Source organism: Cetorhinus maximus, chromosome 1 (genome assembly GCF_964194155.1).
Source record: "Cetorhinus maximus chromosome 1, sCetMax3.hap1.1, whole genome shotgun sequence".
In the NCBI taxonomy this organism is placed as follows: Eukaryota; Metazoa; Chordata; class Chondrichthyes; order Lamniformes; family Cetorhinidae; genus Cetorhinus; species Cetorhinus maximus.
In genome coordinates this window covers 239,557,193-239,629,281 of record NC_135879.1, presented here as the reverse complement: position 1 = coordinate 239,629,281, position 72,089 = coordinate 239,557,193, and the positions used below count along the sequence as shown (strand labels likewise).

Here is a 72,089-nt window from a genome sequence, read left to right as displayed (position 1 = left end):
CAATTTCCCGGAGGCAGCTCCGTGCCTCAGGGAGATCGCTGCGCTCTTTCACGTGCATGCGCGAAAGAGCGCTGGCCCCCGACTCTCCCTCCTCCCCCCGACCGCACAGGTAGCACTCAGCGCTACCGGCCGCGTATTATGCGGGGTGGGCCTCAATTTGTGCGCCCGCGTAAAATGGCGGCGTGGAGCTGATCGCAGGTAGCTGATCAGCTCCGTGCCCGCCTCCACCCGTTCCCTCCCAGCCCGCCCGCCATAGGAAAAACCCTGGCCCATGTTTTTTCTCTATTACAAGCAGGCGAGGGGGAGTCAATTAGTTCCCCTCTATTCCCTCTCCTCATTTTACCACAATAGGTTCTTTGAAAAGGGTATACGTGCCAATTCAGTGAGCAGCAGAGGATGCTGGCATTAGCAGGTCTGGCAGCATCTAAGGAGACAGAAACAGAGATAACATTTTGAGTCCGTATAACTGAAGCTCTGAAGAAGAGTGAAGTTATGAAGAGAGGTTGGATAGACTTGGGTTGTTTTCGTTGGAGCAGAGAAGACTGAGGGGCGACCTGATCGAGGTGTACAAGATTATGAGGGGCATGGACAGGGTGGATAGGGATCAGCTGTTCCCCTTAGTTGAAGGGTCAGTCACGAGGGGACATAAGTTCAAGGTGAGGGGCAGGAGGTTTAGGGGGGATGTGAGGAAAAACTTGTTTACCCAGAGGGTGGTGACAGTCTGGAATGCGCTGCCTGGGAGGGTGGTGGAGGCGGATTGCCTCACATTCTTTAAAAAGTACCTGGATGAGCACTTGGCACGTCATAACATTCAAGGCTATGGGCCAAGTGCTGGTAAATGGGATTAGGTAGGTAGGTCAGGTGTTTCTCACGTGTCGGTGCAGACTCGATGGGCCGAAGGGCCTCTTCTGCACTGTGTGATTCTGTGAGTCATGTGGACTCGAAATGTTAACTCTTTCTCTATCCACAGATGCTGCCGAATCTGCTGGGCTTTTCCAGCATTTTCTGTTTTTATTCCAGTGAGCAGTGAACTGTTTATACACTTCATCATAAAAGACACAATCAGACAGGTTTTCTTTGAGTTTTGACAAAGAGGATGGATTTTATTGTACTTAACCCAGTCTAAGCAAAACAATAAAATATGCTCCGACTTTCACACACACACGCACATTCGAAATTCACACACACACACAGTTTACAGAGCGGGGAAGGATAGATTAAGCAAGTTAGAGTCCAGTAGAAATTAGAGGAATGTACAGTTCATGAATGTCGGTGACTTGGTTGGCTGCAGCTGAATTTGGTGGTCCTGCTGCATTCACTCGGTGGTCCTGATGTTTCCGGCATTGAGGCGATTTAAAGATGCAGACGGATGGTTTATCTGTGCTTCTGGAGACAGCAGTGTTGGGTTGACTTCTTTCAAAAAGCTCTGTCCGCTGCACCTGGATTAGTCACAATCAGCAGACAGGGTTCAAACACAACTTGCAAGTTGGGTGAAGAAAGAGAGAGAGAGGGAGAGAGAGAGAGGGAGAGAGAGAGAGAGAGACAGAGGGGAAGGAACGTACTCAGGCTCTTGTTCCTTCATTGTCTCAGCTACTTGTCCGTTCTGCGGAGCAAGTGCTTAAAACACACAAAAGGTTGGTTTGTCACATGACCTTCCCTCTCCAACTGCCCAAGGATCCAATAAAGCCATGGCCATGGTATTCCAATTCGTTAATATCTGGGAATCCCTCTCTCAGCCAGGGTCCATTGTTCAAGTGGTTATATCTAATGGCTGGTCTCCATCCAGTTGAAGGTGCAGTTGAGAGTCTGGATGCTGTGCTAATGGGATAGGGAATGTGGTTTATACACATTCCCCTGAGGCCATTGTCTTTGGTGGATTTTTGCAGACAGGTAAAATCCATCACAATGGTGTTGGTGATGCAAATTGTGTAACCATCTTTGGCTGCAAGCTCACGTCACTGGAATGCGGCTTTTGTGTCTTCAAAAAACATTCAATTAGGGGTTTCCAGCCGGTAGATTCAAAAATCGTTTATTGATATAAAGCATATTTTCATGACAGCTGCGCTTGCCATCTCTGGTTGGACATATTCCTGGAGGTTTTATCACATGATCTCCCACCCCACTGGGTCAAACACCCTTTTGTTCTCCCCTCCATCTCCAATATTTTAAAATAAAAAAGTTCAAAGAAAATGAAATATGCAATTTCTTTTTTTAATGCCTTCTAATGATTTCTCTCCTGGTCGCTGCTTGCAGCTGGTATCCAGGACATTAATATTTAATTCCTGGGGTTAGCAACTCGACTGTAAGTGCAGGGTTTTCCTGGTTTAAAATTCTGTTACCAATAAATTTAAAAATAAAAAGTATTTTTTAGGAGAGATTGAGCAGAATGGACCTATTCTTGATAGAGTTTTGAAGAATTAGAGGTGATCCCATTGAAACATATAAAATTCTTGAAGAACCAGGCAGGGTAGAAGCTAAAAGGTTGTTTCCCCTCTCTAGAACAGAGAGTCATAATCTCAGGGTAAGGGGTTGGCTAATTAGGTCTGAGATGAGGAGAATTTTCTTCACTCTGCAGGCTGTGAATCTTTAAAATTCACTACCCCATTGGTCTGTGGATGCTCAGTTGTTGAGTATATTCAAGACTGAGATCGTTAGATTTTGGGGCACTAAGGGAACCAAGGCATATTGTGAGTGGGCAGGAAAGTGGAGTTGAGGTAGAGGATCAGCTGTATTCTAATGGAATGGTGCAGCCGGTTTGAAGGACCAAATGGTCAAATCCTGCTCCTTATTATAAACTGAAACTCTTTGTATTATATTACCAAAAACAACAGATGGAAAAACTTGAGCAGGAGATGGATTTCAGGTGATTGCTGTATTTCTTATGGAAATTGAACAAATTTATTTTCATTTATTTATTTATTCATAGCTAGGCCAGCATTTATTGCCCAGCCCTAATTGTCCTTGAGAAGGTGATGGTGAGCCGCCTATTTGACCCGCTGCAGTCCATGTGGCGTGGGTTGTCATGAAAAGCCGATTACAGTCACGAATTACTTACGGGCATATTGAATCTTTTAAGGAAGGTGTGTGTGTGTTTTTAAAGAAATAGAAGCAAAGACACTGAGCAAAAGATGGCCGATAATGTAAAATGACCACTTTCTGGAAAAGTTCCTTCGAGGATTGCACTGACCGATGTGTCCTGAGAAAACATGGAATGTTGCACCTGAGAAGGTGTCATGGCCTTCTTCAAGCAGAGACACTTGAAAGGGAGATAATAAAAATGCAGAAGACTGAACTTTAATCGCCTGTGGTTGTGGAGACAAGAGGTTGATTACCACGGGCAGGATTTTTACCTCACTGGGCAGGAGGTCCCCGGAGCGGCCATGAAACCGACCGCTGCCTGCGATTGGGCCCCGACCACGATTTCAGTCTGGCTGGCCGATTAACAACCAGCCAGCGTGAATCGTGCGCTGAAACGCTCAGCACTGCCTGGGTGGGGGAGTGAAGGAGGGCGAATGCGGAAATCAGCGCATGCACACGGGTGAGCTCACTGAAAGCTCCCTGAAGGCACAGAACTGCCTCAGGGGGGTTGAAGATTTTTGACATTAAAAATGAAGACTGGGAAAAAAAAAGGAAAGCTTATCCCTTCACGTGACTCTCTGACAAGAGCAGGGACATGTTAACAATGAGTTTTAAAAGTCTTTTTTTTTAATCATTGGTGGAAACCTCATCCTGCCCGTGGATGAGCTTTCGCAAAAAATGCAAAGGCCGCTTGGCCTATTCGCCCGCCCGCCAACTGTAATTTTCGGTGACGGGGGTTGGGGGGGTTGAAAAATTCAATTCAATTGATTGATGAAGGGCCTTACTAGGTTTCTCAATTGTTGGCAGATGCACTGCCGCCTCTCACGTGCACCCGCCAACCGAAATATCGTGCGAGTGCGCGATGACGTCGGGATGCTCTCCCGGCATCATCGTGCATTGTTTTTTTCTCCCATTCGGGTCAGGCATGCGCCTGCCCGACGAGGGGAAAAGTTCTGCCCCACGTCTCAGCAGTCATCTCAAATCCATCTCTTGTTGATTCATGCCTCAGAATGTGTAAAATGGTTGGAGATCAAAGAAAACAGACTCTGGGCACAAGACATGACCTTTTTCCCGTACAGGAATACACAGGAATGGGTTAAAAAGCAAGATATAGAGCAGTGCTAGTGTGCTGTGAGAGTGACAGTAAAAGAAGACCAACTAGTCACCCCTGCAGTTGCAGGCAAAGTCTCTCCTCTCTCTCTCTCTTTCTCTGTTGTTGGAGGTGTGGGCCCTTGAAGCAGAAGTCACAATCAAAAAGGAAATAGGACAGCTTCTTCAGCCGACCTGCAGAATTAAGTGCCTTCAAAACCACTGCGGAACTGCTAAAGTCAGCTCTACCGGAATCACCCAACTTAACAGCTGTTTAACAGCCGTTAAACAAGCTAAGCTTGTTTTGCAGACAAGCCAAAGACTGTTTCGTATATTTTTAAACTTTTATTTGGACCTTTAACTTCTCATTTCCGCTCTGTGTGTATGTGTGTTGCATTTTTATTATTTTACTCGGGCTTCTAGTACATAAAGAAGGCCTGGTTAAATTGGTTCCTTCTAAAAAATACATTTGGACTGGGAAAAGGACATCAGGGGGAAGGGGTCCCTTTTAAATTAACCTTGTTCTTACCAACCAAGAGGGGTGAATAAAGAAGGGGTGCCAGTTTGTTCCTCCTCACCTGGGAGCATAACAAAATTGGGGTCCTGTTTGGGAAGTTAACACTGATTGGGGGACCTCACCCAGGGACCAGTTGTAACAAGGTACACCCACGGTGCTGTTAGGAGGGGAGTTCCTGGGTTTTGACCCAGTGTTAATTTCTGCTTTCTCTCCTTCCTTCCTTCTTTCCTTCCCTCCTCTTCCTCAATGCCCAACACAATGTGGAGCAGCACTGAATGATACAAATTTCTACTCGTGGGGATTATGGGTCAAAATCATGGATCATAAATATAAGATAATAAATCAATGGGGAATTCAGGAGGAAACTCTTTATCCAAAGAATGGTTAGAATGTGGAACCTGATACCTCAGGTTTGAGGTGACTAGCATTTAAGGGGAAGTGTATAAATGAATATGGACAGAAAGGAGAAAGGAATAGAAGGATCTGTTGGTCAGGTAAGATGAAGCAAGATGGAAGGAGGCTACTGTGGAGCATAAACACTGGTATGAACCAGCTGGGCTGAATGGCCTGTTTCTGTCTGTACACTCCATGTGCATACACAGTGTGGGAGTGCATTACTGAAGAAGTACAGCTCCAGGCGTCCAGCCCATGAGAAACCTCTGGTCTGCTGTGCCCAATCCCCCCTTCCCCCATTCTTTTGGCACTTGTAGAGAGTGAATCTAAGTCCCGTGACCTTGACAGTTATGATGCTTCACCAGCATTGTCTACAATCTTGTGCCAAAGTACCCATGGATCAGCAGAAGAACCTCCGCAGAAATTATCCCCCTTTACCCCAGCCCCATCAGCACCAGCTGGTTGGGGGTATACCTTAAAATTAAAGCTCAGCTATTCCGGAGTGAAATCAGCGGGGAAGTGGTTATTTCAAGAGTTTCCTCCCCAACGCACATTGCCATCATGCAAGTTCCCCACCCCACCATCATCTCCCCCCATATGAACATCCTGCTATTTTGGGTCCTACCAGGCTCTCCTCTTGCCCAGCACTCCAGGTCTCCCTTTGCTCTGGAGCCTTCCTGTGTGCTTTCTGGCACCATCCACCTCCCAGTCAGATGCTTCTCTTCACCTGGTTTCTGGCACTGAGTTGCCAGTTGTTGTAGGGTCTTTTTACGCTTGCAAAGAGCAGTGCAGGCGTGATGGGTCAAACAGCTGCTCCTGTGTTGTAAACTTCTTTAGCTCTGAGTGTGTGCTGAGAGGAGCAAGGAAATGGGAGGGTGGACAGGGGTGGAGAGCAGCAGCAGCGGTGGGTATCATACTGTGCCCCCACCTAATATCCTTTCTCCCTGGGAGAACTTGCATTTATATAGTGTCTTTCACGTCCACAGGAAGCCCCAAGTGCTTTACAGCCAATGAAGTACTAAAGTGTGGTCACTGTTGTAATGTAGGAAATGTGGCAGCCAAATCACACACAGTAAGAACCCGCAAACAGCAATGAAATAACGGCCAGAGAATTAGTGATGTTGATTGAGGGATAAATATTGGCCAGAACACCAGGAAGAATGCTTCTTTGAATAAAATCGTGGGATCTTATACATTCACTTTAGAGGATATTCAGGGCTTCAGTTTAGAACATAAATAGGAGCAGGAGTAAGGTATACAGCCCCTGAAGCCCAGATTCAATAAGATTCTGGCGAAGAGTCATACGGACTCGAAACGTTAACTGTATTCCTCTCCACAGATGCTGTCGGACCTGCTGAGTTTTTCCAGGTATTTTTGTTTTTGTTTCGAATTTCCAGCATCCGCAGTATTTTTTGCTTTTATTTCAATAAGATCGTTTTGATCTTCAAACTCCATTCCACTTTTGTGCCCTGTCTCCACATCTCTTGGCTCCTTTGGAGTTCAAAAATCCAACATCTCATCTGTAAGATTACACCTCCGACAGCCCAACACCCCTTCAGTACTGCACTGCATAAACAGTCGAAACAAAAGACAGGAGTAAGGTACAGATAAAACACAGAGAAAATGTGAACAATGTTGACAAACAACGCAAAGCCAAATGAAACAGCTAAGAGGGAGCCCAATGAGTGTTTCAATGTAACATATACACTGTGCAGATTACTACTCTACAGGATATATAGACAGTGATTACATTTTATTTAATTGCTATGGGAGGAAAAGGGAATATAGGTGGGGGATGGGGGGGATGGTCGGGGAATAACAGCCTTAGTAACAAAACAAAAACAGAATCAGAAATACCTGGAAAACTTCTGCCACAAGCTAAAGATTTTACAATCCACCAGGTGGTGCTGCTGTCCAGCAAGCTGCACATGGTAATATCACAAGCCAAATACAGTACCAAAACATTGCCTGAGGTACAAGTAAACCACAAACTGGCATTTTTTTTGTTGTTTCCTCCTGGTTTTGCTTTTTCTTTATTGAAGAACGTTCAGTATGCTTCTTGTTGGTAATCGTTTCCCATCTAGTACCTAAGCTGCACCCTCTCACTGGCACTTATGTTACAGCTGAGCTGTAAAAGCCAACCAGCAACAATAACAATAACTTGCATCTATGTAGCACCCTTAATACAATAAAACACCCTAATGCACTCCTCAGTAGCATTATCAAGTAAGACACTGAGTCACATAAAGATATATTAGGTCAGATGATCGAAAGCTTAGTCAGAGAGGTAGATTTTAAGAACCATCTTAAAGGAGAATAGAGAAGTAGAGAAACAGTGTTACAAGAGAATTCCAGGGCTTAGGATCAAGACAGCGAAAGACATGGTCACCAATGATGGAGCATCTACAATTAGAGATGTTGAAGATGCCAGGATTGGAGGAGCAGAGATCTCGAAGACTTGTCCAGCTGGAGGAGGTTACAGAGATAAGGTGGGCAAGGCCTTGAAGGATTTGAAAACAAGGATGAAAATTTTAAAACCTAGGCTTTGCCAGGCTAAGAGCCAATATAGGTCAGAGCACACAGGGGTGATGTGTGATTGGGTCCTAGTGCGAGTTAGGACAAGGGTACAAGAGTTTTGGATAACTTCAAGGTAGAACGTAGTAGGCCAGCCAGGAGTGCATTGGAATAGCCAAGTCTGGAGGTAAGAAAGGCATGGTTGACGGCACTGTTACAGAGGTGGAAATCGAGCTGAATCGGGCACTGTTACAGAGGTGGAAATCGAACTGAATCGGGCACTGTTACAGAGGTGGAAATCTAGCCGAATCGGGCACTGTTACAGAGGTGGAAATCGAGCTGAATCGGGCACTGTTACAGAGGTGGAAATCGAGCTAAATCGGGCACTGTTACAGAGGTGGAAATCGAGCTGAATCGGGCACTGTTACAGAGGTGGAAATCGAACTGAATCGGGCACTGTTACAGAGGTGGAAATCTAGCCGAATCGGGCACTGTTACAGAGGTGGAAATCGAACTGAATCGGGCACTGTTACAGAGGTGGAAATCGAGCTGAATCGGGCACTGTTACAGAGGTGGAAATCGAGCTGAATCGGGCACTGTTACAGAGGTGGAAATCGAGCTGAATCGGGCACTGTTACAGAGGTGGAACTCGAGACGAATCGGGCACTGTTACAGAGGTGGAAATCGAGCTGAATCGGGCACTGTTACAGAGGTGGAAATCGAGCCTAATCGGGCACTGTTACAGAGGTGGAAATCGAGCCTAATCGGGCACTGTTACAGAGGTGAAAATCGAGCTGAATCGGGCACTGTTACAGAGGTGGAAATCGAGCCGAATCGGGCACTGTTACAGAGGTGGAAATCGAGCTGAATCGGGCACTGTTACAGAGGTGGAAATCGAGCCTAATCGGGCACTGTTACAGAGGTGAAAATCGAGCTGAATCGGGCACTGTTACAGAGGTGGAAATCGAGCCTAATCGGGCACTGTTACAGAGGTGAAAATCGAGCTGAATCGGGCACTGTTACAGAGGTGGAAATCGAGCTGAATCGGGCACGGTTACAGAGGTGGAAATCGAGCTGAATCGGGCACTGTTACAGAGGTGGAAATCGAGCTGAATCGGGCACTGTTACAGAGGTGGAAATCGAGCCTAATCGGGCACTGTTACAGAGGTGGAAATCGAGACGAATCGGGCACTGTTACAGAGGTGGAAATCGAGCTGAATCGGGCACTGTTACAGAGGTGGAAATCGAGCTGAATCGGGCACTGTTACAGAGGTGGAAATCTAGCCGAATCGGGCACTGTTACAGAGGTGGAAATCGAGCTGAATCGGGCACTGTTACAGAGGTGGAAATCGAGCCGAATCGGGCACTGTTACAGAGGTGGAAATCGAGCTGAATCGGGCACTGATACAGAGGTGGAAATCGAGCTGAATCGGGCACTGATACAGAGGTGGAAATAGGTGATCTTGGTCAAAATACATGGGCAAAAGCTCATCTTAGGGTAAATTAAGAAACCACAGTTGTGAACGATCTGAATCAGCCTCAGAGGGATGCAGTTGGTGGCTAGGGAACAGAGTTTGTAATGGGACCTGAAGACGATGGCTTCAATCTTCCCAATATTGGAGGAACTTTCCGTTCATCCGGTGTTGGATGTCGCACAAGCAGTCAGGCAACTTAAAGATGGTGGAAGCAGCGAGAGAGGTGATCATGAGGTAGAACTGAGTGTGGTCAATGTACATCTGGAACCTGCTTGAACACAATATCACAGATGCAACACGTAATGGAGAAATAGGAGGGTGCAAACAATAGATTCTGGAGGGAGTTCAGATGCAACAGTATGAGTGCAAAAGAGGATAACACTAGAAGAAATTGAACAGACCAGTACAGAGCTGTTCAGAACAATAAGACCCCAGCCTCAGCTAACATATAGGTGTTTTGTTTGCAAGCTGTCAATCCTGGTTCAGTGGCAGCTATCTTGCCTCTGAAGCAGAAGGTCATGGGTTCAAGTCTCACTGTAGAGACTTGAGCCCACAATCAAATCTGACACATCCAGTGCAGTAATGAGGGTATGCTGCACTGTCAAAGGGGAAGTATTTCAGCTGGGATGTTAAGCCAAGTCCCCCATTGCACCCTCAGATGAATGTAAAGGATCATATTCCACAACTTCAAAGAAGAGCAGAGGAATTCTCCTTGGTGTTCAGGTCAATCACTCAACCGGCATCACTAAAAGCATAATCTAGTCATTTATCATATTGCTTTTTGTGCACATTGGCAATAGTAAGAAATAGCAAGGATCCATATTTCTTTTCCATGCGTATGTTACACTGGTGACCACACATTGAGAAGTGCTTCATTGTCTGTAAAGCGCTTTGGGATGTGCTGTGGCCATGATGGGCCCTTTATAAATGCAAACCTTTCTTTTTTTCTTTTTACAAATGCCTGTAAGTGACAAGGGTAATGGGTGACTTCGTACAAATCAAATAGAGACTACAGACATTGTGGTTCTGTTAAAACAAGCTGTTGGTGAATTTGGTCTGCATGTTTATATGTTTTTTTCTCTGCGAAACAGATATCCACATCTGGTGTATCACCAGATATGTGCCAACAACAACTAGCATTTATATAGCATCTTTAACATCCCAAGGCACTTGACAGAAATGGTAAAGAAAACCTGACACCAAGACACACAAGGCTATATTGGAATAAATGGCCAAAAGCATGGTCAAAGATGTAGGTTTTAAGGAGAATCTTAAAGGAGTAGTGATGTAGAAAGGTTTGGGGAGGGAATTCCAGAGCTAAGGGCCTTGGTAGCTGAAAGCAATGCCACCCTTAGAGCAGGCTCGACGTGGCCACATAGTATATTCCTATTTCTCATGTTCAACAGTGGAGGGATGGAAATCAGGGGTTCTCAAGAGGCCAGAATTGGGGAGTTCAGTTTAGTTTACTTCTGTTAAGTTTAGTTAGTCTAATAAATGGAGGCGTGGCAGGCTGCCTCAGGCTCCTGGAGTGCACATCTCATTCCATGTGAGAAGTCCAAGAAAAGTCTTGACAACCACATGCAGAGGAAGTGTCACCAGCTGGGGCTGCTTGAGATCCATGTTTAGGATCTTGAACAGCCACTGGCATCACTAAAGTACGTCTGTGAGGCTGAGAGCTATGTGGACAGCATATTTCTGGATGAGGTCACTGTGTAACTTAAGGTTGTTCAGCCTGACGGGGAGTGGATGACTGTGAGACAGTCAAGGAGGACTAAGCTGGTGCAGCACGGGTCCCGTGAGAGTATCTCATTCTCCAACCAGTATTTAGTTCTGAATATTGGTAAGAATGATGTTCCATCTGGGGAGTGCAGATACTGTTGGCTTAGCTATACAATGGGGCAGGAGGAAGTTTAGGAAAGCAATAATGCTAGGGGATTCTATTATTTGGGGAACAAACAAGTGTTTCTGTGGCTGTAGACTTGAATCGAGGATGGAATGTTGCCTCCCTGCTGATGTCAGTGATGTCACTGAGTGGCTCTGCAGAGTACTCCGAGGAGGGAGGGTGAACAGCACGGGGACGTGGTCATAGTGGTACTAATGACATAGGTAGGTGGGAGTTAAGGTCCTCAGGTAGATTTTAGGGGGCTAGGAAGGAGACCAACAAGCAGAACCTCAAAGGTACTAACCATAGGGCCGTAGAAAAGTTACAGTGCAGAAAGAGGCCATTCAGCCCATTGGGTCTGCGCTGGCCAGAAAGAGAAAAAAGAAACTAGCCACTCATTTTAATCTCATTTTCCAGCACCTGGTCCATAGCCTTGCAGGTTACAGCACTTCAGATGCAGACCCAGGTACCTTTTAAATGAAAACAGAATTACCTGGAAAAACTCAGCAGGTCTGGCAGCATCGGTGGAGAAGAAATCAGTTAACGTTTCAAGTCTTCATGACCCTTTTAAATGAGTTGAGTGTTTCAGCCTCAACCACCGATTTAGGCAGTGAATTCCAGACACCCACCACCCTCTGGGTGAAAAGGTTTTTCCTCATGTCCCCTCTAATCCTTCTACCAATCACCTTAAATCCATGCCACCTGGTAATTGACCTCTCAGCTGCAGGAAACAAGACTTCCTTATCAACCCTACCTTGGTCTCTTATAATTTTGCACACCTCAATTAGGTCACCCCTTGGCCTCCTCTGTTTTAAGGAAAACAGCCTATCCAGTCTTTCCTCATTGGTGCAATTTTCAAGCTTTGGCAACATTCTTGTAAACCTCCTCTGCACTCTCTCCAGAGCAATTATGTCCTTCCTGTAATGTGGTGACCAGAATTGTACACAAAATTCAAGCTGTGGCCTAACCAGCATTTTATATAGTTCCATCATTACATCCCTGCTTTTGTATTCAATACCTCATCCAATAAAGGAAAGCATTCCATATGCTTTCTTGACCACCTTGTCCACCTGTCCTGCCACCTTCAAGGACCTGTGGACATGCACTCCAAGTTCTCTCACTTCCTCAACCCCTCTCAATAACTCCCCTCTTATTGAGCATTCCCTTGCTTTGTTTGCCCTCCCCAAATGCATTACCTCACACTTCTCTGGATTGAATTCCATTTTCCACTTTTCTACCCGCTCAACCAAACCATTGATATCTTTCTGGAGTCGACAGGCATCCTCTTCACTATCAACTACACGGCCAATTTTTGAGCCATTTGCAAATTTCCCAATCTCCCAATCATGCCTCCCACATTTATGTCTAAATCATTAATATATACAACAAACAACAAGGGTCCCAACACTGAGTCCTGTGGAACATCACTGGAAACCATTTTCCATTCACAAAATCATCCATTGACCATTACCCTTTGTTTCCTGTCACTGAACCAATTTTGGATCCAACCTGCCACCTTCCACTTTCACTTTCCTGATCAGTCTGCCATGTGGGACCTTGTCAAATGCCTTACTGAAATCCATGTAGACAATATCCACCACACTACCCTCATCAATCCTCCTTGTTACTTCCTCAAAAAATTATATTTAGTAAGACACAATCTTCCCCTAAAACTATGCTGACTATCCCTGATCAATCTGTGCCTTCCTAAGTGACAGTTCATCCTATCTCTCAATTTTTTCCAATAATTTGCCCACAACTGAAGTCAGACTGACCGGCCTATAATTTTCTGGCCTATCCCTTGGACCCTTTTTAAATAACGGCACAACGTTCGCAGACCTCCAGTCCTCTGGGACCTCGCCTGTATCTAGTGAGGATTGGAAAATGATCCTCAGAGTATCCGTTATTTCCTCCCTGGCTTCCTTCAACAGCCTGGGATACAATCCATCTGGCCCTGGTGATTTATCCCTCTTCAAGGATGCTGGTCCCTCCAGTACTTCTCCTCTCATTGTACTTATTGTATCTAATATTTCACACTCCTCCTCCTTAACTCGAATGTCTGCATCATCCCTCTCCTTAATGAAGACAGAGTCAGAGTACTCATTGAGAACTCTGCCCATGTCTTCTGCATCAGCCCACAAGTTACCATGTGCATCTCTGATAGGCCCTCCCTTTTCCTTGGTTATTCTCTTGCTTTCGTGCTCTAAATGTGCTGATTTTAGGATTTTCTTCTGAGTTTACCTGCCAATATTTTTTCTTATCCTCTTTGCTTTCCTAGCTTCCATTTTACTGCATCCCTATACTTTCTATACTCTTCTGGGCTTTTTAAAGTGTTAATTTTTTTTTGACTATCATAAGCTTTCTTTTTCTGCTTTATCTTGGCCTGTATGCTTCTGGATAACCAGAGGGCACTAGATTTGGCAGTGCCACTCTTTATCTTTGCGGGGACATGTCTACACTGTGCCCATAGAATTTTGCTTTTGTTCACCTCCCACTGATTTGACATGTTTTCCCTTCTAGTAGCTGTATCCAATCCACTTTCACCAGCTCACCTCTCAGCTTTGTAAAATGTGTCTTCCCCCAGTTTAGAACTTTTACTCCTCCTTTGTCCTTTTCCATAATGATGCTAAATCTAACTATTATATCACTATCTGGCTTCCCTTGCCACTTGCGAGTGAATATAGAAACAGGAGGATAAAGAAGATGAATTTGTGGCTGGGGAGATGGTGCAGGAGGGAGGACTTTAGATTCCTGGGATGTTTAGACCAGTTCTGGGGTAAGTGACAGCTGTACAGGTTGCATCTCAACAGACCTAGAAGCAATGACCTTGCGGTTGTTGGGGAAAGTTTAAACTAACTTGTAGAAGGATGGGAACCAGAGTGCAGAATAAAGTGAAATGAGAAACAAAGTGCACAAAGGAGAGACAGAAAGCACTAGGATAAAAAAAAACAAGGTAATAGGTACAGTCAGAGTAAAAGGGAAAGCAATCAGGTCTAAATTGAGTTTATTATGCATGGATGTGAATGTACAAGGCAATAAATAAGCTGCAGACTCAGATAACCACGTGGAAATATGATGCTGTGACAGTTACAGAGACCTGGCTCATGAAAGGACAGGATTAGGTACTACATAATCCTGGGTACAAGGTGTTCAGAAAAGATATGAGGGGGAAAGTTGGTAGTATTGATTTAAGGAGGGTATTGCAGTACTGGAGAAGGAGAATGACCTAGAGAGGTCAAAGACAGAATCTATTTGATTAGAGCTATAAAACAATAGAGGTAACATTAAACAAATGTGTGTATTCCATTGACCACCGATTAGAGGGAAAGATATAGGGGAGCAAATTTGCAGGAAAATTACAGAGGTGAAAAAACTATAGGGCAGTTATAATGGGGGACATTAAATGTAAAGGGAAGAGAGGGCAAAGAATTTCTGAAGTGTGTTCAAGAGAATTTTCTTGTTAGTATGCTGGCCCACTGAGGAAGGTGGCACTGCTGGACTTAGCTCTGGGGAATGAAGTGAGTTAAGTAAAGTGAGAGGAAGGGAACAGTGATTGTAGTTTCAAAAGATTTAAATTAGCTATGGAAAAGAACAAAGGAGAAAATGGAATAAAAACAATTAATTGGAGAAGGGCTGATTTCAGTGGGATGAAAACATGTCTGGCCCAGGTAAATTGGAATCAAAGGTTGGAAGGAAAAACTAGCAGAACGATAGTCTGCCTTTAAAGAGGAGATGGATCAGGTATAGATGAGCTGCATTCCCAAGGGGGAAGTTAGGACAAACAAAACCAGAGTTCATTGGATGACTAAAGAGAGAGCAAGATGATGGTGAAAAAGGGTGAATATGGTAGATGTCAGGTTGATAATACAGCAAGAATCAGGTTGAATATAGAAAGTTCAGAAGTGAAGTGAAAAAGGAAGTAAGGCAGGAGGGGGTCAGATAACAGAAAGGGGAATTCAAAATGTCTTCTATAGGCACATAATTAGCAAAAAAGATAGGAGCAGTGGGATCGACAAGAACCAAAAAGGGGGATTAGTGCATGGAGGTAGAGGGCATGGCTGAAGTACTAAATTAGTACTTTGCACCTTTCTTTACCAAGGAGGAAAATGCTGCTGAAGTCGGTGCAAGAGGAGATAGTTGAGATAATGGATATATTAAAGATTGATTAAGAGGAGGTACTAGCAAGGCTTGCTGTACTTGAAGTTCATAAGTCATCAGGACCTGGTGGGATGCAGCTGAGGGTAGGAGAATAAAGGAGGAAATTGCAGAGGGACAAGCCATAACCTTCCGAACCTCCTTACATAGAGGAGTGGTGCCAGAGTAATGGAGAATTACATTGTTCAAAAAAGCGTGCAAGGATAATCCCAGCAATTACAGGCTAGTCAGTTTAACGTCAGTGGCGAAAAGCTTTTAAAAATGATAACCCAGGACATAACTATCACTGGGGAAAGTGTGGATGAATTAAGGAAATCTAACACAAATTTGTTAAGGGCAAATAGTGTTTAACTGACTTAATTGAATATTTTGATGAAGCAACAGAGTGCTGATGACGTCATGTAGTTGATGTGATGTATGTGGACTTCCAAAAGGCACTTGATGAAGTGTCACATAATAGATACGCCAGTAAAGCTGAAGCCCACAAAAAGGGACAGTGGCAGCATGGATAAAAAGTTGGTTGAGTGACAGGAAGTGTGTGGTGGCGTTTTTCAGACTGGAGGATGGCATATAGTGGGGTTCCCTAGGGGTTGGTATTAGGACACAAATTCAAAATTTCCAGATGACGCAAAACATGGAAATACTGTTAACTGAGAGGATAGTGATAAGCTTCAAGAGGACATACACAGTTTGTTGAAATAGGACACATGGCAGATGGAGTTTAATGCGAAGAGGTGAGAAATGATGCATTTTGGTAGGAAGAAAGAGAGGGAATATAAAGGATACAATTCTAAAGAAGTGCAGGAAGAGACCTGGGGGTATATATGCACAAATTGTTGAGGTAACAGGACAAGCTGAGGAAGTGGTTAAAAAGGCATATGGGATCCTGGGATTTATAAATAGAGGCATAGTGTACAAAGCAAGGAAGTCATGAACTTTTATAAAACGCTGGTTCGACCTCAGCTGCAGTATTTGGAGTGTGAGCAGGATGGGGAGTTGCTTTTAAAGAGAGTGAGCACAGTTGAATGGCCTCCTTCTATGCTGAGTGATTCTATTGTTTGATCAAAGTTTGAGATATAAAGGGGAAGAGTCTAGTATAGCCAGACCTTTCAGAAATGAAATCCATCAACACTTCTTCACGCAAAGCGTGGCAGAATTTTGGAACTCTTTCATAAAGGGGACTTGATGTTGGATCAGTGGTTAATTCTAAAACAGATTATATTAGCCAGTCAAGCTCTTAAGGTATGAAGTGCTATGGGGTATAGGGAGGTATACAGAGTTAGGTTGCAGATCACCCATAACCTCGTTAGATGCAAGAGCAGGCTCGAGGGGCTAAATGGCCTATTCCTGCTTCTGATTTCCATCAAACCTCAATTGGCAGCTTTGCCTTCAGCCATGTAGGCCCTAATGATGGGGTGTTACATCCCTTCTCTCCCAACTGTGATGGGTGAAATGAATCTGGGTGTACTTCCATCCAGGGCAGGGAGCACATAGATCAATGATAAAAAGCCACTGGCGATTTGCTCTAAAGCTTCACGCAGGAATCACTGAATAGTTGTTGCTTACAATCAACAGGAAGCAGCTCGTGAGCTTCCTTTTTTTCTTAATTCATTATTGGGGATGTGAGCATTTATTGTCCACTCCTAATTGTCCTTGAAGATGGTGGCGAGCTGCCTTCTTGAACCGCCGCAGTCCATGTGGTGAAGCATGACCACTTGTATTAAAGTCCTCTAGATATAAAGACCAGAATTCCATTAACCTTTTTGATTAGTTTCTGTAGCTGTTCATGACATTTCATTGGTCCATGTACCAGAACATTTCAGCACACTCCTTCTGAATTGGCCAAATGCCACTGCCAACATTCACTGCCCAGGCATATCCATGAAGAATGGCCACTAGGTTAAGGTACCCAGTATATCAGACCTTAAACTGGTTGGAGTCAATGCCCATCCTGTTCGGGGTTGGGAATGAGGGGTGAAGGGGGAAGAAATTCAGGTTGGAGAAAATAAAACTCAAAATTCCATTTGTTTAGATTCCAAGGTCAATACCATTTTCACTTTTGCAATTTACATAGAGGCACTGAATGTTTTAAGAAATCCAAAAGTTTACAATAGTACAAAACAAACCTTTACACAAGTTGCAGAAATACACACTCTTCAATGCCCTTTAAAAACAAAGGAATATTTTGAAGTAGAGCAATTACCGTTGTTACAACACTGCAAAAATTAACTGCAGAGGCAAAAGAAATAGATTTCAATTTCCACCCATAGGTGGTATCAATTACAGGGGCTTTAAATAATATATAAAACTCCCTCCCCCTAAACAGAGCACTGTTGACCCCAATACTTGCTTGGGACACACAAATGCAGTTATCATTTCATAGATATTATTTAAAAAAGCCATTCTGTTAGTGCAAATTTTGCTGAAAGTTTCTTTGACACTCTCGATATCCCCGCCAGAAAAAAAGGAAATAAATAAGCAGACAAACTATGCAATCTGTATTATTGGCAGCCAGGGCTGCCTTTCCGTGAAGGTTTTGCACTGAGCCACATAAAGCAGGTGAGGGTCCAGGTTTCATCCAACACCTTGCATGAGCTGTTGTGGCTCAGGGTAGTGGCTGGGGTTGAAAAAAGTCCCTTGCTGTAGCAATGGCTAGTTTTTGGGAAAGGCGTGAAGTGAGATGAAACATCTGCGTGTGTGGGGGTGGTGACAACAAGTTCATCTTTAATACCCACCACTTTTGAAAAGGTCAGCCAACAGTCATTGCCCATGCTGATTGGAGGGAACTAAAATGACCAGCAAGCCTTAGCACCTTCAGAAGTCGGGAGAAGAGAGGCAACAATCAGAGCGCTTGGCTCTTTCACAAACTGCCACCAGGCTACAGAGAAGGAGTTACTTTAAAGTTACGAGCAGAACCAAGCTGGTTGGTCACAGTCTATTCAGTAGTTGGAGATACACAGGCTATACAGTTGCAGGTAGGGATTAATGGTCCCCGCCCCAGCCTTGCTCAGTAAAAAACACTTTGTGACTGAGATTTGATATGCCAGATGAGTTGTTCTTCCGTCTCATGCTTTCACCTTCCTCGTTTCTCCTTCACACTATACTGGAGGATCATTGGTGTAGGCTGAAGGAGAAAGTAGAAAGTGAAGTTAAATAATTTGTGCCATTACACAAGAACAAAGAAAATAGTAGCAAGACTCGACTGCAAGGCCCCTTAAGCCTGCTCCGCCATTCAATAAGATCATGGTTGATCTTCTGTCTCAACTCCACTTTCCCGCCCTATACCTTGTTCCCTTAGTACCCAGAAATCTATCAATCAATCTCAGTCTTTAATGTACTCATCAATTAAGCGTCCACAATCCTCTGGAGTAAAAAGTGCTGCAGACTCAAAACCTACTGAGTGAAGAAATGTTTCCTCATCTCAGTCCTAAATAACCAACCCCTTATCCTGAGATAATAACCCCTTATATGAGACTCTCCATCCAAGGGAAACAGGCCCAGCATTTACCCGGGCAAGCCCCCTGAGAATTTTACATGTTCCAACGAAGTAGTCTTTCATTTTTCTGAAATTCAGACAATATAGGCTCAACATAGGACAGCCTTTTCACTTGGGAATCATTCTAGTGAGTCTTTGCTGCACCCTCTCTAAGACTAACGTATCCCTTCTTTAGTAAGGAGACCGAAACTGTACACAACACTCCAGATGCAGTCTCATAGAAGCCCCATATAAATACAGCAAGGCTTGCTCACTCTTATACTCCAACCTTCTTGCAATAAAGGCTAACATGCCATTTGCCTTCCTAATTGCTTGCTGTACCGGCATTTTAACTTTAATGATCCTTGTAAATGGATTGCCAAATTCTCTGAATACCACCATTTACTAAGTACCTCACTTTTTAAAAAGTATTCTCCTCCCACTCTTCCTACCAAATTTCACATTTTCCCACATTATTCTCTTTCTGCCACTTTCCCCAATCCAATGAGCCCTAAGCTTAGGGGTGGGGAGAAAGTTACTGACCCTAGTCTGTTTCATACCTATTCACAGGATGCCTGAGCTGTCACCTCTAATCTTATTTCCATTGGCAGCTATGGCTCAGTGTTCACCTGGGAGAAAATTGTGGGTTCAAGCCCCATTCCAGATAATGTTGTTGTGAAGAAACTCAGGAACTATATAAATGCAAACTGCTGTCGTTGAAATTGTAAGATCATGGTAAGACTATGGCAGATTGGAAGGTTATAAAAATGCCTAACAGCAGGAGCCACGATAGAAACCAAGTGATTCCAGTTCTCACTAAAGTAAATGGGGAGGAGCTGCAATGAGTTACAGTTACAGGTAGGAGTCCTTTTGCAATATAGTGCCAGTCCATGAATGCAACACTTTCCCCACCTTCCCCCAAAACACCTCCCACACCCACAGCCCTAGAAAAACTGCATTTATAGAAGTTACATTGCTCTGAAAACTCTGCCTCGATGTAAGTAATAGAAAATCTGACTTCCAAAGTTGTTCATCAATGTCACCATCCAGGCTTCTCAACATATGCTGTAAACTGTTTCAAAAATTGGGTAGTTGTTACAGCGGATGAAGTAGTGCAAACTTCAACCATCATGCCCCACACGCTGGAGCTCTCTCTTAACCTTCCCGTCACATCTCCCCTAAGCTCTAGCTCTTTGCCCTTGCCATTGGTCACCATTCTTCTACCTAAGTGGGGTCTGATCCCTCGTCTGCCAACTGGCTTGGCACAGTTCATTCTGTTAAAATGAAATTGGCTCAGAGTTTAGACGGTTGTGGACTCAAGCTCCACTCCACCAGCTTGAGACAAAAATCTAAACTGTACTGAGCAAGTGCTGCACTCTCGGACTGTCTCTCAGGTGACATAGTAAACCGGGACTCCATCTGCTCCCCTAGGTGGTTGCAAAAGATCTCATGCTGCTATTTCAAAGTGGAGAGGGGGGGTTCTCTCTGGTGAACTGGTCAATACGAATCCCTCAAATCAACATCACTAAAAACAGATTATCTGGTCACTATTATATTGCTGTTTGCGGGAGCTTGCGGTTTGCAAATTGGTCGTCATGTTTCTTACATCACAACAATGACTACAATTCAAAAGTACTTAAATAAAAGCAAAATACTGGAGGCTGGAAATATGAAATAAAAAACAGAAAATGCAGAAAAACTCAGCAGGTCTGGCAGCATCTGAGGAGAGAGAAACAGAGTTAATGTTTCAAGTCCAATATGACTCTTCTTCAGAATGGGAACCAAGTTTTGAAGAGGAGCCATGTTGGACTTTAAACATCAACTCCATTTCCCTCTCCACAGATGTTGCCAGACCTGCTGAGTTTTTCCCAGTATTTTCTGTTTTTATTTCAAAAGTGCTTCATGGGCTGTAGAGTGCTTTGAGAAGTTCTGAGGTAGTAAAAGGCAGAAAATGCATGTCCATTTCTGTCCATCGACTCCAAGTCATTAATTGTGGTAATGTAGGTACTCACTTAGGTCACCTGGCACTTGAAAATTCTCTTCTGCCTGCATCTAAAAGGCACTAAGATGTACAGAGCAGAGCATTTGTAAATTGTCAGTCTATATAGTTACGTCAGCTAGGGCAAGATTGTGGGTAGATACAAATAGTCGAAGCAGGGCTGGACGTGGGTAGATAGGCGAGGGAGAAAAATATCACTGATTTCCACATCTCTCGCTAACACATGTGCGGGCAGGACAAGAACAGGGTCCGCTGATTCCCACCCCCACAAAAAGTACCTCCATCAGAAGAATGACCACTTGAATGAGGTATCGAGGAATTGTATTGACTTCAACAGAGGGGAGTTAAATCCTTTTTGAGACTATTTATTCTACAAACCTATCACAGATGTTATTGCATATTTTTGATAATCTTGCTTTTAGATGGATTCCTATTTGGTTCTGCATTTCTTGATTGGATGTCAATTTGTCATGTGTGCAGAGGAGAATTATCAGGTATGAGGAACTACAGGACTTGCTAGAGAAGATGGGAATGTTCAAAATTAAAGGGTTTTTTGATAGAATAGACAAGGGGAAACTGTTTCCGCTGGCAGAATAGTCAGTGACTACAGGACACAAATTTAAAATTATTCAAAGAACCACCAGAGTAAGAAGGCCCAGAATATAATTTTATACAGCAAATTTTTATGATCTCTGCCTGAAAGGGTGGAGGAAGCAGGTTTAATGATAACTATGGGAAAAGAAAGAAGATTGGATTAATTGGGCTGCTCTTTTAAGCCAGCAGACACATGAAGGACTCAACGTCATCTTCTGTGCTGCAGGTTTTGACAAATAGGGTAAAAAATGAAGAGGATAAAAGAAAATTGTAGTTAGATTACAAAGAGTTGCATAGTATTTACAACTGGTTTATGTCAGTGTTTATGCGAATCTGTCCATCTTATTTTATTTAACTTTGTTTACAGATCCTTCTATTCCTTTCTCCCTCATGTACTTATCTAGCTACTTGAGTACTGATCACTCACCTTGCCGTACCATCTCAAGAGCCAGAGCTGCTTCATGGTCATGTGTTCTGGCAGAGGCTCATTGTCAAATAGTATTTGCACCTGCAAAAAGAAAGTCCGTTATACTGTCAGAAAGCTTGTGAAGAAACAAATTTATTGCTAGCCCTCCCTAGCTTACCTGTTGCTGATCCAGCACATTAATTCTGTGGCACAGAACTCTCTTCAAGTGCCTGATCTCTGCTCGAACTGAACACCTGACGTACTTTTGCTGCAAGTGTTAGATAAAAAATAAAGTATTTTACAAAGTGTTGCGCTGTTTTCACTCTATTCCCCTAGACACAAGATAAAGCCCCATTTGCATTCCTGAACCCTTCTATTCAAAAACAAACTCAGTCAGGGATTCAGACCCACTAAACCATACAGATCACATAGCTGTGCTCAGTAGCTGATGGACCGCTGCTCCAAATGGACCTGGTACCCATTAGGTTAGGGAAAGGGAAAGGAAAACTTGGAGGGGCTCCAATTCCTCAGGCTGTGATGTGCTACCGGAGATGCAGCTGGACGAGATTATTGGCAAGCAGAGAGAACGGGCATTGACCCTAGGGGGTTATCAGCATTAAGAGGTCAGCACCCATGTCACTTCCAGGCAGCAATTCATGGGTACCCCTGATCACAGTGGCAAAGGGGTGTATTTTACATTGGCACATTGCATCACTGCCATCATTCCTTATAATGCTCCGTTCTCACTTATGCAGGGCAGCATTCAACCATTTGTCTCTGTGAAACTAGCAACGGACCCCCAACACAACACAGGTGCAGTATGCATCTCTGTTGCATGCTGACATACACGTTGGTGTTAATTTTCCAAATTTTGCTAAATTCTGGAAAGGACCCATCAGATTGGAAAGTTGCAAATATAACCCCTCTATTCAAGAAGGGAAGGAGGCAGAAAACAGGAAACCATAGGTCAGTTAGCCTGACGTCTGTCGTGGAGAAAGTGCTAGAATCAATCATTGAGGTTACAGCTGGGCACTTAGAAAAACTCAAGGTAATTGGGAAGAGTCAGGAGGGTTTTATGAAAGGGAAATCATGTTCAGCCAATTTCTTGGAGTTCTCTGAAGAAATAACTTGCGCCGTGGATAAAGGGAAGCCTGTAGATGTACTTTACTTGGATTTCCAGTAGGCATTTGATAAGGTGCATGTCAAAAGATTATTGTGGAAAATAAAAGCTCATGGTGTAGGGGATAACATGGATAGAAGATTGACTGACTGGCAGAAAAGAGAGTATGCATAATGGGTCATTTTCTGATTGGCAGGATGTAACGAGTGGTGTCCCGAGGGGTCTGTGCTAGGGCCTCAACTTTTTATAATTTATATCAATGACTTAGAGGAGGGAAGCTAAATTTGCAGATGATAGGTAGGAAATTATGCTGTGAAGAGGACATAAGGAGGTTGCAGACAGATATAGATAGGTTGAGTGAGTGGGCAAAACTCTGGCAGATGGAGCATAATGTGGGAAAATGTTAAGTTGTTCACTTTGGCAGGGAGAATAATAAAGCAGAGTATTACTTAAATGGAGAATGACTGAAGAATTCAGAGGTGCAGAGGGATTTAGGTGTTCTAGTGCATGAGTCACAAAAAATTAGTATGCAGGTACAGTATGTAATCAAGAAGGCTAATGGAATGTCATCCTTTATTACGAGAAGAATTGAACATACAAGTAAGGGTGTTATGCTTCAGTTATACAGGGCATTGGTGAGACCACATCTCGAATATTATGTGCAATTTTGGTCTCCTTATTTAAACGAAGGATGTAAATGCATTAGAGGCGGTTCAGAGGAGGTTTACTAGATTGATACCTGGAATGAGTGGGTTGTCTTATGAGAATAGGTTGGACAGACTGGGCTTGCTTCCACTGGAGTTTAGAAGACTGAAGGGTGACTTGATTGAAGTATACATGATCCTGAACGGTCTTGACAAGGTGGATGCAGAAATGATGTTTTGGGTGAGTCCGAAACAAGGGAGGACAGAAATGAGGAGAAATTTTTTCTGAGGGTTGTGCAACTTTGGAACTCTGCCTCAGAAGCTGGGGCCATTGAATATCTTTAAGGCGGAGGTAGATAGATCCTTGTTAGGCAAGGGAATCAAAGGTTATCTGGGGTAGATGGGAATGTGGAATTAGAAATACAAACAGATCAGTCATGATATTGTTGGTGGAGCAGGCTCAAGAGGTGCATTGGCCTACCTCCGCTCTTCCTAGTCCATATCATGCACGCACACGGAGGCTCTCTTGTACAGTGGGACAAAATAGAATTGTGGTCTCTCTCTCTGGGCACACACCAGGTCCACAGACACCATCTTGGCTTGTGTGCGTCTGGATGAGGTACTTGGGGTTGGGCTAAGGAATAGTATCTCAGGCAAGCAGTCATCATCAAAAGGAACAAAAAAAAAAAAGAGAAAATATTCCGGTGAACGGGCATCCTTCTGTATTGAACGTTGCACATTTGCAAAGTGTATATTAAATCATTCTGTTCATGTTATACTTTGCTTTCTTTAGACTTTGTTCCCCTTTGATGGTGGCAGGGTTGGCTGTCCTTCAGAACTTTGTCCAAATGCCATTCTTCACACATGACCCTGGATAGACTATGCAGAGGAGCAGGAACCTCAGCCAATTTCTCCCTGACGCCAACCCCCTCTATCCACCTAACGAGAGCGAGAGCGAAAGTGAGGAAAAGAAAAAAAAAACTTGGATTTATATAGTGCTTTTCACAACCACTGAACGTCTCAAAGCACTTTCAAGCCAAGTTTGCTTGTTGTAACATAGGAAAATGAGAGCAAGCGAGCATTGAGGGTCTTTAGAATTGACTAGCCCAGGGGACTGTGGATGCTCCATTGTTAAGTATATTTAAGGCTGAGATAGATAATTCCATAAAAGATCGAAAATTTAAGGGAAATGAAGAGCAGGCAGGAAAGTGGAGCTGAAGCAGAAGACCAGCCATGATCACACTGAATAGCAGAGAAGGCTAAGGGGGCTGCATGGTCTAGTCCTTTTCTTACATGAAAGACAGAGCTAAAAAGACAGAAAAAAGAGAAAAAGAGACAGATATAAAATTTGCGTTTATATAGCACCTTTCACAATCTCAGCTGTTTCAAAGAGCTTTACTTTGGAAGTGTAGTCATTGTTGTAACGCAGGAAAATGCAGCAGCCAATTTGCATAAGTGGCACTATGATGAGGTCCAGATAATCGGATTAGGGATAAATATTGGTCAATAGAGCCATGGGATCTTTTACCTCTACTTGATAGGTGTTAAACAAAAGACCCATCTATACCCTCATTGAATATCGCTACTAACACCAAGATCTGCATCTGCGGCAGCTTCATCCAGGCCCACACCCTGGGCTTCTGTGCTCAACACAGTGGCCCTCCTACTCATTGCGGCCTCAATAGGCCTGACACTCCTGCACCATCCATTTTCAGGGCTGGTTGATTTGGCAGGTGAGTCATTACACACTCCTTAGTGGATTCCGACTCCCATGACCACCATCCTACTGTCTACGTCAACCAACACCTTTGGTGGCAAGATGAGCGTCTGATCATTCGAAAGTCAATACCTCCAATAGTGCTAGACTGGATTCTGGTGTTCATGTTTCCAGAGTAGAGCTCAGATCCATGATCTTCTAATGAGGTGAGAGTGATACCTACTGAGCCACAGCTCACATCATGCTTAGTTATACATTATGTGGTACCAAGGGAGAGGGAGATGGGGGTTAAAAACAGAGTTCAAGATTTAAAAAATATATTGCTTGCAGCACAGCAATATCAAGTTACACCTTGAAAACATGTAACTGGATTACAGATTTGAGAGAAGAAAGTTTTGGAACGGAAGTTGTATAACATAGATATTCGCCAACAAGGAGCAGGTGATGTTTGAATTCCAACTGACACTGTGCTGCATGATTTAACAACTCCAATGTTATTTACTCTATGCACGTGTCCACTGGGGAAGGGAGGGGGTACGCAGGCTGCTTTCTGACAAGAGAGAGGGAATAATTGAATTTGACTTCAATGATCTGAGAACACAGGGTGAGAAAAAAAAAAAAAATCAATAGACCCCATCTGCTGCAGTGTAGTGATGTGAAATGATTCGTGACCCTTGAGCCCTCACATTAACTGCAGGCTTTGTATCTACTTCATGTTAAATATGTTTTGGATTTACTGAGGGTCTGGCTATTAGAACAGACACACACACATAGAAAAATGCCTTCTGCATCTGGGAATGTCAGAGGAGTGCACAGGCTGAATGCCAGCAGAATGCTCTGAAAACAGAGTATCATTACATATAGGGCTGCATGCAAACTTCATTAGCCACCTGGTTAAACATCCCTTTCCACACCCTCCCACCCATCACTCACCCACCTAAGAAACTGTCAAGGGTATGGGTAGTTTCATAGTTCTGATGCTGAATTAGCAATCTAGAAGTTGCATGGCCACATCCCACCATGAATTCAATAAATCAGCTGGATTCTTGGAAAATCCAGACTGGTTCGCTGGTACCCTTCAGGGAAGGGAACCACCACCCTCACCCTGATCTGGCCTCCCTAAGGCCCTAGTCACTTAACACTCTCTGAAAGTGGCCTAGCAAGCAACTCAGTTGGAAGACCAATTAATGTCAAGACAACAACTTACATCCACCACACTTTCTCAGGATGACTATAAAATGGCAATAATTGAGATATTGCCAGTGTTGTCCACATCCCAATAATAAGCTGATCGCCCTAGAGGAGTGATCACCCCAGATATTCACTTGTGTTGCCATATCCTCCTGGGATTAGTGTAGTCAGATCTTTGTTGACCTGTGTGGACACGATGAGCCGAATGGCCTCCTTCTGTGCTGTAAACATCTATGAGTCTATTGATACCAAACCACACAAGGAGAAATTAGGACAGGTGCTCAAAAATTTGGTCAAAGCTATAGGTTTTAAGGAGCAGAGGGGTAAAGAGGCAGAAAGGTTAAGGCCTAGACAGCTGGAGGCATGGCCACAACTGGTGAGGCGATGGAAATAGAGGATGAACAAGAGGCCAGAATTGGAGGAGTGTAGAGATCTCAAGGGGATTGCGAGGACAAGATTTAGAGACGGAGGCGCGAGGCAACAGAGGGTTTTGAATGCAAGGGTGAGTGTTCAGAATCACAGAATTGTTAGAGTGCAGGAGGTGGCTATTCGGCCAGGCTTGTCTGCACTGGCCCTCTAAATGAGCAATTCACCTAGTGCAATTTCCCTGCCTTCCCCATGTAACCCTGCACATTCTCTCTTTTCAGAGAACAGTCTAATCCCTTTTGAAAGCATCAACTGGACCTGCCTCTACCACACACTCAGGTAGTGCATTCCAGATCCCAACCACTTGTGTGAAAAATCAAGATCAGGGGCTATCATAGGTCAGCGAAAACTCGGGTGATGGGCGAATGTACTTGGTGTGAATCAAATGCAAGATAAATGCATTAATAGGTAGCCATTACAGTCCAACTCAGTATCTTACTTGTAACACGAGTTTCCCCTTCTCTTTTCCCAGGGAGGAGCTGCAGGACCCAAACAGAATAAATACATTAATCAGCATACAGGCCAAACAACTTTCAAGGAACAGAACTCAGTAAAAACAAAAAAAACCTCAAGTTTACCAATCTGGATGTTCTGGGCATCTGACCATACCACCAGTGTGTCTGGGCCTATGGAGTCTCTGGCTAGACCAGCACAAGTGCGAGCCCCTCTTGCTTGCACTGCTGGTGTGTGGACTGGACATGCCACAAAATTATAAAGCCAAGCAGGCCCTGTGAATCTGCTCATTGTGTCACGGTACTACAACGCATCATGATTTACAGCTTTTTTTCTTATTCATTCATGGGATGTGGGCTTCACTAGCTAGACCAGCATTTATATCCCATCCCCAATTGCCCTCAAGAAGGTGGTGGTAAGCTGCCCTCTTGAACTGCTGCAGTCCGTGTGGGTTTAGGTACATCCAGTGCTGTTAGGGAGGGAGTTCCAGGATTTTAACCCAGCGACAGTGAAGGAACAGCGAGATATTTCCAAGTCAGAATGGAGAGTTGCTTGGAGGGGAACTTCCAGGTAGTGGTGTGCTCATGTGTCTGTTGCCCTTATCCTTCTAGATGATAGCGGTCGTGGGTTTGTAAGGTGCTGTCCACGGAACCTTGGTGAGTTCCTGCAGTGCATCTTGTAGATGGTACACACTGTTGCCATTGTGCGTCAGTGATGGAGGGAGTGAATGTATGAGGATGATGTGCCAATCAAGTGGGCTGCTTTGTCCTGGATAGTGTCAAGCTTCTTGAGTATTGTTGGAGCTGCACTCATCCAGGCAGCTAACCAAATGAACAAGCTCAGCATGTTTTACAAGACAGGTCAGGAGCTCCCAAAACCAACAGTGGATAGACAGCCCCTGTACCCATAAAGACGTGGTTGCAAATTTGGCTGGGTTGGGCAATGACGACCTTCTCACTGTCAGTGCCTGCTGGGCAAAAGGTCTAAACCTATAAGTGGGTACTCATGGAGAGCTAATGGCACTTGTACACATACCCAAGTTAATAGGTGGCATTTTTGAAAGCAGAAAGGGATTACAAACACAAAAAAGTGCGCATAAAAAAAAAGCAAGCAACATCACACTTAGGCTACAATTGTCTTGGGAATGAGGAAAAAGAATACAAAATTCAAATGAAGTTCACCTCCTAAACTTGCAGCAATAATGGTTACAAAATGAATTATTTTCTTAATACACTCACAATAAACTCAGAATGCAGCTGATCAATCAGACCATGGTGACCATAAAATTGCTTTATTATGCACAACATTTTATCCCATGTGCAATAGTTGAATAATAAGCAGATTTACATCAGGCTGCCCAGGTCCCAACAAGGTTAACCCTATTTCATGAATAAAACAGCCAGCATCAATTCTCATTATTTTGGTGGAAGTGTTAACTCAATATCTCTAATGAAATTTGGTACTGAGCTATTTCCTCACTTACCCCGCTTACCAATCTCTTATAACCAGTGCTTTTATCTGTGCTAGTTTGCTGTAGCACCTGGATAGAATTAAGGGTGCATTTACACGCTAACTTTAGAAAAGAAAGTGAAGGCTGACCTTCTGACTACCACTAAACTAAAGCTGACAGTGAGCCAAGGCTGACAACTTTAGCACCACACCAAAGTAGTTTCTGCTAAGGTTGGTGTGTGAACAGGGATTCTTTTCTTATGACATGCTAAACTGAGGCCCCATCTGCCCTCTCAAGGGGGAGTACAAGATCCCACATTATTGTTCTGAAGAAAAACAGAGTAGTTCATCCCCGTGTTCTGGCTAATATTTATCCTTCAATTAACACCTATGAATAACAGATGATTTGATCATTATCATATTGTCGATTGCAGGACCTTGCAGTGTGTATTAGCTGTAAAGTGCTTTGGAATGTCCTGAAATTGTGAAAGATGTTATATAAATTAATTTTATTGGACTGGAGATTGTGAGTATGGTAGACTAGTGATTACTGGACAAGCAACCAAGAAGGTGAGAGTCAACTCCCAACATAGTGTTATGAAACTGAATTCAATAATTTTGGTAATTTTCCAGTTTCCACTAGAAAAACAAGAGGACCTCCCCATCTTCTCCCATGTCTTGGTGCCATCTTACACCCCAGGACAACCAGCAACCTCAGCTGTGGCTGCCTTGAAGGTCGGAAAGCAACCTCCAGTCCTGCCCTTACCAGCTTTAATGGGACAGGGAACCCATCTCCATATCAATTAAGGGCTTGCCTGCCTGAAAATCTGAACTTCAGTTTCCCACTGAAGTTGGATTTCCGGCAAAAAACAAACCCGGCTCCTGTTTCCCTCCTCCTAGGCGAAAATCTGACCCCTAGTCTCAGGGCTCCTGGGCAAGGTAGGTAATATATAATCAGCCAGGGGTCCTGTACCAGCTACCCTACTCGAAAAAAGAATGATATAGCACAGAAGGATGCCATTTGGCCCATCATGCCTGTGCATTTAGCAGCTGAGAAGAGGATAAGACCCCTCTGTTATGCCTTCCAAAATCCAGTTGCCTGTTGGCACTCACCATCTTGAGCTCAGCCATTAAGAATGTTTGCCTCTTGGGTGAGATGTTAAACTGTGGCCCCATCTGACTTCCTGGGTGGACACAAAAGATCCCATTGCACTATTTCGAAGAAAAGCAGGGGAGTTTACCCTGTGGCCTAGCCAATATTTATCCCTCGACCAATATTACTAAAAATTCTGGTCATTACCTGATTTCTCTGTGCAAATTATCAGTTGTATTGCCTACATTAGAACAATGATTACACTTAAAAAGTGCTTCATGATTGTGAAGTATTTTGGGTCCTGAGGTGGTGAAAGCTGCTATATAAATGCAAATTCTTTCTTTAGATGAGGTATTGGAGGGAAACAAGAACATGTGGAACGCTATTGCCAATAATAGGCAGCACACGCAATACAAAAGCTGAATTATGACAACAGCAAGTAAATTGTATTCCTCATGAAGAGTGGAAATGAAGATTCTGATGCACATTGAAAGGACTGAAGTGGAAGGCAATGTGCTGATGGACTGGGTGCATATCCATTTCGTATCACTATTTTGGGCTTTCCAGCATCATTTTATTTTCTCTGGCTCCTAGGCTTCTCTCCCTCTCTTCTAAACTTCGCCCTCTCCAGCTCTAACCCTCCCCCACTTTTACATTCCCTTCTCTAACTCTGGGTCTGCCATTTCCTCACACACCATACGCCCACTCCCCCACACCCCTCCCCACCTCACATCTGAACACCCCTCTCAAACACCCAGTTTCCTACTTCCCCTATCCTGCACCTCCTCACCCTCACTGTTACATTCTCTTCTTCTGCTCTTTCTCTGCCATCCCACTTCTAGATTCCCCTTTTCTCTGCTCCCAGTCTTGTGCTTCTCCTGTCCTACCCCTACACTCCCACCCTCCATTCTCTGGCTCCCAGTCTTCCATTTCCCTGTCCCTTTCCTGCATTCCCATTGTCCACTCCCTGGCTTCCATTCTGCTGTTCCCTTCTCTACAGCTCTTGTTGCAGCACAGTATGTGGAGCAATCAGCAACATGCTGGAACTAATTTCCCACACTCTGGAGGTTGATGTGGCCCAGCTTTTTGCCTGAAAATGGTGGGAAGAAGAGAGAAAGAGGGACCTCTTCTAACCTGGCTTGCCCAACAAGTAGAAAACCAGTAATTTGTTTTATGTTCTTTGAAAGGACATTCATTGGGATCAGTTTTGTTCCCCTCCAAAAAAGGAAAAAAAAAACAAATTTGAAATTATTGGCAGGCAGAAAAAGCACCAGCCTCCTTAAACACTGCTGGTAAACTGTTTATCAGAGTTTCCAACAGCTTTGTGTGAGAGCCTTGCTGATAGCAACACATCCAAACTAATTGCTTTAAAATTAGTATCGACCCCAGTGCCTTCCAGCTGCTGCAAATTCACCAGATTGAGTGATGAATCTGGACTCAGACAAGCCGCTCGATAGGAATTTTTCATTTTTTCCCCTTGTGTATTGATTGAACATGCTCTCTGCCTTCTGCACTGTATAAAGCCAACCCTCCCTTCTCTCTCTTCCCCATCCCTTCCCTGCTGTCAAGGTAACACTCCACAAGTGCTTCATGCAGTAATTAAAATCAATGCAGGTGATAAACAAAGAGGGATAAAATGCCAATGCAGGTGATAGACATACAGAGGGATGAAATGCCAGTAGATGGCCATGTAAATAAAACAATATTTTCACGTGTCAAGACAAGGGTGCAACATCGCTTTCATTTGTGTTCAATGTCCCCAGGCATTTCACAAAAGTATAATCAGACAAAGATTATGCTGAGCCAATGGAAGAGATATTAGGAGGAGTGGTCACAAGATTGGAATCACCTGTTCCTTTGGCCTTTGAGAGATTTTGCTGTGCACAAAAATGCTTACAAAGCAAGTTACTGAAATAAAGTGCTTCACGTGTAGCAAATTGAGATGATAAGAGGTGTGATAAGGTGTTATGTAAATGCAAGTTTTTCTTTCTCTGCCCAAATGTGATGTAAAAGAGTCAGAATTCCAGACTAAATCAAATATGCTCTCTCAATTAGAGGAAAACGCTTCAAAATTAACATTTGTCTTCATACAACATCAGAACGTAAGAAATAGGAAGAGGAGTAGACCATTTGGCCCCTCGAGCCTACTCCACCATTTAATAAGGACATGGCTGATCTTTGTGTTTCGATTTCCATGTTCCCATCTAACCCCAATAACCTTTGATTCCCTTGCCTCAAGAATCTATCTACCTCTGCCTTAAAGATATTCAATGACCCCGCCTCCTCCACCTTCTGAGGCAGAGAATTCCAAAGTCGCACAACCCTCAAAAAATTTCTCATCTGTCCTAAAAAGGGCACCCCCTAATTTTAAAACAGTGCCCTCTAGTTCTGGACTTACCCACAAGAGGAAACATCCTTTCGACATCCACCTTGTCAAGGCCGTTCAGGATCTTGTATACTTCAATTAGATCACCCCTCACTCTTCTAATCTCCTGTGGAAACAAGCCCAGCCTGTCCAACCTTTCCTCATAAGACAACCCACACATTCCACCTTTGAACCACCTCCAATGCATTTACATCCTTCTTTAAATAAGGAGACTTGACAGTATTTGAGGCGAGGTCTCATCAATGCCTTATTTAACTGAAGCATAACATCCTAACTTTTATGTTCAATCCCTCTCATACTCTGCAACAACATTCAGCGTTTCCAGCTTAGGCAAGGCAGCAGCCATCAACAACGTTTATAATTGATAAAAAAAACAAAAATACACCCAGGTTTGCTTTATTAATTCTCCAATATTTACACTTTCCAGATACCATGGGAGATGGTGGTGTAGTGATAATGTCATGGGACTAATAATCCAGAGGCCCAGATTATGCTCTGGGGACGTGGGTTCAAATCCCACCACAGTGGCTGCTGGAATTTGAATTCAATCAATAAATGTGGAAATGAAAGCTAGTCTTGACAATAGTGACCATGAAATTATTGCAGATGATACAAAGATAAGTGGAGGGACAGGTAGTATTGAGGAGGCGGGGAGGCTGCAGAAGGATTTGGACAGGTTAGGAGAATGGGCAAAGAAGTGGCAGATGAAATACAACGTGGGCAAGTGTGAGGTCATGCACTTTGGTAGGAAGATTAGAGGCATAGACTATTTTCTAAATGGGGAGAGAATTCAGAAATCTGGAGTGCAAAGGGACTTGGGAGTCCTCGTCCAGGATTCTCTCAAGGTTAACTTGCAGGTTGAGTCGGTAGTTAGGAAGGCAAATGCAATGTTGGCATTTATTTCAAGAGGACTAGAATATAAAAGCAGGGATGTGCTGCTGAGGCTTTATAAAGGCTCTGGTCTGACCACATTTAGAATATTGTGAGCAATTTTGGGCCCTGTATCTCAGGAAGGATGTGCAGGCCCTGGAGAGGGTCCAGAGGAGGTTCACGAGAATAATCCCAGGAATGAAAGGCTTAACATATGAGGAACGTTTGGGTCTATACTCGATGGAGTTTAGAAGGATGAGGGGGCATCTGATTGAAACTTACAGAATACTGAAAGGCCTGGATAGAGTGGACGTGGGGAAGATGTTTCTATTAGTAAGAGAGACTAGGACCTGAGGGCACAGCCGCAGAGTAAAGGGAAGACCTTTTAGAACAGAGATGAGGAGAAACTTCTTTAGCCAGAGAGTGGTGAATCTATGGAATTCATTGCCACAGAAGGCTGTGGAGGCCAGGTCATTGAGTGTATTTAAGACCGAGATAGATAGATTCTTGATTAGTAAGGCGGGAGAATGAGGTTGAGAAACTTATTAGCCATGATTGAATGGCGGAGCAGACTCGATGGGCCGAATGGCCTAATTTCTACTCCTATGTCTTATATACTGGCTTGTCCTGGCTCTCGTTTCACGTGAGGCCAACAAACTCTATTTCATCCAAGCAACCATTCCATGTGTGAGAAGGGTGGGGGGGTGGGAGTGGAGTGCTGCTGTGATACATGGTAACACTTCAGATCATGCTCAAGGTCAGTCAGTTCAGTGTGGGTATTAGCCAGTTTAGCATTGCACAAACAATGTCCATAAGACCTTAAAACATAGGAGCAGAAGCAGGCCATTTGGTCCATCGAGTCTGCCCCGCTATTCAATGAGATCATGGGCTGATCTGATAATCTTCAACTCCACTTTCCTATCTTTTCCTCATAACACTCAATTCCCTTGCTGATTAAAAATCTGTCTATCTCAGCCTTGAATATACTTAACGACCCAGCCTCTACAGTAAAGAATTTCACCTCAGAGAAAAAATTCCTCCTCATCTCTGTCTACACTCACTGGGTCACGAAAGGTGCTGCCGCCACTGGAATGCTTCTCAAATTGGTGGCAATGAGTGACTCTTACCCTGTAGTTTCCGTTATGAGGAGCACAGTTATTAAGTGAAAACAGACAGGATAAAATTTGGCATGGAAAACCACCCTCCTCCTTCACGAGACTATTATACCTGAAACATTAACAAGTTCTTTCACTTCACAGGTACCGACTAAGCTGCAGTGTATTTTCAGCACTGATGAAAGGCTTCTTTTCATCGTTACTATTTAACGTCCAAAATCCAAATTCAAGGCTGCCATCTGGTCTCCCTTCAGTATTCAGGGCTGATGTTTGAAACCAAAATCTCTCAGCTAACCGGTGTCCAGCCCGCCCTTTCTGATGCAGATTCTTTCCAATAACAAAACAGAATAGAATAAGAGAGACTTGCATTTATATAGCACCGTTCAAAGCGTTGCAAAGTGCCTTACAGCCAATGAAGTACTTTTGAAGTGGAGCTGTCACACAACAAGTTCCCACAAATAGCAACGTTGATAATGACTAGATAATCTGTTTTTGTTATGTTGAATGAGGGATAAATACTGGCCAAATCATTGGGAATAATCCCTCCAACTCTTCTTTGAAATAGCAACATGGAACCTTTCACGCCCACCTGAGAGGGTAGATGGGGTCTCAGTTTAACCTCTCATCTGATAAATGGCACTTACGCCAGTGAGCACTCCCTCAGCACAGACCAGAAAGAGAACTGCCTCATGTCAATGGCTTTTTGATCCCATCGGTGCTGTCCCAACCTGACATAACCGGGGGAGCTCCTAGATGCATTCACGTAGGTATTTTCTGGGGCTGGAGAGAGAGAAAGTGTCGTCCGACTAGATCGACCCAATCAGGAGAAAATGTCAAACAAACTGCACCTCAACCAACGTCATCCATTTCATTGACTCCTGAGACATTCCAGCAGGATTACTTTAGTACAAGCTATGAGCTGACGTGGTTGAAAAGAGAAAAAAAATTAGCAGGAAAAAAAACTCACCCATGTCTCTCCAAACATAGTGAAACCTGCTCATCATATCTGTAGTAGTGGGCTTTGGAGTGATCGAAGGTTGTGTAAGGAGAACTGGTCAGATCTGGTGTCATAGCTGGCCCAGGAAAGGAAAAAAAAGAGAAAAATATGTACACCACATTCACAGACACCAGCAAAAACTGATCACTCAAACTCTTTGACACGCACAAACCACAGAAGAGAGTGTGTGTGTTTTATGTATTCTATGTAAAAACACCCACACACAGAGATGAGCCAATTTCTCAGAGCCTTCTGAATTCTCAAAGCCTGCCTGGTCAATTGTTCAGTTTTTTTTAAAAAAAAAGTGTTTATTGAATGTTGAGGGTGGGGACGGAAGTCACTAAAATCCCATGAGCCCCATCCTGCTATTTTGCAGCAAATAAAGTCTAATATTTAGGGGTTTTTTTTTAAAAAAATGAAAGCACAGACAGATCACATGTAAAAGAAAATGGAGGTTAAACTTTCCACGTGAAGCAGCCCAGCAGGATGCTGAGGGGTCCCCGCGCAACAGTAAGAGGCCTTTTCACTCGCAGCTGCTGATTGGACTGCTACACGTTTCCAAAAGTTTGGTTTATTCCAATTTTTAAATCATTGAAGTAAGGCATTAAAACAAAGTTGGGGGGGAGGGGGGTCATGTGGTGACTCCGAGAAATTTGTCCAGCTCAGAGTTGGCAACATCTACATGCTCTCCATAAAAATCCTCATAACAGCGACATGGGCACAAAGTCTAACAATTAACCTCTCCTCCTTCACCCCCTTCCCCAATATATTCCACCACCTGCAACTGCTGCCAACCACAACCCCCAACCCCACCCCTGCCTTTACTCTAGCCCTGAGCTGTAATTAAACGAAACGATCCTCAGATAGTGAGCCTCTTGCATCGCTTTAAGATTGAACGAACATGGTTTTCCTCAGCTACCCCCCCCACCCCACCCCCACCAGGGCTTCCTTCAATGTTAAAAAGGCTGTGATTATTGCCTCGATCTTTAATTTTCTGGTTACACGTACACAAGCATTTCCCATCGTGCCACCTTACCAGCAGCCTTGGTTAGCTTGTGAGCCAATTTTGAACATTTTTGCCTCTTTCTTGCCAATATTCCTCCTGAAACTGCTGGTGCTTGCTAGGTTATTGTTCCTACAGTTACATAAAATGCACCACACCTGAACAAGCCCAACAGCTCCATCGTGGTGTTTATTCTACACACGAGTCTCTCCCATCTTTCATCATCTCACCCTATCTGCATATTTCTTTCTCCCTCATGTGTTTATCTAGCTTCCCCTTAAATGCATCTATGCTACTCATCTCAACTATTCCACGTGACGGCGAGTTTCACATTCTAAACACTCCGCTTCTATCCCTTCCCCTAGTGGCCTGTTCTTAATGTGAAGGCTGAGACAGAGTGTTAAAAGGATTTTCCGCTGGGGTAGGGTGGGTAAACATCAGCTGAGCCCTAATCCAGTCATCACCGAGAGTCGCCAACTCTGGTTGAATGTATTCCTGGAGGTATCATTACATGATCTCCCACCTCCAACTGGTCAAATGGCCTTTTAAGCCACCTCAAATACTGGTATAAATAATGAATGAAATTACTCAAAAGGAAATGAAACTGGAGTTGCTTGCAGGAAATTATCCCTTAATTTATGGGGACTCCAGGACAATCCTGGAGGGTTGCCAACTCCTAGCCTCACCTGATGGCTATGCACTTGCATCTTTACAAGTCAGTGTCTATATTAAAGAAATACCAGATACAATTGCATCAGCACTTGAGGGAGAGATAAGATGAGGGAACAGTAGCATGGTGATCATGTTACTGGACCAGCTACCAGAGGCCTGAACAAATGATCTGAAGACACGAGTTCAAATCCCGCCATAGTAGCTTGGAATTTAGCATCAGTAATGGTAACCATGTAACTACATAATGCCCTTTAGGGAAAGAAATCTAGTGTCCTTGCCCAATCTGGTCCATTTGTGATTCCAGGCCCACAGGAATGAGGTCGACTCTTGACTGCTTCCTGAAATGGCCTTGTAAGCCATTCAATAGGGCAATAAATGCTTACCTTGCCAGCGATACCGACACCCTGTGAAGAATATGAATACAGACCAAAGGCCTATGCTGGGGTCAGTGGGGAAGTCAAAGGCAAGACAGCACTGTGCACAGGCATGAATGAATCTCCAGTTATAGCACAACATTTGACTGTATGTTGGAGTGCGCTATGCTCTGGCTCAAGCCCTGCACAGCAAAAGCTGTCCACCTCTCTAGATTCCATACCTTCATTAACTGGTTGGATGATCCTTTCCAGCCCTCGAGACTGATAGAATTCTCGAATTCGCTTCTCTTCACCTGTAAAAGGAGGGAACATATTTCATGTAGTTTGGAATCGGATGGGGCCACAATATACAGGATATAAACAAGGCGGCATGGGGGGTGTCAGTGCACAGAATTCCACCTCAAGGGAATCTGTGCTGTGGGGAAATCCAAGAGTCATTGAGGTATGAATGACAAGGTTTTGCGACATGTCCCCATTCCTAGGGGAGGAAGATAGTGGGGAGATAACACAGCAAATTTAACCAAACGGCGATTGTAAGAAAAGTGAAAAGGTTGTGCCAGCTAATAAAAGGTTGTCCCTCCTTACGTCCATTCTCCCAAATTAACATTGAACAGTCTTCCCTTATGGCTGGATCTCAGCCCCAACACCCACCCCACCAAACCACATCCCCTCTTCACTGGAACACCACCCCCAAAACTTAGAATATGACATTGTGGGGTAAGAGCAGAGCTTGGCCTGCACCTAGGGCATCAGGCACAAATGCAGCTGCAGGTTTTGCCCTTTTGACCGATATTAAGCCCTGTCAGGTGCTGGGTCTATGCCAGGACTCTCCCAGGTAATGTTAAAGGCCCAAACAGGAAATAGTGCAGCTCCTGGAAGAAATAGGCACTTCTACTCTGGAACTGAGGAACAGATGTGCCACTCCTGTCTGGCACTGGTTGGTGGGGTGGGGGCAGGACAGATATAGTGGTATCTATCTCTGTTCCCCATCACATTATTCCAGACATTTATCACTCTTGAAAAGTAAAACTGGGCCAGGGTCAAAGAGGTATATTGAAAATTCACCCTCTACACAAGCCTTTGGTGGTTAGCTAGTGAATGAACTTACTCTCCTGTAGACCTGGTACTAGTTTGTAGACAATGTCCTGCATCACTCGATCGAGCTTAAGGTTAAGAAGAGGCTGTGTCTCGTGGATTTTGATATTGCACATTGGACAATATTTGCTGGTCTGCAGGTACTTCACGATGCAACTCTTACAGACTGGAAAGAGAAAGGGGCATTTTGAGATACACACTGGGCTCAGCACACTTAAATGTGTATACAGCAGCATACAGTGCAGAAGGAGGCCATTTCACCTGTGCCAACTCAGAATAGAGCTTTCCGATTAATCCACTCCCCTGCTCTTTCCCCATAGTCCTGCGATTTCTTTACGGCTGAAGTATTTATCCAATTCTCTTTTAAAAAAGTTACTATTGAATCTGCTTCCACCATTACTTCAGGCAGTGCATTCTAGGTCACCACAACTCACTGCACAACATTTCTTCTACATCTTCTCCTCCCCCATCCCATTCTTGTCAGTTGCCTGAAGTCTGTGGTCTATGCTTGCTGATCCTGTTGCCAGTGGAAACTAACCTGGGATGGAGAGAGAATCAAATGGAGGACTGAGTGCCCAGTACCAACCAATTCTGAGATATTCCACTGAAGTTACAGCACAGAAACAGGCTACTTGGTTCAACATTCTGCCAGCGGTTATGATCTGCACAAGCTTCTTTTCTACTTACTTCATCTAACCCCATTCACATATCCTTCTATTCCTTTCTTCCTCATATACTGATCTGGATTCTCCTCAAATACACCTCTGCTATTTGTCTCAACTACTCCCGGTGGTAGCACGTTCCACATTCTAACTACCTTCCGAGTAAAGAATTTTTCCTTGAATTCTCAACTGAATTTATTCGTGACTATCTTATATTGATGGCCCCTAATTCTGGTCTTCCCCTCAAGTGGAAGGATCCTCCTTCTGTACGCCCTATCGAACCCTTTCATAACCTTAAAAAGACATCAGAGGAAGAACAATGCCACAGCATGGCTGCACTTTGATCAAAGCTCCCCTTACGCAGTGCAGGGAATTAGTCATTGAATGCTTTCATGATCTTACTTCCCGGCCCCAGCGCAAAACATCCATAACCTAAGCCAGCTTGCAAACTGCCTCAGTTTTCTTTCACTCTGGCCACAAGGAAAGAAAAGTATTTCTGGAAAAATAGCATCACCTGCTGGCATTATCAAGAATTGCAAGAGATCAGAAATTAGATTTAAAGTCACAAATATTACAAAATGAGAAGCAGAAAAGCAATCTTTTTTTTTAAAATTCGTTCATGGAATGTGGGCATTGCTGGCTGGGCCAGCATTTATTGCCCATCCCTAAATGTCCTTGAGAACTGAGTGGCATTTTTAAGAGTCAACCAGATTGCTGTGGATCTGGAGTCACATGACCAGTCTGACCTATCCTTCCCTAAAGGACTTTAGTGAACCAGGCGGTTTTTTTTAAAAAAAAAAATGACAGTCGACAGTGGTTCCATGGTCACCATTACACAATTAACTCCAGGTTTTTTTTTATTGAATTCAAATTCAATTGGTGGGATTTGCATCCGGGTCCCCTGGGTATCTGGAGTAATAGTCCGGTGACAATCCCACTGCCTTAGGTGAAAAATAAGTTCATGTTTCAAGTGGATGCTTTGTCAGAACTGCTTATAAGAGAACTGAGTGATACGAGTGGGGAAATGGAGGAGTGGAGATGTAATAGCGGAGTAGGTGAGAGGGGCTGAATGGCCTACTGTTCCTAACAGGAAGCATCCCCACACACAGTGTCCTTTCTCTCAGGTGTGCTGACAGACCAGCTGTATTTCCAGACTACCTCATTTCTTTCAGATCTGAAATTTTCTGCTGCCATTGGCATGTAAAATTGAGAAACTGAAGAATGAAACACAAAGCACTTGCAGACAATTATGTAATTTTGATGTGTAGTTACTGTTGCAACGTACAAAACCTGGATTGTTTTGCTACAAGCTCCCACACACAGCGACGTGATAATGGCCAGATAATCTGTTTTTTTAATGTAATGTAATGTTGGTTGAGGTCTGGATTAGCCAGGACACTGGGGAGAACTCGCCTGCTCTTCTCAGAAATAGCGCTATGAGATGTATCTCTGTGGTACTGATTTACCATCTTTTTTTAAATGGTACATTTAAAATATCTAGGATGTCACATTTAAGATGCCAAGCAATATTAAAACGTCGTTGCTTCTGACCTGCAGCATGAAATTGACAAGCATGTTGCAAATCTGCAAAGTTCCGTGAGCAACCACCAATTAAACTCTGGTTGGCCTGAGCCTCTGCTGTCTGAGCCAATAGGCTTTGTGACAAAGATAAACTTTCGCTCCTCATCCTTCTTTATCTGTCTGCAGCATTTGACATGGTTGACTACACCATCCTCCTCCAACACCTCTCCACTGTCATCCAACTGGGTGGGACTGCTCTCATCTGGCTCCATTCGCATCCAATTGTAGCCAGAGAATCAGTTGCAATGGCTTTGCTTCCTGCTCCAGCACCGTTACCTCTGGTATCTCCAAGGAGCTATCCTCGGTCTCCTAAAATTTCTCAACTATATGCTGCCCCTCAGTGACATCATCCAAAGACACAACTTTCATTTTCACATGCATGTTCATGTCACCCAGCTCTACCTCACTACCACCTCTCTGAGCATCTCTACTGTTGCTAAATTATCTGACTGCTTATATGACAGCCAAGTACTAGCTAAGCAGAATTTTCCTCCAATTAAATTTGGGTTCCCGTTCCAAACTGCATTCCCTATTTACTGACTACATACCTCTATGCCAACTGCCTGAGATTAAGCCAATTTGTTCACAACCTTGGTTTCATATTCGATCCAGAGATGAGCTTTGGGCCTCATATTCATACAATCACTAAGACCAGTCAACTCCACCTCTGTAGCGTTTCCTGACTTCGTCCCTGTCTCAGCTCAGCTGCTGCTGAAACCCTCCTTCATGCCCTTATTACCTCTCGACTCTACTATTCTAATGCTGCTCTCCCACATTCTACCCTCCATAAACATTAGATCATCAGGAACTCTGCTGTCCATGTCTTAACATGTACCAAGTCCTGTTCCCCTATCATTCGTGTGTTCACTAACCTACATTTGCTCTTGGTCAAGCAAGATCTCAATTTTAAAATTCTCATCCCGGTTTTCAAATCTCTCCATGGTCTTGCCTCCTCCCCATCTCTAATCTCCTCTAACTCCACAACCCTTCAAGATATCTGCACTCCTCCAATTCTGACTTCTTCAGTATTTCCAATTATAATTGCTCCACCATTGGTCGCAATGTCTTCAGCTGTTGAGGCCCCAAGTTCTGGAAATACCTCCCTCCACACCTACCTCTCTTTCCCCCTTTAAGACACTTTGTAAAACCTATCTCTTTGACCAAGCTTTTGATCATCTGACCTAACCTCTCCTTATGTGGCTCGGTGTCATACTTTGTTTTATAATGCACCTGTGAATCGCCTTAGGTTGTTTCATTACTTTAATAGTGCCATTACTGTTGTTGTTAAAGGGACACAGCTCCATGGTGGCAGAAATAATAGACTATTATGCTACAAAACACACCAGTCCTTAGAAAAGATTTTATGATCTGACTTACTGTGAGACACACTAATGGGTGGAAAAACAAAATCACATTTAAGCCAGCATATTTTACTAGTGACATTTCTTATGCAATATGCTTAAAGCAACCTCTCAAAAATCACTTCCTGCCCCAGCGATAGACCTGTAACCACTAGTGCTTTACCGTAATGTTAACTAGCTCGAAATTCTCCCTCCAGGCACAATAAACATGAAGTTCTGTAGTGTATTTAAAGACAAAACATCGTAAAGGTGTTTCACAGAAATGTTACCAAAATTTGACATTGAGCCAAGGACAGGCCAAAGACGTCGGTTTAAAGGTAAAAAAGAAAATGCTGGAAAAAAGCAGCAGGTCTGGCTCTTTGCAGTCAAAGAAGAGAGTCATATTGGGCTTGAAATGTTAACTCTGTTTCTCTCTCCACAGATGCTGTCAGACCTGCTGAGTTTCTCCAGTGCTTTCTGTTCTTATGCAAGAATTCCAACATTCACAGTATTTTAGGTTTTGAGGAATGCCTTGAAGAAAGAAGTTGCTATGTAATTTTCTAGGCCATTTCAGAGGGCGGTTAAGTCAACCACATTGCCATGGGTCTGCAGTGATGTGGCCAGACCAGATAAAGACAGTCAGCACGAGTGATTGAGGGGTCAGTTCTGTAGTTACCCAGGAGTGAGACTAGGATTTTTTGGTCTAACATTTCCTAACAGATAAGTCCCACAGAACTATTCAAAGTCCCTAACTCAAGCTCAGGAGTAGGAGCCTTTTGGGGAAGGTCCAATAGAACCCTAGAAAAGTTACAGCACAGAATGAGGCCGTTCAGCCCATAGTGTCTGTGCTGGCTAAACTCCCCTGCTCCCATCTGTGGGGTTCTGATGCAAATCTTGGGTTGGACATGTGGTCTCAGATTGTCTGGAGACCAGAAGACCTGGGCCATGAGAAATCATTCTATCATAACTCATGTTTATTTGTTCAGAAAGCACAAATATTGATACTATGCCAAGATGAAGAGTTTGCCATTTCCTGGAACTAACTTCCCTCACTTTGACAAGGCTAAAGATTCAACCATACAATGCTCATGCTTGCTAGTATACAGGCAGCAGGTAAAAAAAATAGATTAGACAAAGATCATCAGAAAGACACAGATGTAAAACAACAGTGCTATACTGTAAGCAACTGGCCCAGCAGAAATTCTTATATTGTATTACAGAGTATTTCTTTGCACCAACTACAGCTGTGCTTTTGCTTGATTCCTTTTCTATATCGCCTCTCTACCCACACGTATGATGTGCATCTGTGAAGCATATTTCACTGGGCAGCTAGAGTGAATACTTTAAAACACAAATCAAGGTGCTACTGAGAGCACTCTTTAACCAAATGTTGGTCTCCTCTTCTAAAAGGTGCTGCCCTGGCTCACTGGGTGGAAGGCACACTAAAATCTCACCCAAGGAACCATTCTTCATATGTGAACGCAGGTGATGAGCACAGGCAGGCTATTCCACTATTTGGGAACCCAACCAATCCGCGCATGCATGCACGCACGCACACGTGCACAGATCTTTCACTGATTTTCATTCTCCATCAAATTCTGCATCTGGTTTCTTGGCCCTAGTATAGGAGATTGAACAAAGGTCAGACTCAAAGCAGATACTTTTTTGACTTCAGGTCATATCACGACATGGGAGATTTGTTGAGCATCTTCAAGACAGATAGATACATTTTTGATCTCTCAGGGATTCAAGAGATATGGGGAGCTGGTGGGAAAGCGGAGTTGAGGTAGGCGATCAACCATGGTACTACTGAATGGCAGGGCCATATAGTCTACACCTGCTCCTAGAATAGATATTTGAGGGAGCGGACAATGAAGGCCATTATTTCTTGGAGCTGACCATCTGGAGTGCAAAGATGTTTTAGGTACTGTGTTTGTAATGTTCAAGCAGGCACAACTTTAACATCTTATCAGCTGACTTGGCTGTTTGAAACATCCCAAGTAAAAGATGTCTATTTTGAATAGAGCATTCATCCTGTCTGTCGTGTCCTGCAGTTTGAGGTTCCATGAAGAGTGGCATAGCATGGGCATGGAATAGAGCAGAGACCAAACTGCCTCTCCAGCGAATCATAGGCCAGATAGTCTTCCCTCTGGTAAAATACTAGAATCTATAATATGGGATTCTTGGATACAATATTTGAGTAATTTGAGGCAGGTCATGTGCTACATTTAAGAGGCTGGGGACTTTCTTCACCTCATATCCATGTGTGTTGTAGATGAATTAAGAGAGACTGATCACTAGACAGGCAATTAGACAACAACTCTATTATTGTTGGATCATGTAAATGCCAGGATGCTAGAGATGGCCGAGGAGAATCTTGTTTTTTCTGTCATCTGGAAATTCCTACGTTCCTATGAAACTTTTAAAAGACTAGTTAATCAGGACCAGTCAGAATTATATACAAGGCTGGAAAAAAAGTCTTTAAACAGAGGGTGGTTAGAATATGGAATGCTCTGCAGCAAACATCACTGACGTAGACTCTAAATTATTTTAATAGGGAATTAAAGAGTGGCCTGCAAGAGAAACATATTGAAGAATACTGGAGAGTGAGCACGAGTGTGTGATTAGACTGGATAGCTCACATGGAGAAAGACCATGTGCATACACAGTAATGTCCTCTAAAATACTGTAACTATCATTTTAAATCAGTCACCACTAACCATTCACATGCACCTTCCCTTTCTGTCAAATAACACTGATGCTGAAGCAGTGGGCTACTGCCTGAAATTTCAGTTAAGAACAATGAGTGGGGCAGGCAAATAGAGGAAGGACTTCTTCTCCAAACCACCCTGGGCTAGAAGCTTCTCTCTTCCCTTTTTACTGGGCATGCAGTACATGGGTGCCAGCAACCTTCCTGTGCTTCATCCAAGTGTTCATTCTTCCAACTACAAGTTTAGGCAGTCATGGAAAACTATTCAGGAACTATGGTGCAGTCACTTGGCAATTGATGTTCCTGGTTTTTGCTTTGGCAATGGGGTGTAACAGGTCGGTGGTGCTTGCAAACTACTTTAAATGTGTGTGAGAATGTACATGTATGAGTGAGTGTGAGAAGCTATGTGTGTCTATAAAGACAGCAGAAGTCTGTTAATGAATTATTCAGTCCCTAGCCAAGCTGTTCCAGTACAGCTCCAACACTGGTATCTACCCAACAATGAGGAAAACTACCCAGGTGTGTTCCACATCCACAAAAAGCAGGACAAATCCGATTTGGTTAATTACTGGCCCAACAACCTCCTCTCGACCATCAAAGTGATGGAAGGTGTCGTCAACAGCATGGTAAAGCAGCACTTATAAGGCAATAGCCAGTTCACTGATGCTCAGTTTTGGTTCTGCCAGGGTCACTTGGTTCCTGGCCTCATTACAGCCTTGGGCCAAACATGGGCAAGAGGGCTGAACTCCAAAGGTGAGGTGAGAGCAACTGCCCTTGAGATCAAGGCAGCATTTGACCGGGCGTGGCATCAGGGAGCCCCAGGAAAACTGAAGTCAATGGGAATCAGGGGGAAATCTCTCCACTGGTTGGAGTCATGCCTGGCACAAAGGAAGATGGTTGTGGCCGTTGGAGGCCAAATCATCAGTCCCGGGACACTGCTGCAGTGATTCTTCAGGGTTGTGTCCTAGGCCCAACCATCTTCAGCTGCTTCATTAATGACCTTCTCTCTAATATAAAAAGGTCAAATGTGAGAATGTTTGCTGATGAATGTTCAGCACCATCCTCAGAAACTGAGACAGTTCCAGTCCATATGTAGCAATACCTGAACAACATTCAGGCTTGGGCTGATGTGGCAAGTGGCATTTGTGCCACAAAAGTGCCAGGCAATGACCATTTCCAACATGAAGGAGTCTAACCATCTCCCCTTGACATTCAATGGTATTACCATGGGTCAGAAACTGATCTGGTGCAGCCAGCATTTGACCGAGTGTGGCATCCAAGAGCCCTAGCAAAACTGGAGTCAAAAGGAATCAGGGGGAAAACTCTCCACTGGTTGGAGTCATACCTAGCACAAAAGGAAGATGGTTGTGGTTGTTGGAGGTCACTCATCTAAGCTCCAGGAGTTCCTCAGGGTAGCATCCTCGGCCCAACCATCTTCAGCTGCTTCAATGACCTTCCTTCCATCATAAGGTCAGAAGTGGGGATGTTCGCTAATGATTGCACAATGTTCAGCACCATTTATGACTCCTCAGATACTGAAGCAGTCCATGTCCAAATGCAGCAAGACTTGGACAATATCCAGGCTTGGGCTGATAAATGGCAAGTAACATTCACGCCACACAAGTGTCAAGCAATGACCATCTCCAACAAGAGAGAATCCAACCATCAACGTTCTTGTTCATTGGCACTACCATCACTGGATCCTGCACTATCAACATCCCGGGGTGGGGGGGGGGTTACCATTGACCAGAACCTAAACTGGACTAGCTATATAAATACTGTGGCTACAAGGGCAGGTCAGAGGCTAGGAATCGGGTGACAATTAGCTCACCTCCTGACTCCCCAAAGCCTGTCCACCATCTACAAGGCACAAGTCAGGAGTGTGGTGGAGTACTCCCCACTAGCCTGGATGAGTGCAGCTACAACAACACAAGAAGCTTGACACCATCCAGGACAAAGCAGCCCGCTTGATTGGCACCATATCCACAAACATTCACTCCCTCCACCATCAACGCACAGTAGCAGCAGTGTGCACCACCTACAATATGCACTGCAGGAATTCACCAAGGCTCCTTAGGCGGCACCTTCCAAACCCATGACCACTACCATCTAGAAGGACAAGGGCAGCAGATAGATGGGAACACCACCACCTGAAAGTTCCCCTTCAAGTCACTCACCATCCTGACTTGGAAATATATCACTGTTCCTTCACAGTCGCTGGGTCAAAATCCTGGAACTCCCTCCCTAATAGCACTGTGGGTGTAGCTACACCACATGGCCTGCAGCGGTTCAAGAAGGTGGCTCAAGTCCACCTTCAAGTGCAATTAGGGTTGGGCAACAAATACTGGCCTTGCCAGCAATGCTCACATCCCACAAAGAATAATAAAAAAAACTCAAGTTGGGGCTTGGCCTGGGGCTGTTCTCACTCAATTTGCACACAGGACTCTCGTAAGTAGGAACCCTGGATGATTCTCCAACATCCCCCCACCACCACCCCCGGCATTCTCCCATGTCACGGGATGTTGTGGCCCATCAATTCTTGTCCTACTTCAGGACTTCCCCCAAATCCCTCTCCCCCACACAGTATTTTTGAAGCATTACTCAGCATTTTCTCCACAAGAACTTTTAGAGTCTATAACCCTGATTAAATTTCACAACTACTTCAAAATTTGCTACAGTCATCTCTTTTCTGCAGAGAGATATGGAGATTTAAGTGCTCCAATAAAAGGCACAATTATATTAAGAGTTACAATGTATTCAGTTACTGCTGAGACATAACAATATCAGCTACATTTATTACGGGAGGTTAAGTTCACATATGGAGAACAGAAAAGTTTTTTTTTTTAAAAACTTGCGTGAAATGTTTGAGCTCAACAAGGTGAGGGCATTAATACTGGAGACAGACGCTGCACTGGAAGCAAGCAGTGTCAGTACCAAGCGCTTTCGGATCAGACAATCCCAGAGCGTGCCTTTGAGCTTAACTTAAACCCAGAGCAACCGTCAAGCCTTCTTTGCCACCTAGTGTCCCGAAGACAACCATGGATTCTAAAGTGCTGGGAACTCAGAAGATATCAGTGTATCACAAACTATATATTTGTGTCAGCCACAGCTCAATACGTAACACTCAGGGTCAGAAGGCTGTGGGTTCAGGACCCACTCGAGACCCTTAACACATAAGCTAGGGTTGGATGCTCCCAATGCAGTACTGAGAGAATGCAGCAATGTTGGAGGTATCATTTTTCAGGGAGACACCAGGGCACAGAAAAATTCCACAGCATGATTTGAAGAGTAGAGGAATTCCCAACCAATGAAGGCTTTGGCCAGGAAAAATGGGGAGGCGATGGCATAGTGGTATTGTCACTGGACTAGTAACCCAGAGACCCAGGGTAATGCTCCGGGCACTTGGGTTCGAATCTCACCATGGCAGACGATGGAATTGGAATTCAATAAAAATCTGGAATGGCCATAAAACCATTGTTGATTGTTGTTAAAACCCAACTGGTTCACTAATGCCCTTTAGGGAAGGAAATCTGCTGTCCTTACCTGTGACTCCAGACCCACAGCAATGTGGTGGACTCTCAAATGCCCTCTGGCCTAGCAAGCCATTCAGTTGTATCAAACCACTACAAAGCCTCAAAAAAATAAATAAATAAAATAAAGGAATGAAACCGGACGGTCCATCTGGCATCAACTTAGGCACCAGAAATGACAACTAAAATCTCAGCCATGATTGAATGGCGGAGCAGACTTGATGGGCCGAATGGCCTAATTTCTGCTCCCATGTCTTACGGTTAACCCTGCAAAGTCCTCCTTACTAATGTCTGGGGGCTAGTTCCAAAATTGGGAGAGCTGTCTCACAGACTAGTCAAGCAATAGCCTGACATAGTCATCCTCATGGAATCATACCTTACAGATAACGTCCCAAACACCACCATCACCATTCCTGGATATGTCCTGTCCCACAGGCAGGACAGACCCAGCAGAGATGGTGGCACAGTGGTATACAGTGGGGAGGGAGTTGACCTGGGAGTCCTCAACATTGAGTCTGGACCCCATGAAGTCTCATGGCATCGGGTCAAACATGGGCAAGGAAACCTCCTGCTGATTACCACATACCGCTCTCCCTCAGCTGATGAATCAGTGCTCCTCTGTGTTGAGCACAACTTTGAGAAAGCACGGAGGGAGGCAAGGACGCAGAATGTACTCTGGGTGGGGGACTTCAATATCCACCACCAAGAGTGGCTCGGTAGCACCACTACTGACCGAGTCGGCTGAGTCCTAAATGACATAGCTGCTAGGCTGGGTTTGCGGCAGGTGGAGAGGGGACCATCAAGAGGGAAAAACATACTTGACCTCATCTTCACCAACCTGTCTGTCGCAGATGGATCTGTCCATTACAGTATCGGTAAGAGTGACCGCCGCACAGTCCTTGTGGAGACTATGCCCCCTGTGTTGTGTGGCACTACCACCATGCTAAATGGGATAGATTTCAAACAGATCTAGCAACTCAAGCCTGGGCATCTATGAGGCACTGTGGGCCATCAGCAGCAGCAGCAGAATTGTGCTCAAACACAATCTGTAACCTCATAGCCCAGCATATCCCCCACTCTACCATCACCATCGAGCCAGGAGATCAACCCTGGTTCAATCAAGAGTGCAGGAGGGCATGCCAGGAGCAGCACCAGGCATAACTTAAAATGCGGTGTCAACCTGGTGAAGCTATCACACAGGACTAAGCAGCAAGTGATAGGCAGAACTAAGTGATCCCACAACCAACGGATCAGATCTAAGCTCTGTAGTCCTGCCACATCCAGTTGGAAATGGTGGTGGACAATTACACAACTCACTGGAAGAAGAGGCTCCACAAATATTCCCAATCTCAATGATAGGGGAGCCCAGCACATTAGTGCAAAAGATAAGGCTGAAGCATTGCTACAATCTTCCGCCAGAAGTAGATGATCCATCTCGGCCTACTCCATCACAGATGCCAATCTTCAGCCAATTCGATTCACTCCACGTGATATCAAGAAACGGCTGAAGGCACTGGATACTGCAAAGGCTATGGGCCCTGACAATATTCCGGCAATAGTACTGAAGACTTGTGCTCCAGAACCTGCTGCGCCCTTAGCCAAGCTGTTCCAATACAGCTACAACACTGTGTACAACACATCCAGCTATGTGAAAAATTGCCCTTGTACACAAAAAGCAGAACAAATCCAACCCAGCCAATTACTGCCCCATTAGTCTACTCTCCATCATCAGTAAAGTAATGGAAGGGGTCATCAGCAGTGCTATCAAGCAGCACTTGCTTAGCAATAACCTGTTCACTGACGCCCAGTTTGGGTTCCGCCAGGGTCACTCAGCTCCTGACCTCATTACAGCCTTGGTTCAAACATGGACTAAAGCAGGTAGTTAAGGTGGCATTCGGGATACTTGCCTTCATTGGCCTAGGTATTGAATATAAGAGCAGGGAGGTTATGCTGGAACTGTATAAAACACTAGTTAGGCAACAACTGGAGTACTACGTGCAGTTTTGGTCACCACATTATAGGAAGGAGGTGATTGCACAGGAGAGGGTGCAGAGGATATTTACCAGGATGATGCCTGGGCTGGAGGGTCGGAGCTATGAGGAAAGGTTGGGTAGGCTGGGGTTGTTTTCCTGGGAGCAGCGAAGGTTGAGGGGGGAGGACCTGATAGAGGTGTATAAGATTATGAGGGGTATAGACAGGATGGGTAGGAAGGCACTTTTTCCATTAGTAGAAGAGTCAATAACCAGGGGACATAGATTTAATGCAAGAGGTAGAAGGCTAAGAGGGGAGTTGAGGAGAAATCTTTTTCACCCAAAGGGTGGTGGGAGTCTGGAATTCACTGCCTGAAAAGGTGGTTGAGTCAGAAACTCTCGTAACATTTAAGAAGTATTTAGCTATTCACTTGCGTCGCCATAGCCTCCGGGGCTATGGGCCAAGAACTGGAAAATGGGATAAGTGTAATCAGATCTTTGTTGACTAGCATGGACACAAATGGCCTCCTTCTGTGCTGTAAACATCTCTGAGTCTATGAGCTGAGCTCCAGAAGTGGGGCGAGACTGACTGCCCTTAACTTCAAAGCTGCATTTGACCGAGTTTGGCATCCAAGAGCCCTAGCAAAACTGGAGTCAATGGGTATCAGGGGGAAAACTCTCCAGCAGTTGGAGTTATACCTAGCACAAAGGAAGATGGTTGTGCTTGTTGGGGGTCAGTCACCTCAGCTCCAGAGCATCACTGCAGGAGTTCCTCAGGGTAGTGTCCTCAGCCCAACCATCTTCAGCTGCTTCATCAATGACCTTCCTTCCATCATAAAGGTCAGAAGTCGGGATGTTCACTGATGACCGCACAATGTTCAGCACCATTCGCAACTCCTCAGATAGAGGCAATCCATGTCCAAATGCAGCAAGACCTGGACAATACACAGGCTTGGGCTGACAAATGGCAAGTAACATTCAAGCCACACAAGTGCCGGGCAATGACCATCTCCAACAACAGAGAATCTGACCATCGCCCCTTGATTTTCAATGGCATTACCATCATTGAATCCCCCGCTATCAACATCCTGGGGATTAGCATTGACCAGAAACTGAACAGGACTAGCCTTATAAATACTGTGGCTACAAGAGTAAGTCAGATGGTAAGAAATCATGTGACGAGTAACTCACCTCCTGACTCTCCAAAGCCTGTGCACCATCTACAAGGCACAAGTCAGGAGTGTGATGGAATACTCCCCACTTGCCTGGATGAGTGCAGCTCCCACAACACTCAAGAAGCTTGACACCATCCAGGACAAAGCAGCCCGTTTGTTTGGCACCACATCCACAAACATTCACTCCCTCCACCACTAACGCACAGTAGTGGCAGTGTGTGCCATCTACAGGACAGTAGGAACTCACCAAGGCTCCTTAGACAGCACCTTCCAAACCCACAACGACTACCATCTAGAAGGACAACGACAGCAGATGGATGGTAACACCACCACCTGAAGTTCCCTTCCAAGTCACTCACCGTCCTGCCCTGGAACTATATCGCTGTTCCTTCAATGTCGCTGGGTCAAAATCCTGGAACTCCCTCCCTAACAGCACTGTGGGTGTACCTACACCCCATGGACTGCAGTGGTTCAAGAAGGCAGCTCACCACCACCTTCTCATGGGCAACTAGGGATGGGTAATAAATGCTGCCCCAGTCAGCAAAGCCCACATCCTATGAACGAATGCAAAAAACGCACTTGGAGGTCGCTGTAGAAATGACTTTTTTTTTTAAAACCGATTAATTTTAGTACAAATTAAACTTTGAATAATGATCCAATAAAATGGATTAATATAAATAACACAGCAAAGTGGGAATTTAGTGCTATGATAATCTGAAAGGGCAATATGAATTAAACAATCTAATTTCAGAAAAAATATTTTTAAATGCAAAAGTACATCCATACCCCACAACTGCTGTCTTTCTTCCTCTCTCCAAGCTCCACCTATATCCTCACTGCTTAAATCAAAATTCATCAAATCCCATGCTAACTCAAGCCGCAAGGTCAAAATCCACCAGTGGGTAAAAAATGCTGTAACTTGCTACGTAACAGCACATTCGCCACAGAATTGCAACAGTACAAGACGACAACCCACTAACTTTCCATGGGCAACTAGGGATACACAACAAATACTGGCCTTGCCAGTGATGCCCAGGTTGGTTTTTAATTCATTCACAGGATCTGGCTGTTACTGGCAAGGCCAGCATTTATTTCCCCACCCCTAACTGTCATCAAGAAGATAGGGAGCCCCCTTAACAACAGAGCGGCTTGCTGGGACATTTCAGAGAGCAGCACCTCATTGCTGCAGGTCTGGAGTGACATATAGGTCATTCTGAGTGAAGGCAGCAGATTTCCTTCCCAAAACAAACCAGATGTGTTTTTACGACAATCTGGTCATTCCATGATTACCATTACTGAGACTGGCTTTTGATTCCATATTTATTTAATTAACTGAATTTAAATTCCCCAGTTGCTAATGTGGGGTTTGAACTTGTGACTCTGATCGTTAGTCCAGGACTGTTGGTTACTATTCCAGTAATCACTTGCTCCTGTACCCACATCCCAAGAATGAAATTAAAGCAGGCTAAATCACAAGTTACTGATTACATGGCCCAAAACTTAAGAAAAAAAAAACTTTTACATTGTCCCACCCACATGCTGAGAACATCCGAAAAGTTTGTAGGTTGCAGCAGGAAGGGAAGGAGGAGGGAGGCGAGGAGGTCCCGAGTTAAAAGTATGGTGAAGAGCAGGTTACAGGAAAGGATGATGCAATGAATGTTAATTTTAAAACTCAGAATGCTGTGTGGAGGAACAGCGAGTGTGGGAATACAGATTTAGAGCTTGGATGGTACGTGCACTGAGTATGATAGTGGCAGGCTGGTGGGGTGAGGAGAAGAGAAAAGAAAAACAGAAAAGGGGTTGGAGGAAGGATTAAGGGGTGAGATGATTGACTGTAAATGCATTTCTCTGCCTTACACAGCTGTACAACAGAATCATCAGGACAACGTCCTCAGAGGTGGGAACAGTGCCCAAGGCTTCAGCACTGACCATGTTGTGTGTCCAGCAAGTATCCCTCATTTGAAAATTAGTGAACAGAGTTTCTCTGCATCTCCTCTCCACCTTCTCCTGATTATCTAGACCAGATTTCACGGAAGTTCTGAACACACCCTTTAATGTTAAGTTTCCACCAAGGTAGTATCTCATCGTATAAATATACTCGCTTCAAAAACTCACATGTATGTAAACACTCTGTGATAGTGGTCGCATCTATGAAGTAGCCAGCACACAGATAACAGACGATGTGTTCATTCAGGTCTTTAATCTTCACTTTTACTTCTTCCTGCCAATGATAAAACACAGCCTCGCTAGTCACGCAATTGATCATATCGTAGGCCAGTGTCAATACCCTCTCGTGACATCAATTCAAAAGAAAAAGCACACACATGCAATTATGTCCCAGATCTGCATGGCAGAAGGGTTGGTAACTGGAGGACCAGATTGGCAAAAGAATCGAGAGGGGAAATGAGGGTTTTAAAAAAAAACACAGCAACTTCTTGTGATCTGGAATGCGCTGCCTGAAAGGATGGTAAAAGCAGATTCAATAGCAACTTTCAAAAGGGACTTGAGTAAATACTCGCAAAGGACAAATTTTCAGAGCTATGGAGAAAGAGCAGGACAAGTAAGAATAAGTAGATTGCTCTTTCAAAGAGCCAGCAAAGAGACAATGTGGCAAATGGCTTCTTCCTGTGCTGTGAGATTCTATAATTCAATGAGGGGGAGGCAGTAGCATAGTGGTGTTGTCACTGGGCTAGTAATCGAGGGACACAGGGTAATGCTATGGGGACCTGGGTTTGAATCCTACCACGGTAGATGGTGAAATTTGGATTCAATAAAAAAAACTGAAATTAAAAGCCTAATGATGACCATGAAATTGTCGATTGTCATAAAAAAACCCCATCTGATTCACTAATGCCCTCTAGGGAAGGAAATCTGCTGTCCTTACCTGGTCTGGCCAGGTCCACAGCTATGTGGTTGACTCTGAAATGGCCTAGCAAGTCATTCAGTTCTCAAGGGCAATTAGGGATGGGTAATAAATGCTGGCCTAGCCAGTGATGCCTCCACCCCATTAATGAATAAAATAAGAGAGGGGTTGTAATGCCTTACTGTTGCTTCAATGGAGGCCAGTTAAACCAGCACAGGACAAGGATTTAATCAGGGATCTGATGTAATTTTTACCTACTATCTGAGCCTGCCCTCCCAGTCTAAACTGACTACATTTTCACCTTTTCTGATTTTCAGCCTTCGAACACCTCCCCACCGAAGTCTGCAGACTAATGAGCGAACTGACCCTCCCATCCCAGTTCAGACCACTCAAAGAGCACTCTACCCAGTCAGGCCACAGAGTATTCAAATTGGGCCAGGTTGATCTCTTACAGGCTCATAGTCAGAGCAGGGTCTTGTACTAGGAAACAGGGAGGGTCTGAGTGACCTTCTTACATGCTGCATGATTCTATGACACAGGCTACAGTGAGGCTGCGACAACTGGCCACAGCACCAGAATTAGGAAAGGGCAAGCCAGCCAGAGTTCATGCCTGTGATCACTATCCTGCTGAATGTTAGAGGGTGGGTAGAATCCAGTACAACTGAATGTGGTGGAACAACTCAATCTAGGTTCAAAAGAATTAACCCTTGGGACAATACCAAAGAACCATGGAGCCACACCCCAGCATGAGGCGCACAGTCTCGAAGATAGATGATCAACACAAATATGGTTAACTATAGTCACAACTCCTCAGATATAGTGAAGCAGCATGCACATCTGCAGCAAAATCTGGACACTATTCAGGCTTGGGCAGGCAAGTAACATTCACGCCACACAAGTGTCAAACAAGGACCACCTCCAACAAGAGAGAATGTAATCATCTCCCCTTGGTGTTCAACAGCTAAACTATCGCTGAAACCCCCACTATCAACATCCAGGTGGTTCCCATTAACCAGAAATTTAATTGGACCAGACATATAATTATGTGGCTACAAGACTGGTGTATTCTCTAGCAAGTAACTCATCTCCTGACTCCCCAAAGCCTGTCCACCATCTACAGGGCACAAGTCAGGAGTGTGATGGAAAATTCCTCACTTGTATGAGTGCAGCTCCAACAACACAAGAAATTCAATTCCACCCAGGACAAAAGCAGTCTGCTTGATCAGCACCCCATCCTCCACCTCAAACATTTACTTCTTCCACTTTGTTAACAGTAGTTTGAGGGTACTTTATCACTTAGACTACAGCAGTTCAAGTAGATGGCTCACCACCCTCTCTAGGACAATTAGGAAAGGGGCAATAAATGCTGGTCTTTACAGCAACATACACATCCCATGAACAATTTTTTTTTATTGTGGTGCCCTTTGTAGTCAAATAGTCAACAATCATTCATGATCCAAGCTGACTGAACACTGACCACTGACTCTAGAGGAGTAATCCTACATCCATAGAGCCTGGCAAAGGAGGGGGAGGGGGGGGGGGGGGGTGCAGTGGCATAGTGGTACTGCCACTGGCCTAGTATTCCAGAGCCAGGGTCATGCTTTGGAGACATGGGTTCAAATCTCTCAGATGGTGAAATTTGAATTCAACAAAACAAAATCTGGAATCATGATGATAACTATGAAACCATTACTGATTGTCATTAAAGCCCATCTGATCCACTAATGTCCTTTAGGGAAGGAAATCTGCTGTCCAGGCCCACAGCAATGTAACTCTTAAATGCCCTCTGAGCAAGGGATGGGCAATAAATGTTGGCCAGCCAGTGACACCCACATCCCATGAATGAATAAAAGAAAAAAATCATGACAAGTCCCACAGCTTTAAAAGTTTAAAATTCAGAGTATAGACTGCCTGCAACATCAAAAATGTCCCTGTGGATTCCTCCTCAGTACAGCATCCTTTTTCCAGTGTAGAAAGGCAGGCAACATAACTGGAATGACCAATCATGTGCAAGACCTTCTGGCTGCAGACTTTCCAAGGAGGATGTTCAAAGAAAGATCAAGGGATGTCTTTCATGGCAGCAACATGAAAAGTAACAGTTTTACTCAGGTGTAAGCATCGCTGGCAAAGCCATCCATCCCCATCCCTAATAGCCTTAGTCCAATGGAGAATCTTGCTAGGCCACTTTGGAATACAGTTAATATTTAAACACAAATAGACTAGACTAGGTAAGGTTTGCTTCTCTAAAAGGACAGTGGGGGAAGGGGCTTTCCACAGAGTATATCATTGTGAGCCAGTTAACAGTAACTGGGATTGAAGTCACAGGGCTTCAGTACATAAACCAAGACAGATATCACCAGGGTACTTCTGACATGTCTTCCTTCACTGAGGTTTCCCACCCACTGTGGTTGGCAGGGCCCTCAACCGTGTCCGACCCATCTCCCACATCTCTGCCATCACACCTTCCTCTCCTTCCCAGAACCATGATAGAGTCCCCCTTATCCTCACTTTTCACCCCACCAGCCTCTGCATTCAAAGGATCATCCTCCGCCATTTCCAGCACAATGCCACCACCAAACACATCTTCCCTTCATCCCCCTGTGGTATTATGTGGGGACCGTTACTGGACCAGAATACCCTGATCCACTCCTCCATCGTCCCAATACCTTCCCATGCAATTGCAGGTGGTGCAACACCTGCCCCTTCACCTCCACCCTCCTCACTGTCCAAGGGCCCAAACACTCCTTTCAGGTGAAGCAGTGCTTCACTTGTGCCTCCTTCAACTTGGTCTACTGTATTCACTGCTCCCAATGCAGTCTCCTCTACATTGGAGGCGCCAAATGCAGACTAGGCGTTCCGCAAAGCGGTCACCCTCGCTGTGTCCGCAAGCATAACCTAGACCTTCCTGTCACTCGCTATTTCAACACACCATCCTGCTCTCTTGCCCACATGTCTGCCCTTGGCCTGCTGCAATGTTCCAGTGAAGCCCAATGCAAACTTGAGGAACAGCACCTCATCTTCCGATTAGTTCAATAACTTCAGATGATGAACTCTCTCCTCAGCCCTTTCTTACCACCTTTTTTCAATATTCATTTTTATTTTTTGTGTCCACTTATTTTTATTTATTTATCATTTTATCCCCACCTTTTATCCTATTTTTGATCTTTTTTCCCCCCACCACCGTCCCCTCCCCCACAAGGGCCATCTGTCACTTGCTCATGTTGTTCTTTTCAGAGTGCTTACCCTTGTCCTGCTATTATCACATTCTATTTTCTTACCTTAATGCCATGATCAGCACCTCCTTTAGCCGTTACCACTACCATTAAAACCCCCTTTGTCCTGTTGTTCATGACATCTTTGTCCATCTCTCCTTTGCCCCCACCTATCACTGGCCTTCTATCCAGCTTCACCTACTCCACCTCCCCTTAAACAGTATAATTTCACCACATTCTTACTTCTCTTTAGCTCTGAAGAGAAGTTATATGGACTCGAAACATTAACTCTGTTTCTCTCTCCACAGATGCTGTTAGACCTGCTGAGTTTTTCCAGCATTTTCTGTTTTTGTTTCAGATCACCAGGCCAATACTGAGGGAGAGCTCCATGTTAGTTGAAAGATTAACTTAGAACTCTAAACTGTCTGGTTCTAATGGACATGAGCCAAGCTTATGCAAAATTTCAAAAAAATAATTCTCTGACATCATAGGCAAGACAATACCAAGACACGCAGATATAACGCAGTCTCGATTTTAAAGCTGCTATTTGCAACCTGATCATTTATAATTCTTCTTGCACAAGACATCTTGCAGCTTTATAAATCCAAGTCCAATTTGAATAGACAAGTTACAGCACCGTGTGTTGTTAGGTGAAATGCATTAAACCCAGTGGCAGGTTTTCAAAGGCCACATTCAGTCACAATGTGGTAAGCAGTCTGAACTACATTTGCATGCTAGGCAGTCTTTGCAATTCCATTTGTGGAGGAGGTGTGATGTTCTTGCATGGAGAGAGCAGATCCTGTAGGTGACTGTTTGAGGGATGGAGACTCTACTGTCAGATCACTCACCAGATCTTGGTTGGTGATGCTGGTGTCAGCCCAGAGGTTGCACCATCTGTCCTTTTTGTCAGAATGTGCATCAAAACCTGTTTGGCTTCTCTCCTTACCAAAATCCGTGCAACTGGTGTCATTCTATCAATCTGGGGAGAGGCTAAAACCACCGCTATCGTCAAGCCAGGGAAATCTTCTGATGACCAAGCTAGTCGTCAGCCCATATCTCTGCCAAGTATCTCTTATAAACTGCTTTGAGCATCTCCTCCTGGTTCTCGCCACTGATGGAGCCCAACCTCCTTAGGGGACAAATAAAAACAGAAAATGCTGGAAATACTCAGCAGTTTATGGCAGCAACTGTGTCAGAATGAGTATTTCCAGCATTTTCTGTTTTTATTTCAGATCTCCAGCATCTGCAGTATTCTGCTTCTCCTTAAGGAACAAACTGGATTCAAGCTTGGTAAGAGTCACGTTGACCAAGTACCATTAAGACTGGCTACCAATGCATGCTCAAGACAGTGTTGCACTCAACTGCCTTCCAACAGCATATGACACTGTGTGGCAACATGTCTTCTATTGAAAGCTGTCAGACTTCTCCAGTCCCAGGCTACAATGGATGCCCTTTCAATGCTCAGCAATTGAAAATAAAGGGTTGCACTTAGCCACCCAGCAAGTGTCACCAGGACCCTGAATGATGGACTTCCCCAAGGCTTAGTTTTAACTGCAATCCTCTTCAAGATCTATGTGAGCAACATGCTACCCACCACCTCTAGGAAGTTTGACTATGCAGATGATCAGGCCCTTGGCACCCAGGAAAGCAACTGAGGATGCCAGCAGCACATTGACCCAGGACTTCTATTGTGTTAGAGCAACATTCTCACCCACTAGCACCTCTCCCGAAACCCAACTCAAAACAAAACAAATCATTGTTTTCCACCTCAGCAACCGGCTGGCTAACAGCAGACTCCACGTCTCTTTTTGTGGCAAACTGGTCAAGAGTATTTGAAACAAAAAGCAGGAAATGCTGGAAAAAACTCAGCAGGTCTGGCAGCATCTATGAAGACAGAAACAGAGTTAATGTTTCGAAGCCGTATGACTCTTCTTCAGAGTTTCTTCGAAGAATATTTAAAACTGTTATATATGTTCAAATTCACCAGAATGATGCCCGGGCTAAAAAGATTAAAATAATAAGGATAGGTTGCAGAGATTAGGATTGTATTCCATTGAGAATAGAATTTTACAGGTGATCAGTGATGACGACGACAATTGAAGGATTTGACAAGGTAGCCAGAGAGAAACAATTTCGTCTGGTGAGGGAGTACAGAAAAAAGAGAGCATAGCATTAAAAATCAGAACCTGTGATGCTCAGGACTGATGTCAAACATTTCTTCACATAAAAGTGTAGTAGAAATCTGGAACTCACTTCCCCAAATAGCTGAGAAAACCAGGGAACAACTGAAAATTTCAAAACTGAGATCAGCAGGTTTTCCTTAGGCAAGGCTATTTATAAGAACATAAGAAATAGCAGTATGAGTAGACCATTCAGCACTTCAAGCCCACTCCACCAGTGAGATCATGGCTGATCTACCTTAATACCATTTTCCTGCACTATTCCCATATCCCTTGATGTTTTTTGTATGCAGAAATCTAGCGATCTCTATCTTGAAAATACTCAACAACTGAGCCTCAACTGCACTCTAGGGCAGAGAATTTAAGGGCTTTTCGGCATCTGCAGTATTTTACTTTTATATTCGAGAATTTAAAGGACTTGGAACCAAGGCTGGATACTGCTCAGCCATGATCCTACTGATGACTAAAACTATACAAGGCACCAGTTAAACCACACGTAGAATACCGTGAACAGCTTTGGTCCCGAGTAGGTTCATTAGGTTGATTCCAGGTATGGAGGAATTTTTTTTATGGAGATGTGATTCTGTGAGAACAGGGTGAGTAGGTTGGGCCTGTACTCATTGGAGTTTAGAAGAATGAGAGGCGATTTTATTGAAACATATAAGATTCATATATAAGGAATAATTGGCAATCTAGCTGTGCGAGGCCCCTTGGGAATGAGTGACCATAATACGATAGAATTCTTCATCAAGATGGAGAACGATGTAGTTGATTCTGAGACAAGGGTTCTGAAACTTAATAAAGGAAACTACAATGGTATGAAACGCAAGTTGGCTATGATGGATTGGGAAAGGTTGCTTAAAAGGGATGACGGTGGATAGGCAATGGCAAACATTCAAAGAGCACATGGGTGAACTGCAACAATTCTTTACTCCTGTCTGGCGCACAAGTAAAACAGGAAAGGTGGCCAAACCATGGCTTACAAGGGAAATTAGAGATAGCATTAGATCCAAGGAAGAGGCATACAAATTGGCCAGAAAAAACAACAGACCTGAGGATTGGGAGCAGTTTAGAATTCAGCAAAGGAGGACCAAGGGATTGATTAAGAAGGGGAAATAGAGTACGAGAGTAAGCTTGCGGGGAACATAAAAACTGACTGTAAAAGTTTCTATAGGTATGTGAAGAGAAAAAGATTGGTGAAAACAAACGTAGGCCCCTTACAGTCAGAAACAGGGGAGCTTATAATGGGGAACAAAGAAATGGCTGACCAACTAAATACATACTTTGGTTCTGTCTTCACAAAGGAAGACACAACTAAAATACCAGAAATGTTGGGGAACACAGGGTTTAGCGAGAGGGAGGAGCTAAAAGAAAATCAGTATTAGTAGGGAAATGGTGTTGGGGAAATTGATGGGATTGAAGGCCAATAAATCTCCAGGGCCTGATAATCGACATCCCAGAGTACTTAAGGAAGTGGCCCTAGAAATAGTCGATGCATTGGTGGTCATCTTCCGAGATTATATAGACTCTGGAACAGTTCCTACAGATTGGAGGGTAGCTAATGTAACCCCATTATTTAAAAAGGGAGGTAGAGAGAAAACAGAGAATTATAGACTAGTCAGCCTGACATCGGTAGTGGGGAAAATTCTAGAGTCCATTATAAAAGATTTAATAGCTGAGCGTTTGGAAAACAGTGGTAGAATTGGACAGAGTCAGCATGGATTTATGAAAGGGAAATCATGCTTGACAAATCAATTGAAATTTTTCAGTAATGTAACTAGTAGAGTTGATGAGGGGGAGCCAGTGGATGCGATTTATTTGGGCTTTCAGAAGGCTTTCGACAAAGTTCCACATAAGAGATTAGCGTGTAAAATTAAAGCGCATGAGATTGGAGGTAATATATTGAGATGGATAGAAAACTGGTTGGCAGACAGGAAACAAAGAGTAGGAATAAACGGGATTTTTTCCGAATGGCAGACAATGACTATTGTGGTACCGCAGGGATCAGTGCTGGGACCACAGCTAATCACAATATATATTAATGATTTCGATGAGGGAACTAAATGTAATATTTCCAAATTTGCAGATGACACAAAGCTGGGTGGGAGGGTGAGCTGTGAGGAGGTGCAGAGATGCTTCAGTGTGATTTGGACAAGCTGAATGAGTGGGTAAATGCATGGCAGATGCAGTATAATGTGGATAAATGTGAGGTTATCCATTTTGGTAGCAAAAACAGGAAGACAGATTATTATCTGAATGGCTATAAATTGAGAGAGGGGAATGTGCAACGAGACCTGGGTGTCCTCGTACACCAGGCGCTGAAGGTAAGCATACAGGTTCAGCAGGCGGTTAAGGCGGCAAATTGTATGTTGGCCTTCACAGCGAGAGGATTCGAGTACAGGAGCAGGGATGTCTTGCTACAATTATACAGGGCCTTGGTGAGACCACACCTGGAATAGTTCGTGCAGTTTTGGTCTCCTTATCTGAGGAAGGATGTTCTTGCTATAGAGGGAGTGCAGCGAAGGTTTACCAGACTAATTCCTGGGATGGCGGGACTGACATATGAGGAGAGATTGAATCGGTTAGGATTATATTGGCTGGAGTTCAGAAGAATGAGGGGGGATCTCATAGAAACCTATAAAATTTTAACAGAACTAGACAGGGTAGATGCAGGAAGGATGTCCCCGATGGTGGGAGAGTCCATAACCAGGGGTCAGAGTCTGAGGATACGGGGTAGACCATTTAGGACTGAGATGAGGAGAAATGTCTTCACCCAGAGATGGTGAGCCTATGGAATTCGCTACCACATAAAGTAGTTGAGGCCAAAGTTTTCAAGAAAGGAGTTAGATATAGCCCTTGGGGCGAAAGGGATCAAAGGGTATGGGGAGAAAGTGGGAGCAGGCTATTGAGTTGGATGATCAGCCATGATCATAATGAATGGCGGAGCAGGCTCGAAGGGCCAAATCGCCTACTCCTGATCCTATTTTCCATGTTTCTATTCTTAGGGGGCTTGACAAGGTAGATGCTGAGATGTTGTTTCCCCTTGTGGGAGAGTCTAGGACCAGACAGCTTAAAACAGATGAGGAGGAATTTCTTCTGAGGGTAGTTAATCTATGGAACTCTTTACTGCCGAGGGCTGTAGAGGCTGGGTCGTTAAGTATATTAAAGGAGGAGATAGACAGATTTTTAATCAGCAAGGGAATCAAGGGTTATGGGGGAAAGGCAGGAAAGTGGAGATGAGGATTATCAGATCAGCCATGATCTCACTGAGTGGCCTACTTCTGCTCCTACGCCCTATGGTTTTATGATGGAATGCCCTGCTCCTCTTTCCATGTTTTATGCTGTCCTTGTTGGCATCTTGCTAACTGGGTAAGTTTATGGAAGTGCTATCGTGCCAACAGGCAGGATTATATAATTACAGCATGAGAAGTTTACGTAGCAAATTACCATTATACATTCTGGAAAAGAAATTTATACTAGAAAAGCAGTGGGTAGAAACTGCTTTAAATAAGATTGCGCATAAGATCCGCGTTTCTTGCAGCTTAATTTGCAACTGTATAAACAACTGTGTCGAACAGCCGCATGCGCATTGTGGTCAAATGTCTTGCTGCCCTTGCGCATGTGCAGCTCGCCGGCAACGAACCAGCCGAGCCAACAGCGCATGCCCAGCATGCCGGGCACGCAGCTACCCAGGTAACAACGCATGCGCCCCGTCTTCGACACTCGATCGCAATGGTTGTGAGAAGGGGAAACCGGACTGGCGGCCACTCGTCGCCGGAGACGTTGTAACGCAATCCTCCCCCGCTCCCCCCATCCACCCCCCCGACGGTCCAGCTTCCCCTCACACCTCGTTCCGAAGCGGGTCCAGTTTGTAGACGGTCTGAAGCTGGTTCCGGAGCCGCATCGCGTTCGCCATCGGAGCGTCAACCGCCATGGCGCTGCGTCACTCTGCGTCTGAGTGTGACGTCATCGCGTCACCGCACGTGCCGCGCAGAGCGCCGCGTGATAGCAGCTGGACAACTGGGATGCTGCAGGTAGAATAGCAATGGTGCAAATGGGGTGGGTGCAGCAGGGCACAAGAACATGATGCTATGAAATGTACAACACTATGGGACAGTATGATCAGAGATAGCATAGCATAGAGTACAATAGAAGGTACAACATCAGATCATGGGGCTAGCAGAAAGAGCACAATGCAATTAGAAATACAGCACCAGAGCCATGGACAATTTCCAGCTCAGTACCTGGGGACAACTGCACTGTTGTAAGGCAACACTTCCCCAAGGAAGACAAAAGATGCTATGCTCTATTTCGAGGAACAACATAGAACCGGAGGATGGTAACAGCATTACAGAAATGAAGCTATTCAGCCGATAATTGTGATTTTATTTAGTGTGTTATGTACCTTTAAAGAATGATATTTGTATGGAAGATCACATGATCTGTAGTAAGCAATGGAGTGTGAAGTGTGGGCTACCTCAGCAGTCAGTGTAGAGATAGAGTTGGGGATGAAAGCACATGTCGGTTGCTGCTGAGTATATTGTAAATAAACTTAAAGTTTCCATTCAAGAAATGTCTGCAGATCAACTCTATCATTGTCGGGGGCGGGGGGGGGGAAAGGCGGTATTGTCACTGGACTGGTATTCCAGAAACCAGAGTAATGCTCTACATGGTGAGATTTGAATTCACCAAAAATCTGGAATTAAAAGTCTAATGATGACCATGAAACCATTGTTGATTGGTCGTTCACGAATGTCCTTTAGGGAAGGAAATCTGCCATCCTTCCCTGGTCTGGCCTACGTGGTATTCCAGACCCACAGCAATGTGGTTGACTCATAACTGCCCTCTGAAGAAGGGCAATTAGGGTATATGATGGGCAACAAATGCTGTCCTAGCCAGCGACACCCACATCCCATGAACAAATTTTTTTTAAAAGTACAACTCGGCCACCCTTACAATACAGCCCATTGAGTCCACCCTTACAATACAGCAAACTGCCATTATCCCACTCTTAACCCTGAAGACTCTCTCAAGATTTACACAATTCCTTTTTTCAAAGCCACAAAATGTTGTTTTATAGAATATAGGAAGTAGGAGCAAGAGCAGGCTATTCAGCCCATCAAACCTGCTCTACCATTCAAACAGATCATGGCTGATCATCTACCTCCTTTTTCCCCCACTACCTCCATATCCCTTGATGTCATTAATATCCAGAAATCTATCGATTTCTGTTTTGAACATGCTCCACGACTGAGCTTCCACCGCCCTCTGGGGTAGAGATTTCCAAATATTCACCACCCTCAGTGAAGAAAGTCCCCCTCATCTCAGTCTTAAATGGCCTGCCCATACTCCGACTCTGCCCCCTAGTTTTAGATTGACCAGGGTAAACATCCTATCCATGTCTACCCTTTAAGAATTTTGTATGTTTGAATGTGATCACCTCTCATTCTTCTAAACTCTAGGGAATACAGGCTCAGTTTCCTCAGTATCTCCTCATAAGACAACCCTGCCATCTCTGGGATTAGTCTGGTGAACCTCTGTTGCACTCCCTCTATAGTAAATACATCCTCCCTTAGATAAGCAGACCAAAAAACTGTGCACAATACTCCAGCTGAGGTCTCACAAGGCTCTATATAATTGCAGCAAGATATCTTTACTCCTTTCAATAAAGGCCAACATAACATTTGTCTTCCTACTTGTTTGCTGCACCTGTATGCTAGCTTTTCGCAACTTGTGAACAAAGACACAGGTCCCTTTGGACATCAACACTTACCAACTTCCCACCATTTAAGAAATACTAAGCTCTGCAGTCCTGCCACATCCAGCCATGAACAATACAATAAACATCTCAGGCTCCACAAATACCTCATCCTCAATGATTGGGATCATCAGCGTAAAAGATAAGGCTGAAGCATTTGCAGCCACCTTCAGCCAGAAATGCCTGGTGGATGATCCATCATGGCCTCCTCTGGGAGGTCCCCAGCATCACAGATGCCAGTCTTCAGCCAATTCAATTCATTCCACGTGAAATCAAGAAACAGCCAAAGGCACTGGATACTTCAAATGCTATGAGCCCCAACAATATTCCAGCAATAGTGCTGAAGACTTGTGGTCCAGAACTTGGTGTGCCCCTAACCAAGCTGTTCCAGTACAGCTACAATATTGGTATTTACCTGGCAAATTGCTCAGGTATACCCTGTACACAGAGCAGGACAAACCCAACCCAGCCAATTACCACCCCATCAGTCTACTCTTGATTATCAGTAAAGCGATGGAAGGGGTCTTCAATAGTGTTATCAAGCAACACTTGTTTAGCAATAATCTGCTCACTGATGCTCAGTTTGGGTTCTGCCAGGGTCACTCAGCTCCTGACCTCATTACAGCCTTGGTTCAAACATGGATAAAAGAGCTGAAGTCCAGAGGTAAGGTGAGAGTGACTGCCCTCGACATCAAGGCCACATTTGACCGAGTGTGGCATCGAGTGGCCCTAGCAAAACTGGAATCAGTGGGAATCGGGGAAACTCTCCGCTGGTTGGGGTCAAACCTAGCATCTCAGTTCCAGGACATTGCTGCAAGAGTTCATCAGGATAGTGTCCTAGACCCAACCATCTTCAGCTGCTTCATTAATGACCTTCCTTCTATCATAAGATCAGAAGTGGGGATGTTCACTGCTGATAGCGCAATGTTCAGCATCATTTGGGGCCCCTCAGATACTTGGCCAATCCATGTCTAAATGCAGCAGGACCTAGACAATATCCAGGTTTGGGCTGACAAGTGACAAGTAAAATTCGTGCCAGAATCTAACCATCGCCCCTTGACACTCGCACTGACATTGACACTGGCATTACCATCACCAAAGCCCCCACTGTAAACATCCTGGAGGGTTACCATTGAACTAGACATATAAATACTGTGACTACAAGAACAAGTCAGAGACTAAGAATCCTACATTGAGTAATTTGCCTGCTGACTCCCCAAAGCCTCTCCACGATTTACAAGGCACAGGTCAGGAGTGTGATGGAATACTCTCCACTTGCTTGGACGAGTGCAGCTCCAACAACACAAGAAACTTGACACCTTCCAGGACAAAGCAGTCCACTTAATGGCAAACATTCACTCCCTCCACCACCAATGCACAGTAGCAGCAGTGTGTACCATCTAAAGGATGCACTGCAGGAACTCACCAAGGCTCCTGAGACAGCACCTTCCAAACCCATGATCTCTACCATCCATATCCATTACAAGCCTACCGACTCCCACAGCTACCTCGACTACAGCTCCTCACACCCCGCTTCCTGTAAGGACTCCATCCCATTCTCTCAGTTCCTTCGCCTCCGTCGTATCTGTTCTGATGATGCTACCTTCAAAAACAGTTCCTCTGACATGTCCTCCTTCTTTAACCGAGGTTTTCCACACATGGTCGTTGACAGGGCCCTCAACCGTGTCCGGCCCATCTCCTGCGCATCCGCCCTCACGCCTTCTCCTCCCTCCCAGAAACATGATGGGTCCCCCTTGTCCTCACTTAACACCCCACCAGCCTCCGCATTCAAAGGATCATCCTCCGCCATTTCCGCCAACTCCAGCATGATGCCACCACCAAACACATCTTCCCTTCACCCCCCACGGCGGCATTCCATAGGGATCGTTCCCTCCGGGACACCCTGGTCCACTCCTCCATCACCCCCTACTCCTCAACCCCCACCTATGGCACCTCCCCATGCCCACGCAGAAGATGCAACACCTGCCCCTTCACTTCCTCCTCACCGTCCAAGGGCCCAAACACTCCTTTCAAGTGAAGCAGCATTTCACTTGCATTTCCCCTAACTTAGTCTACTGCATTCGTTGCTCCCAATGCGGTCTCCTCTACATTGGAGGCCAAACGCAAACTGGGCGACCGCTTTGCAGAACACCTGTGGTCTGTCCACAAGAAAGACCCAAACCTCCCTGTCGCTTGCCATTTTAACACTCCACCCTGCTCTCTTGCCCACATGTCTGTCTTTGGCTTGCTGCATTGTTCCAGTGAAGCCTAACAAACTGGAGGAACAGCACCTCATCTTCCGACTAGGCACTTTACAGCCTTCCGGGCTGAATATTGAATTCAACAACTTTAGATCTTAAACTGCCTCCCCCATCCCCACCCCCTTTTCATTTCTTCCCCCTCTCTTTTGTTTTTTCCAATAATTTATATAGATTTTTCTTTTCCTACCTATTTCCATTATTTTTAAATCTATAACTGTAATACCCTGTCAGTCTTTCCACCCCACCCCTACTAGAGCTGTACCTTGAGTGTCCTGCCATCCATTCTTAATTAGCACATTTTCATAGATAATATCACCACCTTCAACACCTCTGTTCCTTTTGTCTGTGACATCTTTTGATTATCTGCTCCTATCACTGCTTGCTTGTCCCTACAACACCCCCCCCCCAACTTCCCCCACCTTAAACCAGCTTATATTTCACCCCTCTCCTAACTTTACTCAGTGTTGAAGGGTGATGAGGATTCAAAACGTCAACTCTTTTCTTCTCCGCCGATGCTGCCAGACCTGCTGAGTTTTTCCAGGTAATTCTGTTTTTGTTTTGTATTTCCAGCATCCGCAGTAGTTTTTTGTTTTTATCTCTACCATCTAGAAGGACAAGGGCAGCAGATAGATGGGGCACCACCACCTGGAAGTTTCCCTGCAAGACACTCGCCACCCTGACTTGGAAATATATCACCGTTCCTTTACTGTCGCTGGGTCAAAATCCTGGAACTCCCTCCCTAACAGCACTGTGGGTGTACTTATATGGAACTACAGCAGTTCAAAAAGGCAGCTCACTACAACCTTCTCAAAGGCAATTAGGGATTGGCAATAAATGCTGGCCTAGCCAGCGACACTCACATCCCGTGAAAGAATAAAGGAAAGATGAATTGGAGCACAGTGCTATGTGAAATAACACTCGAATTGATTATGCACTCTACTACTACTTATACTGCTCCTTAGCACCATTGGGTTATATATTACATTGATGTTTTCATCATTATAACCATAGTTTCTCATATGTTCATGAGGAGAAACTCAATGCTCGGAGGGGTAGAGAAACATAGAAACTAGGAGCAGGAGTAGGCCATTCGGCCCTTCGAGCCTACTCTGCCATTCATTATGATCATGGCTGATCATCCAACTCAATAGCCTGCTCCTGCTTTCTCCCCATACCGTTTGATCCCTTTCACCCCAAGAACTATATCTAACTCCTTCTTGAAAACATACCACAGAAAGTAGTTGAGGCCAAAACATTGTAACAAATTCCACAGGTTCACCACTCTCTGGGTGAAGAAATTTCTCCTCATCTCAGTCCTAAATGGTCTACCCTGTATCCTCAGACTGTGATCCCTGGTTCTGGACTCCTCCACCATCAGGAAAATCCTTCTGCATCTACCCTGTCTAGTCCTGTTAGAACTTTATAGGTTTCTGAGATCCCCCCTCATTCTTCTGAACTCCAGCAAATATAATCCTAACCGACTCAATGTCTCCTCATATGTCAGTCCCGCCATCCCAGGAATCAGCCTGGTAAACCTTCACTGCACTCCCTCTATAGCAAGTACATCCTCCCTCAAATAAGGAGGCCAAAACTGCACACAATATTCCAGGTGTGATCTCACCAAGGCCCTGTATAATTGCAGCAAGACATCACTGCTCCTGTACTTGAATCCTCTGGCTATGAAAGCCAACATACCATTTGCCTTCTTTACCGCCTGCTGCACCTGCATGCTTACCTTCAGCAAATGGTGTACGAGGACACCCAGGTCTCGTTGCACATTACCCCCCCCTCCAATTTATAGCCATTCAGATAATAATCTGCCTTCCTGTTTTTGCTACCAAAGTGGATAACCTCACATTTATCCACATTATATTGCCTCTGCCATGCATTTACCCACTCACTCAGCTTGTCTAAACCACACTGAAGCATCTCTGCATCCTCCTCACAGCTCATCCTCCCACCCAGCTTTGTGTCATCTGCAAATTTGGAGATATTATATTTAGCTCCCTCATCTACATCATTAATATATATTGTGAATAGCTGGGGTCCCAGCACCGATCCCTGCGGTACCTCACTTGTCACTACCTGCCATTTGGAAAAAGACCCATTTATTCCTACTGTTTCCTGTCTGCCAACCAGTTTTCTATCCATCTCAATACACTACCCCCAATCCCATGTGCTTTAATTTTACACGGCATCCAAGCAGAGATTTATTGGGGATTTATCAAATTCATAATGACTGACTTGGGTCAATAGAGGAAGCAGACTTCCTCAGGGAGGCTAGTGATATGAATGATCAATTTAAAACGGGTCAGTAAGAGAGCAAAGTGATTAGGAGAATGTCTGGAATATGGAATGCTTTGCCTTGAGGAATAGCTGAGGAAGAGAGCACTGCATCTTTTAAAGGAGCCATTCGATTGATATTTGAAGCAGAGGAAACCATGGGGCAATGTAAAGAACATGGGACTGAATATGGCAAAAAGCCAGAAGGGATAACAGCCCAAATGGGCTCCTCCTGTCGTGCTGTCAATTTCTATTAACAACACTAAGGCCATATTCTTCAGCCATCATCAAATCAGCATCCTAGCCCGTGATCTCCTATCCCCAGATACCCAAGCTTAATCTGATGGTGCGTATCCTTGGCTTCTTGTGAAACCACGGTTGGAGCTTCAATCCCCCACATTCAGTCCACATCGTCACTACCCACCGACAAATCCAACACATCTTGCGTCCGTCCGTCCGTCCGTCCGTCCGTCCAATGTGGAAACGCCAGATTCAATTCTTTCATTACCCTTTCCACTTGTCCGACCTACACAAACAGACCCACGGGGGTCATTATGGGACCCTTTTTATTCAATATCACCAGAAATTAAGAGCTAGGAGTCACAAGCACAATGGCTAAATTTGCAGTTTGATCAGGTAAACATAGACTTGCTTCCACCTGTGGGGAGACTAGGGCCACAAGCATTAGATAGTCACAAATAAATCTAGAGGAACATAAGTACTTAGGAGCAGGAGTAGGCCATATAGCCCTTCAAGCCAGCGACACCTTTCGAGAAGATCATGGCTGATCTGGTGCGGTCTCAACTCCACTTTGCCGTCTGCCCACCCATTACCCTTGGCTCTCTAATCTGTCTAACTCTGCTTTGAATAAATTCAATGATCCAGCCTCCATTTCTCTCTGGGGAAAGAGAATTCTAGACACTAAACTACTCTGAGAGAAAAAAATTCTCCTCATTTCTCATAAACAGTAGACCTCTTATTCTTCAACTGTGTCCTCTGGTTCTAGTCTTCCCCACAAGCAGAAACATGCTCCTGGTAGCTATCCTATCAAATCCCCTCAGGATCTTATATGTCTCAGTAAGGTCACCTCTCATTCTTCTAAACTCCAATGGGTATAGGGCCAACCTGTTCAACCTTTCTTCATACGTTAAGCCCCTCATCCCAAAAAGGAGTCAAATCCTGTAGGGAATTCAGGAGAAACTTCTTTACCTGGGGAGTGGCAGGAATGTGGAACTCAATACCATAAGTAGTTGAGGCAAATAGTATAGACACATTTAGGGGGAAGCTAAATAATCACATGAGGGAGAAAGGAATAGACAGATATGTTCGTAGGATATGATGAAAAGGAGACTCACATGAAGCATAAACACCAGCATGAATCAGTTAGACCAAATTATCTGTCTCTATTTTGTTATTCTTCAAAGGGGGATTAAAACATCCAGGAAAGGGGCTGTTACTTAAATGGAAAGAAAATGGGAAAATAATGGTTATTGTCATAATAGGTTCAAACACCACAAGTTAAAAAGAAGGAAGTTAAGAACAAGAGACAGAAGGAACATTGAAGTGGGGATTTAACCATATGAAAGAGGCAACTCATTATAGTTCTGGAGAAGGGATTGAGGGAGACAGTAAATCAGTAGAGTTGAATTATATCCTTAACCATCATACTTGCCCTTAAATTACTGGAACATGGACAATACTGACCTCTTGAGTGGATTTAATGGGACTTGGAAACTTAGAACAGAACATCATATTCACAGCCCTTGGGATAAAACTGAAGTCATTGAAGGACTTGGAAGGCACATCACTCTTCTGCTCTGACATGATGTGGTTTCCCAAATACATCAGAGATCCATAGCTCATGCATCCTTTCAAACAGGCTCCTTCCTATATCAACCACCCAGGTTGATTGGATCTGTTGCAAAATATGGATTGGAGCACATACAAACCAGTGGAATGGATAGGAACAGGAGACCATTCAGCCCCTTGAGCATGTCCTACCATTCAGTTAGATCATGGCTAATGTAGCTTAATTGCATATATCCAATTTGGTTCTGTAACCCTTAATACCCCAATCTAACAAAAATCTATCAGTGTCAGTTTAAAATTTTCAGTAGATCTCAACAGCTTTTTGGGGGTGGGGGGTTAAAAGTTCCAGATTTCCACTACTCTTTGTGTGAAGTAGTGCTTTCTGACACCACCCCTGAAAGGCTAATTTTAAGGACATGCCCTTATTTGGACCCCCACCACCAGAGGAAATCATTTCTCTCATTACCTGATCAACTCCTTCAATCGGCTTAATTTAGATCACCCCTTAGTCTTCTATACCCAAGGAAAGTATAGCCTGTGCAACTTGCACTCATAATTTAACCCTGTTAGCCC

At 44.4% G+C, this 72,089-nt stretch overlaps 1 protein-coding gene across 2 annotated transcripts; it reads right to left on the bottom strand.

Moving 5' to 3' along the window:
* Positions 1-17,109: 17,109 nt before the first annotated feature.
* Positions 17,110-63,966, bottom strand: pcgf1 (polycomb group ring finger 1). Of its 2 annotated transcripts, XM_078554742.1 has the most exons (9): positions 63,253-63,966; positions 53,266-53,371; positions 38,196-38,348; positions 37,309-37,380; positions 35,009-35,114; positions 27,115-27,154; positions 21,756-21,845; positions 21,599-21,679; positions 17,110-18,227 (listed from the first exon to the last, which is right to left on the bottom strand). In XM_078554742.1, exons 1-9 carry the CDS (start codon positions 63,337-63,339, stop codon positions 18,177-18,179), a joined length of 786 nt encoding a protein of 261 aa, XP_078410868.1. In that variant the 5' UTR covers positions 63,340-63,966; the 3' UTR covers positions 17,110-18,176. The 2 variants fall into 2 exon arrangements, with proteins under 2 accessions (XP_078410868.1, XP_078410874.1); XM_078554748.1 differs by lacking the exon at positions 38,196-38,348.
* Between the last annotated feature and the right edge of the window lie 8,123 nt (positions 63,967-72,089).

Bases quoted from the DNA above. Each gene is read 5' to 3' on its own strand.
- pcgf1 (XM_078554742.1), bottom strand. From the start codon at position 63,339: ATGGCGGTTGACGCTCCGATGGCGAACGCGATGCGGCTCCGGAACCAG. The intron at 38,349-53,265 runs GTGAGTTTTTGA...TTCTCTTTCCAG, and splicing joins CACAGAGTGTTTACATACAT to TCTGTAAGAGTTGCATCGTG. The intron at 21,846-27,114 runs GTAAGATACTGA...TAACACTTGCAG, and splicing joins AGGGGAAACTCGTGTTACAA to CAAAAGTACGTCAGGTGTTC.